This window comes from Lactuca saligna, chromosome 1 (genome assembly GCF_052625555.1).
Source record: "Lactuca saligna cultivar CGN05327 chromosome 1, ASM5262555v1, whole genome shotgun sequence".
Classification (NCBI taxonomy): domain Eukaryota; kingdom Viridiplantae; phylum Streptophyta; class Magnoliopsida; order Asterales; family Asteraceae; genus Lactuca; species Lactuca saligna.
In genome coordinates this window covers 188470954-188543042 of record NC_136417.1, presented here as the reverse complement: position 1 = coordinate 188543042, position 72089 = coordinate 188470954, and the positions used below count along the sequence as shown (strand labels likewise).

Here is a 72089-nt window from a genome sequence, read left to right as displayed (position 1 = left end):
TTTCATGCAATATGAATCCATAAAGGCAGTATATCCAAGCTCCAGGGACTCAATCATGCCTAGATCTAGAGGCTAACAACTTATTACAACCCACAATGCACAAACAAGCTTGGGGAATGGCTCAAGAAGGACTTTCATGTAGCTAATAGAGACTACAAGCATGAAAACAGAGGGGAAAAGAGTTATACCTCAAGGAAAACGCTGAGATGACACAAAGATGCCTGGCCTCCTTCTCCTCTTCTTGATCTACTCTTTTTTCTCCTCAAAAATCTTCAAGAACACACCAAAACACTGCAATCTCACAAGGATTAGGGGTATAAACGATGTTGGGCACTCTGAGGGTGAAGGGGGCGAGCTTAGGGGCGGATAAGAGGGTTTAAATAGGGTGCAAACCCTTAAAATTTAGGGTTTCATCAGACAGCGGGGACTCGCCAACTCCAGAATATGGACTCGCCGAGTTGCCAACTTAAACTTGTTCCGGATCACATCTCTACTCGGCGATTCGGACCTACAACTCGCCGAGTCCAAGACTAAAAATTAAAAAAAAAGAAACACTAAGATGAATTTTTACGTACCAGGAACCAGGTGCTACAAATCTCCCCCACTTATTCTAGACTTCGTCCTCGAAGTCTGTCGCTCGATCCTGAAATAGCTCGGGGTAATGCTCCATCATTTCTTCCACCGGCTCCCAAGTCCACTCTGAACCCTTGCGGTGCTTCCATTGCACCTTCACTAATTCCACCCTCTTGTTCCGTAGATCCTTCGACTTCCGGTCGAGGATTGCGACTGGGCGCTCAATGTAATTCAGGCTGTCATCAAGCTGTATATCCTCTAACGGAACCACCGCTGAATCATCCACAAGGCACTTCCGCAGCTGGGAGACATGGAAGGTGTTGTGGATCTGACTGAGCTCGGGTGGCAGATCCAGCCTATATGCCACCTTTCCCACCCGGGCTACAACCCTGACCGGACCAATGAATCTCGGGCCCAACTTGCCCCGCTTCCTGAATCGAATGACGCCTTTCCAAGGCGACACCTTCAGGAGAACCATATCCCCGACCTGGAACTACAGGTCTGATCGACACTTGTTGGCGTAACTTTTCTGTTGACTCTGCACAGTCTGAAGCCTGCTTTGAACCTGCTGGATCCTCTCGGTCGTCTTGAGCACCAACTCAGTGCTCCCCATGACCCTCGGGCCAACTTCACCCCAACATATCGGGGTCCTACACCTCCGTCCGTACAACATCTCGAATTTGGAAACGGTCAATACTCGCGTGGTAGCTTTTTTTGTACGAGAACTCAACCAAGGGAAGATAGGTATCCCAGCTACCACCGAAGTCTAACACGCATGCCCGCAACATATCCTCCAAAGTCTGGATGGTCCGCTCACTCTGACCATCCGTCTGCGGGTGAAAGGCGGTGCTAAAATGCAGACGAGTGCCCAACTCGTCATGAAACCTCTTCCAAAATCTGGAAGTGAACCGCACATCTCGATCTGATATCACTGACACTGGCACCCCGTGCTGCGCCACTATCTCCCTGATATAGATATCGGCCAAATTTTTGGCCAAGATACTCTCCTGAATTAGAATAAAATGGGCGCTCTTGGTCAACCGATCCACGATGACCCAAATCGAATCTACTCCTCGCACCGTTCGTGGAAGCTTTGTGATAAAATCCGTCATAATATCCTCCCATTTCCACAATGGGATATCCAACGGCTGCATCTTGCCGTGCGGTCTCTGATGCTCGGCCTTGACCTTCCTGCAGGTCAAACACTGCTTGACGTACCACGCCACATCCCGCTTCATGCAGGGCCACCGATAGTCTAGGCGAAGATCCCGATACATCTTCGTCGCCCCTGGATGAATAGAGAATCGGGATTTGTGCACCTCCTCCATCAAGATCTGGCGCACGCCTCCGTAATACAGCACCCACGCCCTATGGTGTAGAGTTAATAACCCTCGACTATCATAATCGAAGGAGGTGACTTGACCCACTATACGCTCACTCTTCCGATGTTCCTCCTTCACAGCCTCCTGCTGAGCTTCCAGAATCTGTTCTAACAGGGGAGTCACTACAGTCATCCTCATGCAAATATCCCTGATCGGCGCCGCCTTGCGGCTAAGCGCATCGGCCACCACATTGGCCTTCCCCGGGTGATAAAGGATCTCGCAATCATAATCCTTCACCACGTCCAGCCACCGGCGCTGCCTCATGTTCAGATTCGGCTGATCCATGAGGTACCTCAAACTCTTGTGGTCCATGAAAATGGTACATCGAACCCCGTAGAGGTAATGCCGCCATATCTTGAGGGCAAAGCCCACCACCCCCAACTCTAAATCATGCGTCGGGTAGTTCGCCTCGTGAGGCTTCAGTTGCCTCGAGGCATAAGCAATGACATGACCCTTCTGCATCAATACCGCGCCTAAACCTGAGAGGGACGCATCACAATATACCACAAAATCCTCTACGCCCTCGGGCAGGGCTAAGATTGGCGCCTCGCACAATCTCTATCTCAGAATCTCGAACGCTGCCTGCTGCTCAGGCCCCCATCGAAAGACCACGGCCTTCCTAGTCAACCGTCTCAGGGGTACGTCTATCTTAGAGAAATCCTGAATGAATCTCCGATAGTATCATGCTAATCCTAGGAAACTCCGAATCTCGGATGGAGACTTCGGAACCTCCCATCTCATCACGACCTCCACCTTGGCCGGGTCTACTGAAATCCCGTTCTGGTTGACAAGGTGCCCAAGAAACTGCACCTCGTGCAACCAAAACTCACATTTGGAGAACTTGGCGTACAAGCTCTCCCTCCTTAAGGTTTCCAAAACCTCTCTCAGATGCTCCTCGTGCTCCTCCTGTGTCCTAGAATAAACCAAGATGTCATCAATGAAAACTATCACAGACCGATCCAGCATCGGTCTACACACGCGGTTCATGAGGTCCATGAACGCGGCAGGAGCATTGGTGAGCCTAAACGGCATCACTACGAACTCATAATGGCCATAACGCATCCGAAACACGGTCTTCTATATATCCTCCTCCCTAACCCTCATCTGATGATAGCCTGAATGCAAATCGATCTTGGAGAACTAAGATGCTCCCTGCAACTGATCAAAGAGGTCATCAATCCTCGGGAGTGGGTAACAGTTCTTCACCATCACCTTATTCAGCTCCCGGTAATCTATGCACATCCGATGCGACCCATCCTTCTTCTTCAAAAACAGGATCGGGGCTCCCCAGGGTGAACTGATCGGTCGAATAAATCCCTTGTCTAGCAGCTCCTGCAACTGCGTAGACAACTCCTGCATCTCAGGAGGAGCCAACCGATACGGTGCCTTGGCTATCGGAGCCGCACCAGGAACTAGGTCGATCCTGAACTCTACCTGACGCTCGAGAGGTATCCCAGGAAGCTCCTCCAGGAACACATCAGTGTAGTCTCACACCACTGGAACCTCGCTCACCGTCGCCTTATCCGTCTCCTGGGTATCCAAAACATACGCGACATATCTCGCGTAACCCAGCCGAAGGTAGCGCCTAGCTCTCACTGCTGAACATAATGTAGGTCCACGTTGCGGCCCCTCACCGTGGATCACCAACTCTCCCCCACTTGGGGTTTTGATCAGCACTAACTATTGTGCGCAATCTATCACCGCCCCATTAGGGCTTAACCAATCCATGCCTATAATCACCTTGTTCCCCCGCAAAGGGATAGGAACCGAATCCACCAAATAGCGCTCCTCAAATAACCTTAGGAAACAATCCCTGAATAATGTGGACGCTCGCACCGATCGATCATCGACAATCTCTACCTCTAAAGGGCAATCCAACATGCTCGAAGACTCAGTAAACCTCTTGCTAAGCGCAAGGGAAACAAATGAACGGTAGCACCCGAGTCAAACAACACCTGAATAGGAATACCGTTCACATGGAACGATCCTAAACCATATACATGGAGCACATATCAATATTATAACATCACAAAAAAATAAAGTAGAGGGAAAGAATCATAACATCTGGTGCGGCGCGTGCCTCCTCGGTAGTCAGCTGAAATGCCCGGCTCCTCACCACTGGAGCCTCTGCCTTGCCCTATCGGCCATCAGTGATCTGTAGGGTCGCTGGAGCCGGCGCCTTCACTAGAGCGGGTGCTGGAAACTGAGGGCAATTGGCCTTCTTGTGGACCCTCTGGTTATAGTGGAAACACAACAACTCAGACGTCTGTATCACAGGTGCAAGGGCGGTACAATCCCTACTGAAATGCCCCGACTTGCCGCACTTATAGCAGCCCGACGATCCCAGTCTACATGCCCCCTCATGAGGCATGTCGCATTTCCTACAGTGACTCGGTCCTGACTGGCCTTTCGGCCTACCATCTGATCCCTTGGGTTCTTCCCTGAAGCCCCTCCTGTATGTCCCTCCTCTGTCTTCCTCTTCCGGACGTGCTCCAGATCTATCTCTCTCTCCCTCGCCCTGGCAATCATAGAGTCCAAGGTAGGGCAAGCTGAAAAACTGACATGCTCTCGAATATCAGCTCGGAGTATGTCATGGTAGCGGGTCCTCCTCATGTCCTCATCACCCGCATACTGCGGCACTAATAATGCCCTCTCCCGGAACTTGGAGGTGATCTCCGCCACAGTCTCTGTCGTCTGCCTCATATCCAAGAACTCCCTAGGCAGCTGCTGAAGCTCAACAGCCGGCGCAAACTCTGTCCTGAACCTGGTCACAAAGTCCGACCAGGTCATAGCCTCGACAGCCGAGGCTCCCAACGAGTCACTCACGGACTCCCACCAACCCCTAGCTCGATCTCGTAAACACCCTGCCGCAAACCTCACCTTCGACCCCTCAGGGCAGAATCGTCTGTGCAGACTCAATGTCTACAATCCACCGCCTGGCATCTATGGGGTCCTTCGCCCCGTGAAAATCCGGCGCACCACTGCCCCTGAAGTCCTTGAAGGACAGTGTGTGGGATCCTGACAGGCTAGATGCCATGTCGCTCCTGAATTCCCTGAGGCGATCCTCCATCATCTCCAATATCCCTTCCTTGATCGACCCGAAGATAATGGGGGTCGACTCAAGGATGCCTCTGGTGATCTCTGATACGATGAACTCGCGTAGCCCCTCATTTACTGGCTCGGAACCTGATCCCGAACCCGATCCCTCTCCTGTACAACCAACTGCTGGCCTCGGGCGTAGTACCACCATTCTGAAATACAAAAGAAATAACAACTGTTAGCGATACTGATACCTCTGGAGGGATCACACCTACTACAAGTTCCCTGGTCTTATCTTGGCCTTCCTTGGTTCGGGTACGGATCCTCTGCTTTCAGTAGTACGGGCCCATACTACCTTCCACATCTATCCGTACCTTCTCCAAAGACTGCCTTGACTCTACCAGGTCCCTTCCACTACCGCTGATCACTGCTACTCTTATCCTAGGCTTTCCCTAGAAAACCTCTAGCCCCACCCAACCCAATCCTCAGTTTTTGAAGGTCTCTTTGTGATGCCAATTAGCTATTACCTGAATACAATCACATGCGACGAGACTCGGATAATCCTTCGAGTAAGGGACTCATCCCTACAACGGTTAGGACTCAAACAAGAGCTACGCAATAGGGTCAAATCCAACACTCTGAGATAATTCAACCCTCATCACATGTGACTTTAACGTATTCACCTAACAGCTAACTCCCATCACTCAAAGCCCACATAGCACAAAGCAAACAACATTTGGACAAAAGAAAACAATCTTAAGAAACTTTATCCTCGTAGAGAAAAACTGAACTAGCATACAATGATAAACTCGTACTATCAGGCATAACCTAAACAGGCTACCCTACTGCTGTCTACTCAATTCTAGCATGTAACTTTTTCATATACTGAAGCACATAAAGCATGCACATAAGGCATCACTCCCATATCCTTAGTCCTATTCTAGCATGTTGTTCTACAGTAACTGATAAACATATATAAACTTGTATGGGTACATTGGGGAATACTTACTTGAGCTCGGCCGGTCGCGCACATCACACACTTCGTTCCTTCTTAAAACTCTTTACTTGGCTTTTCAGAAAATATTTTCTTCTTTAAAATCTTTTAATCCCTTGATTTGAGTTCAAACAACCCCGAAGGCATGTCTGAATCCCTCAAACCAAGGCTCTGATACCAACTTGTAACATCCAAAAAATACGAGCCAAAATTTTCATTTTCGAAAAAATATACTTAGCAAAACATTAGTAGTAAAACATACACTAACCACTGTTGGATTAATGTCTAAGTCCATAACTATAATTGGTAAGACTTGACCCGACCCCGGCATGGTCCATTTGGGTTGCATGGCATCATGCACTTGGATAGACTATAATGAGAGAAATAAGACACTTATGGTTATTAATATATTATAAGTTCTAGTATATTAATAATAAGAATAATAAGATTATTTAATTAGTATTGATCAAGAATTAATCTAGGATTAATTAAGTGATCAAAAGAAGACTAATTAAATATATGGGTTGATTATGTAAATCATCCATACTTGTATAGTGGGCTAATGCTCCATGGATTATCTAGTTGGGCCAAAACCCATATGATGCTCCTTGGATGCTCCATGGTGTATTTGAACCCATGGATCCAAGGAAATGGAAAGTCATGACAATTAGGGTTTGCCCTAATTGTAACACTATATAAAGATCTTATTCTTGACAAAATCGGACACTAGATTATTCTAGAGAGGGCTAGCCAATTTTATGTAGTGTAGAATTCTCTCAAGTTATTCCAAGTGTATTTGGTGTTGTGTGAACCATTTGAGGTGTCACACTTGGGGCACTAGGCACTCAAGCTTCATGAAGACATTCTACATCAAAGAGGTATGTATTCTATCTTGTTATATTGATAGTTTTGTATGCTAGATTAGGATAATACCTTGGATATTCATATTTGCATGTATAATAGAGAAAACATAGATCCAAGGTATTTAGGGTTGCATGTACACTTAGGAGTGTTAGAATGCTCATAACCCAACAGTGGTATCAGAGCATAGGCTTGTTTTCTTGTTATACCTGCAATAGAAGCTGAAAAATCGAAATTGGTGCTGTCAGCCCAGCAGACTCGCCGAGTCCATGAAGGGACTCGACGAGTCCAAGGCAAAATGCATCCAACTCGTCGAGTTTTGTTCATGCACTCGACGAGTTGGACCCCAGACAGCATATCCTCGAGGTTTTTGGCTAGAAATGGACTAGGAACATTACCCTAAGTTGTTTTTGAACTTATAAACTTGTTTTTTAATGTGGTAATGTTCATGCTAATCCATTTTTCAAAGATAATTGTCAATAGATTCATGTTTTGTATTAGTTTAAAGGTTAGACTAATTACATGAAAAAGTTTGATTTGAATTATCTTGTTCTTATGAGTTTCTTAGATTAATAGAAAAGTTGAATGAAATAGTTGGTTTCAATCCATTTTAATCTAAGAGTTGAGTATAAAATGTGTTTGTGTAACTTATCCTCAAGTTACATGAAGAGTCACATTAAAGACTCATAAAACTCATAAAGTTGGCAAAGGTTACAAAAAATGAAGAGTCTAGTTCTAATTAATTGGAGTTATGACTCCATAATTTGTCCTCAAGTTATGGAGGACCAAGAGTCTCTTCATTAAATAAATATATAAAAAAAAATAATGTAACCTTAATTAATTTCATAAGTTATAAAACAAAGAAAAAGTTAATTCTTTATTAGTTTAAAGTCTTCCATAATTTGTCCTCAAGTTATGGAACTTGAAGAGTTTTTGGATTAAAACTACTTTAAACACATAAGTTATGGAATTAATTAGTTTTGAATAGTTTCAAAACTTGCCCTCAAGTTTTGGAATTTGTAAAGTTTTCTCTTATGAATACTTTAATTCCAAGTTAGCCCTTAGAATTTTAAAAGTTAAGATTCAACCCTTATACTTTATAATATTATAAGTTAATAATATATATATGTATAAGAGTAAAGTCGGTCTTACCGCTAGTACGCCTCATTCACGAAGCCGGTCTATAAGGTGGGTATAAGGTTGTTGCCTATAAAATGGCAACTTAATGGGTGTCCACTCTCACCCACCGCTTGCTTGACTGGTGGAGGGTCGTTAGCCGAACGGGTTTGACATGACTATAATTCTCCCTTCATTAAAAGTATTAATGATAAATACTAAGTAACTAAACTCTTAATAATTCCCAATCTTAGTTACTTAGGAAAATGTGAATAAGGTGCTAATCCATGAAATTACACTTTGCACTTTGTTTAAGTCGGTTAGTGGAGCGTGTGTGGTTAACCGGCACACTAACTCGTATTTAACAAGGTAGGCAAAGGGTAACTTAATGTTTATCATAGTATCGATGGAGCGTGTGTGGTTAACCGGCACATCGATTGAGGGGTAAACACTTAAGGGTACCAAGTAATTTGCATGGTTACTTCACACCTTGTTTTGTGATCCTCGGCATCCCAGTCACAAAACCTGAAGGGCACACTCGAGATTGAAACATGCCATTGAACAGTTCAATGAATCTCAAAAGATCTAGGAATTTCAAATCCAATTAAAACCTAATAATACATTTCGTTTATCTTGGTGGAAATTGGTGAATCATCATTCACCTACCTTCAAATTGTTTTATAGCTTGGATTACGGCATACCTCTTCTAAGTTATAAAATAGTCTGTTGGGTCCTAGCCTTAATATTTCATATTGGGTGTCATATTAAGGACTTTAAATCAACTATCTTGAATATCTCCCAAAACATGTCTGGTTTAGACATTTATGATCTTCCCAAATCTCTTGAAACAAGCTTTCCTAAATGAAGATGATGTCCCATGGATATCATACTTCTCTCTCCTCCTCCAATTATTCTCCCTAACCCACAAGTTCTTGAAAAATTTAAGGTCACTCGAACCCTATTGGCAAGACAAGGTCTAGGTGTGATCACATCTTGGAGATGTAGTCACATATTGACAAGCCGGGAGAGTTGGGTGTCAATGTCTTGAGAAAGTTGGTGGTTCAATCACTTTCTAAGTCACATAGTGAGTTCCTTTGGGACACCTATGAAATAGACTATGACAAGACCCTTAATGATCTTATCTATTGTTAAGATCAACTTCCTGAAACTTTATGGACATTGACAATGATGACACTGGAAATACAGAAAAAGCATTCTCTTCCCAATGGAAAGGGATCGGCCATAGTCAACTCGGTTGAACAAATGGTAAAGAGAAAAGCTAAGTCTGTGATAGTCCCGTGTACCATTATCAAAGGGTCCATATGTTTATATTGCCAAAGAAAGGGTCATTATTTGCGAAGCTGCCAAATTTACCTAAGGGTGTTAAAGTCAATAAGGTTGACTCTACTTCAGGTAAAGTCCACTACTCTAACTCTGTTAAGTTTCTATTCTGAGATTCTTGTTGCATGATGTGACTGGGTCACATGGTAATGTTTTAAGAATCAAAGAAAAGTAAAGGAACTTAAAGAAAGAATATGTTGAATCTGATCGCATAGATGGATTTCTATCGCGTAGTTTGAAAATCGGATTCTTGAGCTACTTCTTAGGAGTTATGAGATATTGCTAAGGAATAGATAACAACAAGTTTTTATATGGATTGTAAGGATAAGTTTTTCCGCATAGTTTTTAAAATAAAAGAAAATTTTGATTTTATTTATTTTAAAAATATCCTTACAATGGCATTTGAGGAAAAAATTGTTGCTTATATGATTCCATTAATAGCAAGAGTGGAAATATGAAATTGATTCCTTCATTTGTGGTAATGTCTAAATTTACCAAATAAGGAAAGATTCTCATCATCCAAAGTCTCAATTGGATCGGGACGTGGAATCATGCAAGTTGTATAGCATGATGAGTGAGAACTTTTCAAGTATTGGAAAAATTAAGACTAATTACTTATTCACATGGATGTGTGAGTCAAGTAATGGACTAAGGGATCGAGTACATAGTCATGTGCACTGATTAAGTCCACCACAATAGATATAAGGCTATTCGTCATATTTTACTAGAGTTCAGTCAATATGATTATACTTACAAGCTTAAGTGTAACTCCGAGACATTGGAAAAGGTTCCAATGCATAGCAGAGCGGATAAGAAGAATCAAATTAGGCAGAAGGATAAAAGTTTCTCAAATCTGAAAAGATGGGAGAGTACTTTAGTATCAGTTTTGTGATCATCTTAATGATTAAGAAACCATATCAAAATTAGTTCTCTAAGGAAGTCTTAGTGCATTCTTATGACTAAGAAGAAGGGATCTTGAATTGTTGAAATGGTTAAATCAAGAAGATGAGTCATACTTCGTTCCAATACAAGTCTTAGAGTCGTACTCCAAGATTGTAATTTGAGTGACATGTCTTAAAGAAGGTTTAAAACACTTATCAAATGTAAGAGTAAAAGTTTTCTACTCTTGTACATTTGAAATTGGTAAGTTGTGATGTTTTGGATAAAACAAAGACCAACTAAGGCCAATTGTGTGAAGTGTTTGTCTTGATTAGAATCCGCACTATCTCTTGGATGTTTGACAAGGGATTCTTATAGGTCAAGAGGACAGTGGGAGTCTTAAAGGTCTTGAAATTCTCAAGAACTAATCAAGAATGAAACCTGAAGTTCTTCACTAGCACACGACTTGAGGTTTATAACCTATCGTGTTGACATATTATGTTCCCATTCTAGTTAAAGTTGGCTTTGCATATGAGTTCTTAGAGTTCTCAATGTGTTGCACAACAACTTGGAAGCAATGGTAGGCCCTTGAGCTGCCAGGTGGCAAGAAATTAAGATTGAGTTCAATCCATATGGTTTTGGATTTGTCATTATCCTTGTCTTGTGATTATGGTTTTGACAAATTCATATGGGTAGGAACTCATACACCAATAAATCTAAGTGTCATAAGGTTTCTCTCTGATTCATGAAAATGATGGTGAGGAAACACTTCCACTAAGTAGATTTTAGCTAGATAGCAATTGGGATATTTGCATTCTCAAAGTCGTTAGTGGAGCGTGTGTGGTTTACCGGCACACTAACTTGGACTTGTGAGAAGTGGCAAAAAGGTCTAACCATTATGATTACGGCATCCCTCTTCATAATTGTTTAGACACACAAATGTGCTATCTAAGGGAAGGTGTATGTTTTTTGATAAAGTCTTATCAAAACAATCTAGTATCAGAAATCTGAACTTTGGTCAGAAAGTCAATAAAGTATTGATTTCTAGAAGTCGAGCTTTCTGAGTACATGTCAAAGCTAGTGGGAGCATAAGTGTTATGCTAATAATCATCATGTTAGTGGGAGCATGATAATTACGATAAGTATTGCAAGCTAGCAATGTTAATTATAGAAAACAAAAGGTTTCAATTGGGAAAAAGTGGTTTTGCTATAATTAAGGGAGAGGAAATTATACTTCATCTCAAATCTATAAGCTTAGATCGTGAGGTTTTAATCATTTAGTCAAGGATATATATGAATTTCATGTTGGAATGGCTCAACATAAGGAAATTCTGTATATGGGTCCATTATTTGCGTTCTTAAATTCGATTATGATTACGGCATCCCTTTTCATAATCTGAATTATGAGAACTTGGCAAATTGAAATGGAAATGTTATAGCAAAAGACTGGTTTAGCCTTTATGTGAGACATCATGAATCGTGTCCCATATGCTTCGGATATAGGATCGATTACATGTGCTATATTCATCCTTTCTAAAAATTTCCAAATGCCTGGGGCATTAAGAAGGGAAAAGGTTTAGAACTGGATATGACTAAAAGGATTAAACAATTGTCGAGGACAATCTAAGGTTTACCAAAGATTGGTTGCTCAAGGACAGTTAGAAGTATAGTGATAATTCTGGAAGGACCATATTGACATAATCTGTAAGGAGGAAACTCTTGTTCAGAATTGATAGTCGAAATGGAATCTGGAAATGTTTCAAAGTTAGAATTTTCAATCTGTGTAAGATTAAGGAAACTTAATGCAAGAAGGATGGTTCCAAGGACTTGATCTCCTTTGGAATACTCTGTAATGATTGTTGTTAAGTCTTTCTGACTTTGTGCATAATCATTACAAGAGGATCGATGCATATAAGTTTAGAATCTAACAGATTTCAGTAAATGACATGAATTTGGAATTCTTGCATTTGCAGTAAGGATTTGGGAGTGTGAAAAGAGAATCATTGAAGTTATGTTCATTTGATCTAGTTCACAAAATAAAGATCATAGACAAACATATTATGCATACTTGGTGTATGGCATGACTAGTGTTTAGAAAACATAGTGTGCATGCTTGGAGCATGGGACAACTATTGTTTTAAATTCAAGAATAATGTTGATAGCTGAAACAGTATACAATGAATAATGTGTAATCATATGGTGATAAATAAAAGGTGTTTTATTTATATTCATAAGTTCTGAGACCATATTGGATTCAATTATTATTGTGTTGCACTTTGCATGTTTTGACTTCCCGAATAAACTAGGTTATTCTTCCGGAATGACTACGTTATTCAAACCATCCACAGTCGGTCATATGTTGGAAGTAGATATGAATTAAGACTGTCATGGGTTGGCTTGTAGAGGTCTAAGTTGTTGGACAAAGGGCTACAACACTCATGAGTGCTCATAAGTTCTGAGTATTGGATTCAACCCGCGCTCATTGGAATCACTTCATGAATTTTATCACGAGTGATCATGAGACGATAATATCTTATATTCTTCAAACCTAGAGATATGAGTTGTTACTATGAGTTGGTTGTACATTGATTGCACGAAACGCATTGGTAACTCGATGTTATAAAACGTGTCTTTGTGTATGATTCAACAAGTAGTAGAACAAGCCATATGAGTCGAAGTTTATCCATTCCTTTTACCTTCGGGATAAAAGCGATATCTGTGGGCCCCTCGATGATTTGATGATGACAAATGGAAGTGCTCGGCCGGGCCAGGACTGATTTGATTTGTTCAATTAGTCAGTCGTCATAAATCGGAAATCGGGAAACAACAAATGGACAGAGAGAATGATTATAATCCATGTCTCAGTCCATATGATATCTAGAATGGAGGAATATATGATCCCTTATCTAATGGACAAGTCATTGACAAGATCAGAGTTCATCTACAAGGTCAGAGTTCGACAGAAGCTTTTGAGAGCTACGATTACCAGTTGGTTCCTGAAGTCATACGCAAAAATAGTTTTAGACTTATCCAAGTGGGAGACTGTTGGATTAATGTCTAAGTCCATAACTATAATTGGTAAGACTTGACCCGACCCGGCATGGTCCATTTGGGTTGCATGGCATCATGCACTTGGATAGACTATAATGAGATAAATAAGACACTTATGGTTATTAATATATTATAAGTTCTAGTATATTAATAATAAGAATAATAAGATTATTTAATTAGTATTGATCAAGAATTAATCTAGGATTAATTAAGTGATCAAAAGAAGACTAATTAAATATATGGGTTGATTGTGTAAATCATCCATACTTGTATAGTGGGCTAATGCTCCATGGATTATCTAGTTGGGCCAAAACCCATATGATGCTCCTTGGATGCTCCATGGTGTATTTGAACCCATGGATCCAAGGAAATGGAAAGTCATGACAATTAGGGTTTGCCCTAATTGTAACACTATATAAAGATCTTATTCTTGAAAAAATCGGACACTAGATTATTCTAGAGAGGGCTAGCCGATTTTATGTAGTGTAGAATTCTCTCAAGTTATTCCAAGTGTATTTGGTGTTGTGTGAACCATTTGAGGTGTCACACTTGGGGCACTAGGCACTCAAACTTCATGAAGACATTCTACATCAAAGAGGTATGTATTCTATCTTGTTATATTGATAGTTTTGTATGCTAGATTAGGATAATACCTTGGATATTCATATTTGCATGTATAATAGAGAAAACATAGATCCAAGGTATTTAGGGTTGCATGTACACTTAGGAGTGTTAGAATGCTCATAACCCAATAACCACATGATTTCGTAAAAGTGTGCGTGTCTGGAAAACAGTTTATAAAAACATAACAACGTCAGAGTACAATCCCCAGGAAGATCTCATGGTGCGGAATACAAGCGTGTGTGTGATGGGTCGCTACAGTGCCAGCTCTTTCCCCTTCGAAGAAGAGGTACCTGAAAACAAAACTGAAAACTGTAAGCACGAAGCTTAGTGAGTTCCCCCATCATACCGCATACCATACAATCGCATATCATACATATTGCCAGGCATTTATGGGGTGCCCGACCTACCCGGTACGGCCATTCTGGGGTGCCGGTCTACCCGTGTCAAGCCATTATGGGGTGCTGACTACCCATGTCAAGCCATTCTGGGGTGCTGACTACCCTTCGGTCCTGACGACCGAACCTCAGGAACTATTTTACCCCCTACTGCTACTGTCACATATATCATAACATAACATATTATCAGACATATCTGGGGTGCCTAAGCTACCCTTCGGTCCTAACAACCGAACTCGGGGACTGGTCCCCTCCTACTACCTCTATCCCATATAACATAACTAGCCAGCATGCAAACCTATCATCACATACTGTCAGACGTACCTGGGGTGTCTGACTACCCTTCGGTCCTAACAACCGAACTCTACTACTATCACACACAACATATCATGCTAGCATATAACATAACAGGTAGTAGAAAACCTAGATGATATCACAAAGACAATCATCTATCATACATCTCCTACTGGTGGGCCGACATTGTGGCCTTAGACCCACCGCTACTAGAAGGTAACTCACCTCGTAGTAGCTGCTGATCTGTGTGGGAATGGATTGTCTGCTGCTGCTGCTCTGGAACTCCTCCGGTTGCAATTCCCACCAAACACTTAGTCAAATACTTCTAACCGACCTCAGGGTAAACTGGCCTTAACCCTTAACCAAACCATGAGATAAAGTCAAAGTCATCTTCCAGTTGACCCAGCTCGCCGAGTTGGCCTGTCAACTCGCCGTGTCCCTATCCCTTTGTCTGACCACTATCCCGTCTCTACTCGTCGAGTTTGGCATTGACTTGATGAGTTTTCCTTCTAAGCTAAAGGCCAATATTCCTTCATCCTACTCGCCGAGTTGTATGAACAACTCGCCGAGTTCTTTTTCATCTGAAGAACACTCTATGCTGAGACTCGCCGAGCTGTATGATCAACTCGTCGAGTCTATTCGTGAGGCAAGAAGATTGCCCTAAACTCGTCAAGTCATGGCATTGACTCGCCGAGTTACTACACGAGTGAGTCTGGCTTCCAACCCACTGAGTCACACCCTATGACTCACTACTCCAACCCGTAAACACAAAAAGGGGGAAAACTGGGGGACTCGCGACTCGACTCGCCGAGTCGGCCACATGCAATTACTATACACTCGATTTATCTTGGATCCAGCTCATGCTATTCACAGATCTGGGTTTCTAGGGCATGAATTACACGTAAAGTTTCCAACTTTACGTGTAAATAATCACGATTGAAGGTTTTAGGGCTCAAAATGCACCAAAAGAGTAGATCTAGGGCTTTCATGCAATATGACTCCATAAAGGCAGTATATCCAAGCTCCAGGGACTCAATCATGCCTAGATCTAGAGGCTAACAACTTATTACAACCCACAATGCACAAACAAGCTTGGGGAATGGCTCAAGAAGGACTTTCATGTAGCTAATAGAGACTACAAGCATGAAAACAGAGAGGAAACGAGTTATACCTCAAGGAAAACGCTGAGATGACACAAAGATGCTTGGCCTCCTTCTCTTCTTCTTGATATACTCTTCTTTCTCCTCAAAAATCTTCAAGAACACACCAAAACACTTCAATCTCACAAGGAATAGGGGTATAAACGATGTTGGGAGCTCTAAGGGTGAAGGGGGCGAGCTTAGGGGCGGATAAGAGGGCTTAAATAGGGTGCAAACCCTTAAAATTTAGGGTTTCATCAGACAGCGGGGACTCGCCAACTCCAGAATATGGACTCGCCGAGTTGCCAACTTAAACTTGTTCCGGATCACGTCTCTACTCGGCGATTCGGACCTACAACTCGCCGAGTCCAAGGCTAAAAATTAAAAAAAAAAAAAAAAAAAAAAAAAAAAAAAAAAAAAAAAAAAAAAAAAAAACACTAAGATGAATTTTTACGTACCAGGAACCAGGTGCTACAATACTGACTAGCATATCTGGGTGCTGGCCTACCCCTTCGGTCCTGTCGACCGATAACCGGGGACTATTTCACCTCTACTACCACTATCACATAACATCATAACACACTATCACATAAACATATCAAGTAGTAGCAAACCTAGATGAATATCACAAAGACAACCATCTAACATACAACTCTTACTGGTGGGACGGCATTGTGGTTGTAGACCCACCACTACTGGAAGGTAACTCACCTCATACTGCTGAAGTCCCTTAGACACAACCCCACACTGCTGAAGTCCCGCAGACTCAACCCCAGCTGCTGGATGACAGATAACCAAATTGTCAACACCAAAATAACACCCAATTAATAATTGGGTCCCAACACATAACCATAAATACATACTTGGATAATTACTACATTACCCCAAGATTGGCTTTATTCAAGCCCAAGGCCCAAACCACATGCCCAAAGTCAACTAGGAATCAAAGCCCAACATATGGCCCAAATTTCCAAATTGGGCCGAAACCTTTACAAGGTCTTACCATAAGGCCCAACCATTTATTCCAGTCCAACCTTTGACAGTCTTATGGTCCAATATCATATAATCATTAAGGCCCAACTATGGCCTAATTTTCCAAATTGAGCCTAACTCCTCATATGGACCTTACCTCAAATCCCATTAATAATCCAATCATCAAGGCCTAATTAAAGGCCCAACAATAAACCCAAGTGAAATTAGGGTTTTCACATAAAATGACGATTAGGGTTAAGTGTTTCTCACTTAACCCCTTAAGGGCTTAATCCATTAAGAACTTAATCCATTAAGTCCATCATTCTTATAAATATGCCATATGGTGTGATTGGGCTTAATCACACAATTCCATTCCAATGGCCCAAAAGTGGGTCCCAATAAGTCCAAGCCCATAAATCCAATATTAGGGTTTTCTAAACCCTAATTAGGGTTTCTAATCCCTATCTTAGCCCAATAGGCCCAATAGCTAGGTCCTTAATCCCATTAGGGTTTCCTAAGGTCAATTAGGGTTCATTAGACCCATTAGACACATGTTTGGGCTTTAATGTCAATTAGGGCTTCATTAGGCCCAACAGGGGTTCACTAAGCCCATTAAGGCTTCTTTGGGCCCATTAGGGTTTTAGTCCCTTGTCCAAACAACCAAACCAAATCACAACATCAACGAGGCACACCGCCACCCGACACGGCGACCGGTGGCGGCAGCCACCACCCTAAGGTGGTGGTTTTCAATTTGTTTTTATTATTTTTCTTCCTGTTACATTTTACAATGCTAAAACCCCAAATAATCACACACACACTAATACAACACAAGTACACAACAACCTAATGGTGTTTGGCGGTGGCGAATGGCGGCATCCACCATGGCTGGCGGCCATGGTGGTTTCTTGACAACTCCGACCAACAGAAAATGACCATACACCCGATCACACTCTCATGGCGATGACAACAGTGGACTTGGGATGGCAGCCACAGTTAATCGACATGTGGACAATAGTAGCCACCATGGTCGGCTGCCATGGTGGTTCTTCACAACCCTACTCAACCGACAGTCCACACACACGAACACAACAACATTTTGAGATGGAAAATGGTGACCAGATCAAAAAAACGTGCCAAACGGCGGCGACAACGATGCTCACGGCGGTATTTTGTGATGGCTAGAGCATCGACTCGAGCCACGATGGCAACAACAACAGCGATGAAGCCACAGGTGGTGTTTAGTGACGGCAGCGCAGCCCAACGGGGATCGAATCGGAAGAAAGAGAGGGAGAGAGAGAGAGAGAGAGAGAGAGAGCAACATTCGGGAAATAGCAACAGCAGCCACGGTCTGGTCCTTCATGCTTGTTGTCGGAGTTACTCGATCAGTGGTTAGCAATATCGAAGGAGGAAGGAACGGCCGCTGGAGATGAGGGAGGTATAAGGTGGTAGAGGGTTGGCGGCTGTAATGGGTTTCTAGGGTTCCAGAAGAGGGGATGGGTTATACACCTGATCCTTTAACTAATTTTCCATAATGACACTATTAGCCCCTCCCCTTCTCTTTTATTTCCAATTAAGTCCATATTTTACCTTTCCCACCCTAACTTTGGAATTCCTTTCAAGTCAAGTCCATAACTTTTACCAGTGGCCCCTCTATAACGAATTCTTCTCAAAATAAGTCTAATAGTTACTCTTTAACCCCTGATTCCATAAATTCTTACAAAATAAATCTGAAACTTACAGTTTTAACCCCCAACTTCTAAAATTGTGACCATTAGCTCTTTGAAGCCATCCTTTGATATGTTATTATTTATTTTAAGCTACCATTCGTTCATTAACTTATTTATTTAACTTAATAAATAAACGAGTGTTACAGGGTTAAGTCCTTAATGGGTTAAGTGAGAAACACTTAACCCTAATTGTCATTTTATAAGAAGCCCTAATTTCACTTAGGTATATTATTGGGCCATAGTTTGGGCCTAGAGGGTTGTATGATATTGGGCCCTTAGAATGGGACATGTTGGATTGGACTGGACAATTGGGCCTTAAGGGAAGCCCATGTAGAGGTTTGGGCCCAATTTGGAAAATTGGGCCATATGTTGGGCTTTGATCCTTAGTTGACTTTGCGCCTGTGGATTGGACCTTGGACTTGGGTAAGCCGAGCTTGGGGTAATGCAGTAATTATCCAAAGTATGTAATTATAATTATGTAGTGGAACCTAATTGTTAATTAGGTGTTATTTTGATGTTGACAGATCGAGAATCTGTCATCTAGCAGTTAGGGTCGAGTCTACGGGACTTCAGCAGTGTGGGATTGAGTCTGTGGGACTTCAGTAGTGTGAGGTGAGTTTTCCTTCCAGTAGGAACGGGTCTACGGCCACAATGTCGGCCCGTTTAGTTAGCAGTAGTTCCGGACTACAGTCTGATGCAGTAGTTCAGTATGCTTGGTGTCTCTGTGATACATACATGGTATGAGTTATGTGTTCCGGACTATGGTCCGATGCAATATGCAGTATAAGTTTTAATATTATATGATATGATTATGTTATGTTGTTCAGTTAGTTCCAAACCTCGGTCCAATGCAGTAGTTAGAGTGCTTGATGTCTTTATGATTCAAGCATGTTTTGTGTTATGTGTTCCGGACTCTAGTCTGATGTAGTATGCAATGTATGTGTTCATGCTAGTTGATATGTTTATGCAATGTCCAGTCAATTTTCGGACTTCGGTCCGATGCAGGGGACAGGATCCCAGTCAGTTCCGGACTTCGTTCCGATGCAATTAGTTCTGGACTTCGGTCCGATGTAGGGGACGGGGTCCCAGTCAGTTCCATACTTCATTCCAATGCAGTTTCCGGACTTCGTTCTGATGCAGTGGGCAAGGCCTAATATGTGTTTATATGTTATTGTATGGTATATGGTAGTTTGGGGGAGCTCACTAAACTTCGTGCTTACAGTTTCAATTTTGGTTTCAGGTACTCAGTTTTCAAAAGAGGAGCTCGGGAAGATTGCAGTGCACGCACCATTTGTTCAGCCTGGGATGTTTAAACTCTGATATACTTGACAGTTGTTATAATATTTTGAGATACATCGCTTATGATTTTTATATGAGGTTTATTGAATATGGTTTTTATTATTAAATTAAATGAATTTTTCAGACTGTGTTTTTGGGACGTTGCACATACCTACATTTGGCGGAGTTTTCCTACAACAACAACACCATTCGAGTATTGGTATGCCTCCTTTTGAGTTGTTGTATGGGAGGAGGTGTAGGACCCCTATTTGTTGGGGTGAGGTGGGGCAGCGAGTGATGGGTAGCACTGAGATAGTGCTTAAGACGACTTAGCAAATACAACAGGTCATACAGAGGTTACTGATATCCCAAAGCCGCCAGAAGAGTTATGCGGATACACGGCGATCCGAGCTTGAGTTTTAGGTTACTTCGTACTCCTGAATGTATCTTCTTGGAAGGGAGTGATCTGATTCAGGAAAAGGGGCAAGCTGGGGGCCCAATACATTGGACCTTTCAGAGTGATTGCCAGGGTGGGCAAGGTAGCGTACCATTTAGAGCTACTCGAGGAGTTGGATCAGATTCATGATACCTTCCACGTATCCTAGTTGAGGAAGTGTATAGTCGATGAGACGACAGTATTTCCACTAAAGGATATTCACGTGGATGCTAGCCTGAACTACATTTAAAGGCCGATCGCAATCTTGGATCGAAAGCTCATTGTTCTGAGGAACAAAGAGGTGCCCCTGGTTCAGGTCCAGTGGCAACTTCGGAGAGGGTCCGAGCTAAACTGGGAGACGGAGGCGGAGATGCGGGAGTAACATCCAGAGTTGTTTGAGTAAGACTTCGAGGGTGAAGTCTGATCCTAGTGGGGGAGAACTGTAACATCCAGATTTCAGGTATGGTCATATGATTATTTATTTTAAGATATGAGGAGTGACTCGACGAGTTGATGCCCTAACTCGTCGAGTAGGATCACGAATTAGGACTCAGATTAATGAGTGGACTCAACAAGTCGGTGAATGAACTCGACGAGTCCGTGCTATTGGCAGAAACCCTAAATCCTTGGGCTTGTGCCCTATTTAACGGTCCTTAAGCCTTTTGTTGTGAATTTTCTAAGGAGAAGAAGTGATCCAGCTAGAAGGACCAACGGAGGTTGTTGTTCTGAGAATTTCAAGCAAGGATAGTTCACTTTGAGGTAGCAATTCGACCCTTTTCTTCCTTATTGTGTAGGCTTAGTGAATCAAGGGTTTCTTTACCCTTTCTTGAGTTGGAATAAGAAGCCTAAGAAGTCCCACTGTGAAATAGACCTTAGATCTGGACCTTGAGAGGTCCAGAGAGTCCCAATCATCCAACTTTATGCAGTCCCTTTGGGGTTTTGGATCTTGGTTGTCATATTATGGGCTAATTCATCAAATAGAGCCATATGAGTGTTGCATGAGCATAAATATTGGACCTTTACAAGAATTATGAGTGTTTACAGGTCAGATCTATAAATAGATCTGACCTCAGAAGCTCATTTGGGAGTTGCCATGGAGGAAACTCACTGAGTCTATGAGAGGACTCGACGAGTCGAGTCGGGTTGCCCCGCAATTCGAAATCAGTGGTAACTCATCGAGTGAAAGGCTAATTCAAACGAATAGAGTGAGGTTTTAGAAGGATTCAAAAGATGCGCATGAACTCGCCGAGTCCCACGAGTACACTCGGCGAGTCTGGTCAAAGCTGGACCGTTGACTGAGTTGACTTTCTTTGACTTTTAGGGTTTGGTTAACAATTGGGCTTTTGGGTCTTGGAAGGGTAAAATGGTCTTTCACCCTTCTGAGGAATTATAAGGGGGATTAATCTAGCCTTTGAGAGCCATTGTTAATTAGATGAAAATTTGTAGATGATTAGGCGGAGGCTAGATCAGTATTCAAGATTCGAGATTATCCAAGTTACTCGAGGTAAGTCTTCTCACTATACAGTACCTAGAGTGGTATCTATGTTCAGGCCGGAGGGTCTTATGTGTATGTGTATGTTTGAGATTTATGTGAATTGTGTTATATGTATGCTATGTGTTATATAGACCGGACCGATGGGTCCAACGATTTAAACCGGACTGGGAGTCCAACGTTTTAGACCGGACCGGAGGGTCCAACGTGCTAGACTGGACCGGAGGGTCCAACGAGCTACGGGACTGGAGGGTCCCGCTGAGACACATCGACTGGAGGGTCATCCGAGTTATAGCATCGAGTGGCTTATGTGCTTTATGTGGTATTTTGGGGAACTCACTAAGCATTTATGCTTACCGTGTTATGTGATATGTGTTTCAGGTACAAGCGAGGATCGAGGGAAGGCGTCGGCATGATCTGTACACACTGATAGAGTATTATGTATTGCGTATTTGAGATTTTGGGATATGTTTTACTGAGATAACATTTGATACATTTGAGTTATGAGATTACTTTATGAGATATGTTATGTTTTAAAAATGAAAAATTGTTTTGAAAATTAATGTTGTTACATCACTAAGTCTTCGAGCTTACATTTATCGATTTTTGTTTCAGGTACTTCTGATGATCGCGGGAAAGAGAAGGCAGGATCGTACAACTCCTCATATTTCATGATTTTATGATTTGATTTTGGGAATACTCTGATGCTTAAACTATTTTGAAAACAATTTGTAATGACTTAATGGTTTTAAATGTTTTTAAAAAGTTTAAATTGGCTTGAATTTTTATGGATGCTACATCGACCCTTCAAATAGTTGGGTGCAAAGATCAGGGAACAACATGGGTTTACTTTTCAATAACTTTTTACAATTTTTATAAATATTAGTATTTTTTATAAAATATTACCTTCCCCTCTTCCTTCCATTGTTTATCGTTCAGATTAAATTTATTTTTTATAGGATCGTATATATTTTCGGTTTTGTTTTTTAGTTTCACCCAAGCAACATACTTTGATTTGTAGTAGTGAAAGTGGTTTCTCATTTTCTTCTGGTCAACCTCTTTATCGTGTTCGTTTATCAATTTTTCGTGTATTGTCTTCCATGAACTTGCCTTAAGCCCAGAACCCTCACGACCATTGGTGGTTAGTTCATGGATACATGCATCAAGAAACGTTTTGTCCTCACTCTCGTTCCAAACCAACATCCTAAAACATTAATATTTAAAGTAATTTATCATAACTTTTATCTAGACCAAGAATAATTTTAAACATAAAACAATTTTCTGCCAATGAAATCAACATCATCCTAAAGAATAATAGCACAATTAAGGTCAAAATTTTTTTTGATTTGATAGCTTATACACAAACAAGATTTCTGATTTCATAGCTTATAAACAAAAAAAAATTTGATGTCTGATTTCATAGCTTATACACAAACAAGATTTCTAATTTCATAGCATTGAAACAAATAATTTCAAATTTCATGAAACATCAATATTCAACCAATTTAAATCATGAAAAAGGTATAAACCAACATCCTAAAACATGAATATTAAACTAATTTAGCATAACTTTTATCAAGATAAAGATAAGCACCGAAATTGCTCTCATTTCACTAAAATAACAAGCTAAAATAAATATGTAATCATAAAACAATTTATACCAATGAAATCAACATCATCCTAAATAATAAGCACAATTAAGGTCAACAATATCAACATATACCCAAACAATTTGATAACATTTGGATTTTGATTTCATAACATTAAAGCAAACAAAATTTATGATTTCATAGCTTATAAATAAAAAAAAGAATTCTGATTCCATAACTTATACACAAAGGAATTCAAATTTGATAACATAAAATCAGAAACAGATTCTGATTTGATGGCGAGATGGCGGCGACCGGTGACCTGATGACTAGATAATGGCGAGATGGCGGCAACCGGCGACCACTGTTTGGCCTCGATGGGGAGTTGTCGATGGAGACAACGTTTTTTGGGTCTGCGGCTGTGTTTTTAGGTCACTACGGAAGAAAGGGTAACGAGGGAAGAAATAATATAGAGGGGTATGAGCGTCCTTATTTCCAGTTAGCATGGTTATCAATCTGACCGGGTAAGAAAATTGGGCCAGACAATCAGACCGAGAAAGCACATATCAAATAATTGTTGTCTAACTGAGTCATCCCAAATCGTTGACTCAGACCCAGTCATGGGTATCAAACACAACATTATTGAGAAAGACACCAGACAGATAAGTCGAAAGTCTACATTTCAATCATGTATAATTATGCTCCCTTGCTTTCAATTTTTTGATGAAGAGAACATCCTACATGACTTGCCATATCAACAAAAGTCACACTCAACGTCTACATGACGATCGGTTTTATACATAAAATGTCACAAATGAAGAAAGTCTAATAATTTCAAGCTTTAATGAACCAAAAAACTCGTTTTAAAGTTAAACTTGTTATGAAATATTAGTTTGTGAATGACCATTGGATTCTCCATTTCTCCCATAACTCTCCATCATTATTTAGCATTAGTAACAACCATTTCAATGTGTTTTATGAATGTAATAATACACCATCATAATGTGCATTCATATTATAGCTCATCTTTATTATTATTTGGATAGTATAAATAGTGAGCCATATGTATTAGAAACTTGATGATTTCATCACAAGTATTGGAATAAAAGTTCTCTCTACTCTTATTTATTTCTTTACTTTATAATTTATATTGCTATTTGATCATATTTTATAACACGTTATCAGCACGACTCTACCATAGAGCTCTAAATCCTTATTGTTCTTGTATTTTTCAGGTATGTATTTTTTATAATTTTACATGTACAATGCTTACAACTTATTTTATGGAATTTCTTAACTAATAATTCCTTAACATACAAGTCTTTATTTTGATTTCTATTTTCATTATGGAAAACCATGTTGGAGAAAACTTTCTCTAGTTTTCATAGTACTAACATGCTCCTGCAATAGCAATATCATGAGAAAGGTTTAAAATAAATATGAATTAATCTCATGTCTTCTTGTGGCTAAACAAAACAATGAGTTATTGATGAAAAATCACCAATTAATCCTGATCGGTTTTAGTGCATTCCCTGAAGTGAATGCAACATCATATAATCATAATAGTCATGGGTCTAACCGAGATCGTGGAGATTATCATAATTATTATAAAAATAACAATATTACAAGTAACCACCAGAAGTTGGAAAATAGCAAAAATCCACATCTTAATGATAAAGTGGTCAAGGCAAAAAAAAAAAAAAAAAAGGTTGAAAATGTTTGTCATTAATGTTGAATGACCGATCATTTGTCTTGTACATGTCGCTTGCCAAAGCATTTTGTTGATCTTTATCAAACTTATCTAAAATCTAAAGAAAAATAAAATATTAAAAAAAATTTTATTCAAAGTGATAATCATGAAGATCAACCAGAAATGACACATTTGGATATTGCCGATTTTCTTGTCTACCCAGAAGGGACAAGTGGTGATATGGATGGTGATTGGAGAATAATGTGTAGTTTTGTTTCATGACATTTATTATGTTTTTATGTCATATTCGTTTCATGAGAAATGATGTCGTCACAATCTTCCCAAATTAATAAAATATGACTTTATTCCTCTAAGTCGAATGTTTCTTGTGTTTTATTTATTTATTGAAGAGAAATATGGATATTCACAAAAGAAATGAGGAAGATATATGTCTTGCAAACAGTGCAACAACACATAGCATTTTTAATAATGAAAAATATTTTGCTTACTTATCAATTGGAGAAGCAAATGTTAATACAATAACGGGTAGTGCAAAAATGATTGAAGGCTCCGGAAGAGCGAATATCATATTACCACAAGGGACAATAATTACAATTGGAGATGCATTATTTTCATCAAAATCACCAAGAAATTTATTAAGTTTTAAGGATATTCGGTCCAACGGATATCATGTTGAAACAACCAATGATGGTGATAAAGAGTATCTCAATATTACAAAAATGATATCGGGTAAGAAAAGTCTTTTGGAAAAATTACCCATATTGTCCTCCGGATTGTATTATACAAATATTAGAATGATTGAATCTCATGCTATTGAAAATAAAAGGTATGATAAAATCTACAAAGTTTGGCATGACCGGTTGGGCCATCCCGGATCAGTTATGATGCGCAAAATAATTGAAACTTCAAGTGGTCATTCCTTGAAAAAGCAGAAGATTTTTCAAGCTAATGAATTGTCTTGTGTTGCATGTTCTCAAGGAAAATTAATTTCCTATCCATCATTGAATAAAGTTGGGTATGAAAGTCCTAGTTTTTTTAGAAAGAATTCAAGGGGATATATGTGGACCAATTTATCCACCATGTGGACCATTTAGATATTTTATGGTCTTAATTGACGCGTCAACTAGATGGTCACATGTGTGCTTGTTATCTAGCTGTAATCTCGCTTTCACAAGATTACTAGCACAAATAATCTGCCTAAGGGCACATTTTCCCGATTACCCGATTAAAAAAATTTGACTTGACAATGCTGGAGAATTTACATCACAAGCTTTTAATGACTATTGCATGTTGATTGGGATAACTATTGAATATCCTGTTGCATATGTTCATACAAAAAATGGCTTAGCTAGGTCGTTAATCAAACGCCTTCAATTAATTGCAAGACCATTACTAATGCATTATAAACTTCCTAATCAACATAAGGGCATGAAATTTTACATGCAACATCACTTATATGCATAATGCCAACTAGTTATCATGAGTTCTCCCTTGTTCAACTGGTTTGCGATTAGGAACCAAATATTTACCATCCAAGGATGTTTGGATGTACAATTTATGTATGCATTTCTCCACCTCACTTCACAAAAATGAGTCCTCAAGAAGAGTGAGAATTTATGTTAGATATGAATCTTCATCTATAGTAAAATATTTAAAATCATCAATCGGAGATTTATTTATAGCTATACTTGATGATTATTATTTTGATGAATCATATTTTCCAACATTTAGGGGAGAAATAAAGAAGCTGGAAAATAAAATCTCTTGAAAGGAATTGTCACTTTCAATTTTAGATCCTCATTCAAGTCAATGTGAACTTGAAATAAAAAATATAATTCCTTTACGAAATGTAGCAAATCAATTGCCAAAAGCATTTACTGACCCTAAGTGGGTAACAAAGTCTCATGTATCAGCTATACTTACTCAAGTTAGAATTGATATCCCAGAAGGAAGAAAAAAAACTGCAAATGAATCTTAGGCACGCCTGAAGCGTGGAAGATCAGCCGGTTCCAAAGATAAAAATCCTCGAAAATGAAATGAAGCAAACACAATTGATGGTCCAAAAGAGAAAACAAAATCTCTTGAAAAGATTAATGAAGCTCTAGAAGAGCCTAATGACATAACAAAAGAAAATAAGGTACCTGAAAAAAAATGAAAATGATGAGATCTCAATAAATTATGTCATGAAAAGAATAAGATGGAACCGAAATAAGATAGATGTCGATGATAATTTTTCATATCATGTTCCGCGCGCGATTATAAAGAAAATGAGGATCTTGAACCTAAATCTATTGAGTAATGTATGAATAGAAAATATTGGCCAAAATGGAAAGATGCAATCAACAAAGAGCTTAATTCTCTTACTCAACGAAAAGTTTTCGGACCTGTAGTCTGTACACCAAACGGAGTAAGATTAGTGGGACACAAATGGGTATTTGTGCGCAAAAGAAACGAGAAGAATGAAGTTGTGAGATATAAAGCAAGACTTGTGGCACAAGGTTTTACCCAAATGCCCGGAATTGATTATGAAGAAACATACTCTCATGTGATTGATGGAATTACATTCCATTATCTAATAAGTCTGGCAACACATGAAAAATTGGAGATGCGTATGATGGATGTAGTTACCGCCTATTTATATGGTTCACTTGAGAATGATATTTATATGAAAATCCCAGAAGGGTTTAAGGTGCCAGAAGCACAAACTCCTAATTCACGTGAAGTATATTTGGTAAAATTAAATAAATCTTTGTATGGATTGAAACAATATGCCCGTATGTGGTTCAATTGTTTAAGTACATTTCTTTTAAAAGAGGACTATAAAAATGATCCATTAAGCCCATGTGTATCTATAAAAAGATCCGGATCAGAATTTGTGATAATTGTTGTTTACGTAGATGATTTGAACATAATTAGAACTCCTGGAGAATTGGAAAATGCCACTTCTTGTTTGAAAGAAAATTTTGAAATGAAAGATCTTGGTAAAATGAAATTTTGTTTGTGTCTTCAAATTGAGCACACCAAAAATGAAGTTTTTGTACATCAATCTAGTTATCTAGAAAAAGTGCTTAAAAGATTTTATTTTATATGGATAACTCACATCCATTGAGTACCCCGATGGTAGTAAGGCATTTAGATGCCAAAAAGGACCAGTTTCGGCCTTGTGAAAAACATTAAAAACTTCTTGGTCCCGAAGTACCATATCTTAGTGCTATTGGTGCACTAATGTATCTTGCTAATAATACGAGACCTAATATATCTTTTGTTGTAAACTTATTAGCAAGATATAGTTCTTGCCCAATAAGAAGACATTGGAATGGAGTTAAACACATTCTTCGATATCTTCGAGGTACAATGGATATGGGCTTATATTATTCAAATTCATCAAATGCGGAGTTAATTAGTTATGCAGATGCTTGATATTTTTATGATCCACACAAAGCTCAATCCCAAACAGGTTATTTATTCACTTGTGGAGGTACCGTAATTTCTTGGCGTTCTATTAAACAAAATTTAGTTGCTTCTTCTTCTAACCATGCAGAGATTATAGCAATTCACGAGGCAAGTCGTGAATGTATTTGGTTAAGAAATTTAACTCATCACATTCGTGAGAGTTGTGGTCTAACTTCTAACAGGGACATTCCAACCATACTATATGAAGATAATGCGGCTTGTATAGCCCAATTCAAGGAAGGGTTTATCAAAGGAGACAGAACCAAACATATATCACCAAAGTTTTTTTTTACTCATGATCTTCAAAAAGAGTGTGGCATCAACATCTAGAAAATTCAATCAAGTAACAACTTGGCAGATTTGTTCACTAAAGTGCTCCCTACATCCAAATTTGAAAACATGGTACAAAATATTGGAATGCGACGCTTTAAGGAAATCAAGTGATGTGATGATCAGGGGGAGTTGGAAACACATTGTACTCTTTTCCTTAGCTATGTTTTTCCCACTGGGTTTTCTTAGCAAGCTTTTTAACGAGGTAATTGTTCCAAATATCTATTATTAATCATGTACTCTTTTTCCTTAACAAATGGTTTTCCCATGAGGTTTTACCTATTAAGGTTTTAACGAGGCATGATACAATCGTCATTCAAGGGGGAGTGTTATGAAATATTAGTTTGTGAATGACCATTGGATTCTCCATTTCTCCCATAACTCTCCATCATTATTTAGCATTAGTAACAACCATTTCAATGTGTTTTATGAATGTAATAATACACCATCATTATGTGCATTCATATTATAGCTCATCTTTATTCTTATTTTGATAGTATAAATAGTGAGCCATATGTATTAGAAACTTGATGATTTCATCACAAGTATTGGAATAAAAGTTCTCTCTACTCTTATTTATTTCTTTACTTTATAATTTATATTGCTATTTGATCATATTTTATAACAAAACTGAAATTTCTTGCCAAATTTAAAGAATTTTATGATATTATCTTTTATTTTTAAAAATCAAACGTCGAAAAGAAATATGATTTGGTGGGTAAATGTGTTAATGATTTATTAAAAGAAAACTAGTAAATTACACGAATGGTCCATACGATTTGGGATAATTTGCATGTTTGGTCTCTAATTTATTTTATTTTTTTAACTCAAAAGATTCATACTGTTTGTTTTTGTTGCGCGCTTGGTCCCTGTCCAATCTAAAAAAAAAATATTTTGCCTTTGATTTTTTAATTTACTTAAATAAGATGGGGTACGTAAGGTAATGTAATGTAAGGTGGATGTGGGGTTGGGGTGTGTTTATTTAAATAAATTAAAAAATGAATGGCCAAATAGTCTTTTTAGGTAAGACAGGGCCCAAGCACGCAACAAAACAAATAGAGACTTTTCGAGTTAAAAAAATAAGTTATGGACCAAACATACAAATTACCCCAAACCATAGGGACCAGTGTAATTTACACAAAAGAAAAAACAAGTAAATTACACAAATCGTCCATCTTGAAGGTGCCAAGAGGAACGTTTAGTCCCTATTTTCAAAAATTAACTTGGACCATCTGTCATTAGTTTAAAAGTTACACGTTTCATCCCTCCGGACATAAAAAGATCATTTTACTCTTATTTATTTATTTTTTGATTTATTTTCTATTTATTTTTTTATTTATTAATTTGTTTATTATCTAAAAATATTGTAATTGCCTTTTAAAAAAAGAAAGAGTAAATTAGTTCTTCACTACATCTCTTATCCACCATCACCACCCACACCAGCCGACACCAACTCCGGCGACATCTCCGGCCATTGCATCCTTAACATTCTTTCCCTCTCCCATGTAGAAGAGCAGCACCTCAGATTTAGGGTTTCCTATAGAGGAGATTGACCCTAGGCAGCACACAACCCACCAGATCTGTCAAAGTATAAAGAAACCAAACACCTACACACATAGATCTGGAACCCTCTTTCAGATTTAAATGACTACTGGTGATGGCGGTGCTTGTTTTCCCCATCATATCAAATCCAATGAATGGAAGTAATAGATACTGAAACCCTAGGCAGCGGCAGCGATGAGATTTGAGACGATGAAGGTTGTAACACCCTAAACCTGGTATGTCTTAAAACCCTCAAGAATCTAAGTTTTTGCATAATTGGTCCCTTGAGTATGCTCGGAATACCTGTGAGTAGGCTTAGCGTCCTCTGCATGAATGATCGCGGAGGAGCCTCATGTATGTTGGGCGTACATGAGGGTATGTCGGACGTACACATCAGAGGGTCGAAACCCTAAATCCCGAACTTGTCACCTATTTAAACGCCTCTTAGCCTCTTGGACCAAACCCTATCAGTCTCTTTAGCCCCCATTTCGTCTTCCTACAATTGAGTTAGTGTGTGGGTGAGAGTTGGAGCCTAAGAAGAAGGTTTTGGTGGCCATTTTGGAGTTCTTTCAAGAAGGAGAGTTGTTAAGCAAGCTTGGATCAGTTTGGTGCCTCAAGAATCTGCATTGGGTCATCTTGCAAGGCTTCTTGAGGTAAAAAGATTGCACCTTTCCATTTTAATCTTTAGATCTAGCTAGGGTTTTCTAGCTTTGTCTGTTTTGAAGGATTTTGGACCTCTTTTGGCGAGTTAAGCAACTTCCTGGGAGGAGAATGGTAGATCTAAGGTCCCTTGGTCGTTTTGAAGCATAAAAATGGAGTCTTGGTGGAAGTATTGGTCTTATGCATGGGTTAAAGACCTTGGAAAGGTCTTAATGAATGTTTTAGGTGTATATGAAGCATGCAAAGGCATAAAGTTGGCAACTTTATGCCTTTAGAAATATTAAACAACTAAGATCTGGCTTTTGGATGTAAAGGAATCGGGTATCAAGCATTTAATGGAGAAAGTGCTTGATATGGAAGAACACTGGGCGTACTCAATGTACGCTGCACGTAGTCCTTAAGACCCCAGTACGTTGCGCGTATGAGAATGGTTTGTTAAGCGTACGCGCTACAAATTGGGTCGGATCTGTTCTAGGCCTTTGAGCTTTTGGGCTTCATTTTGGTTATTGGACTGGTTACATTCTATGAATTATGGGCCATTTCATCTGTTATGGGACATGGATACTTTGGTTGGGCCTTATTGGGCCAAGAGGCCCATTAATAATTTTAGACTTGGATTTTGGGCACATTATTAAGGGAAGGATAATTGGGCCTCATGGATGGGTTTGGAGTTTTGGGTTTTTCCTTTGATTAATCTAAGGTCCTAACGCTGATTAATATTATTATTCAGGTTGGGCGGTTTCGGACGGTTAGGAGAGCAACTTTTGTATCTAGCAGACTGAGGTGAGTCTTCTCACAATACCCGTGCGTCTAAGGCACCAAGGCTGGCCCATTATGTGATTACGTGATTATGATATATGTGTTAGTCATTATGCAATTTGATATGATATGTGTTTGTGTGTTTGCATGGAAGACCCCGAGGGGAAGCCCGTTGCATTGGATGTAAGACCATGTGGGGTAGCCCATGACATTCCCAGGTAAAGACCATGTGGGGTAGCCCATGGCATTGGATGTAAGACCATGTGGGGTAGCCCGTGGCAGCCCTAGGTAAAGACCATGTGGGGTAGCCCATGGCACTATTAGTTTTATGTATGCATGGCTTATGTGATATGTGTGTAGCTTTAATTAGCTAAGAGGTTATGTGTATGTGTAGTGTGTTGTATGCTCTGGGGAACTCACTAAGCATTTCTCTTATATGTTGTTGATTTGTTTCAGGTACATCTGAGCCCAAGGGCAATGGCAAGGCGTGATGGCACGGCATGCACTCTATATCTCTCTCTTTCACTGTTAGGGTTTGAGAACACTCTGAGGATTTGATTAAGTTGTAATGAATCGTTGATTTAAAAACAATTACGTTGGGATTTCATGGTTTATGAAATTATGTTTTATTAATTAAAAGTGAAAATTTTTCATTAAAAATTTAGGTTGTTAAAAAGGTGAAGGTTTGAAACCAAATAATACGATGGTGATTTTCTGAGCTGGCGACAACATTAATGAGAGTTGGGTCGATACCAGATCTTGTAGATACCAAATAGTTACGTGGATTGATACAATCTTGAGAATTGACCAGTGAAATATAAAGATACCGAATCTTGATCAGCAACGACCATAACCTACCGAAAACCATCTTCCGACAATGGGTTTGTCATCGGTGGTAGAGGGTGGATCAAGAATGAAGGAGGTGGAAGAGATGTCATTTGATGGGATTATTGTTATGGTACTCTTGCAGCTACTAGTTCTGGGTAGAAGAAGACGACTTGATTCATCATCGGAGTTGAATTTAAAGGAGGAAGAGTAAGTCATGCATGAGTGCTTAGTCTATTTATGATTTCCATTTGTGTGTTTTGTGCTACATTTATGGACTGTAATCAAGAGGGTTTCTGGTGGTATTCCATTTTACGATGGTGGTGCAAATTTCTGGTTGTGGTGTTTAAGTGTTCTTAAGCTATATATATATATATATATATATATATATATATATATATATATATATATATATAGGGCTTAGGGAATATGTGGCTATTATGTACCTAATATTAGGTATAGATCCATTAAAAACTACATAGTTTTAACAAAATACAATGAAATCTATCTACCATCTGTAACACTCAGATTTTTCAAAACAATTTTTCATTTTAAAAAAACGTAATTTCATTCATGACAAAACCATAAAATTCAATGTATCAATATCGTCACAACAAATATATCAACTCCCAATATCAAAACATATCAAATCCCTCGGTGTGTGTGAACGAGTCAAGGCGGCACCTTCCCACGATCATCACTGGTACCTAAAACACAAACATAACAACTGTAAGCATAAATGCTTAGTGAGTTCCCTAATATACCACTTACACACATACACCCTTCCAAGCCACGACCTTCCGTTCCATGTGTCTCACGGGACTTCCGTCCCAACCCAGTAAACCTTCCGGTCCTACCCGTGTCGACCTTCTGGTCCATAACTCCTTGACCTTACGGTCTACATCATAATGCCTTCCGACCCATATCAAGCATAGCATACATAACGCATACAAAACAGGCAACTAATCACATGCAATGCATATATCTTATAGCACACCAGACCTTTCGATTACACATAGGTACCCTTCCAGGTACAGTATAATGAGAAGACTCACCTTGCATGAAGAATCAACCTCTAGTCACGCTGCTGCTAAACACTAATCTCTAACTCTATGTCAAATCCCACAATTAACCCAATTAGGAACTAAGTCCAACCTCTCGCTTACTAGGTCTAAAGATAGACCATCTACCAGCCCATTCTTGCCATAAATCCATTGGGCCCACCAAGGCCCAACAATAAATGGGCTTCCCCAAGGCCCAAACTTACCCTACAAGATAACCCCAACATGAGGCCCAAGACATCAATTAATTCTCTGCTCATATGCTCAACTACACAGGCCCAAGGATTCAAGCCCAATACTTAAAGCCCAAATATCAAGTCTAGTCTAAAAGCCCACAGAGGGGTTACGCGGGGCGTACCTCCTTGGTACGCTCAGCGTATACACAAATGCCCAAGGACTGATCGGGGACTTCAACCCAGTACGCGGGGCGTACTGGAATTACGCGGCGCGTAACCTCGGTTTTGCTAAATCCACTTTATGGGTCTTAACCCGTTAAGACCTTAGCTCTTCACTTGGATCTAGGCTTCCTAATAGTCCTTATTCCATAAAGTCATAAACTTTTAGCCTTTGCATGGCTGAAGTGATCGCAACACACACAATACTCCTTCTCTTTACTCATTAAGCTCTCCATTCATGCATGACTTGATCTTAACCTTCAAGATCTCCTTTTTTATGAAACTACTCCATAAAAAACACTCAAAAGGACGACTAAAGGGCTCTGGAGTTTAACAACTCACAAAGCTTCAAACTTTGGGACCAAAAAACCTAAAATGGACCCTAATATGCATAAAAAAAATAAAGGGAAAGCTTGGAACTTTATACCTTCAAATGGTGCTCTAGCCCCAGGAAAGCTCAGATCCAAAGCCTAGACTTCAAGGCCATAACAAGCTCAAGAACGGGTATATAAGGGTTTGAGAGGGTTTTTGACTGAAGAATGCGACTGGAAATGAGACCCTCTCATTATATATATAAGGCACCTCTCTTAATTAGGGTTTTTGAGTCTGGGATCACTACGCCCAGCGTAGTTTAAGGTACGCTCATCGTACCGTGTGGCTACCGTATCCAACTTAATCGTATGAGTACGCGCAATGTACTCCTTTGTACGCCCAGTGTACTCATCTGTGACAATTCTCATTTATGGGTCAAACTTGACAATTTAGCAGAAGAAGAAGGGCTAAAAAATATACTCCAAATTCCTGGGTGTTACAATTCTCCCCCACTTGAATTAGATTTCGCCCTCGAAATCACTCCTTAACCACATATATTACAATCTCTGGAAGGCACCTACCTAATAAATCTCATACCACACCGAAAACTTCTTCCATGGACAACTAAACCCACACAAAACTCCCAAAATCAAAACTAATCCAACCACTCTAACGCTGATATGCTCAATCCCAATATCTGGAAACTCTAGTGGCTTGGCCCGCCGCCGGACCGCCTACTCCAATGATCACCATGATACTCGATCCTCGAATGTCAAACCCTGATAACTCACTGATCCTCTGACTCTGACGAGACTGAAACCCAAAATCGGCTACCACTCCCTCATACCAACCCTACTAAATGATCTAACTCTCGACCCAAGCACAGAAAGGTCCACACCTGACTAGGGATCATACACCCACTAACTGCTATCTGCACCCATCCGAAAGGAACCCCTAACACTTTGCCCTCAGAACAAAATAATAACCATGCTCGATCAGAAGTTTCCTTAGACATCACTCTTATAAGCCTCAGCTTTAGTCCCCATATCCCTTTTGACACCACACGAGGTCTGACCTCAACCCACACATTGAACCTTCATGGTTACCCATCCCATGATCCGACGTCTCACGGAATTCCCTCTCATATCATCTCTCTTTGCCCAGTGACGCACAAGTCACAAAGTTCTCTTTACTCCAAACGGATACTATACTCCCAAATAGAATTGTCTCATGTACCCCATGGTATATCTCGTACCAACGAATGGACCCTGCTCAGGTCTAAGATATCGGGTGACAGCAATAACCCCCCTCTTAACACAAAATTCACCTCTACATCCAAAACTCACATCGTGTACCTGACGCATCACCACATCCCAACTCATATTGGGAGTTTGGGGCTGCCCTAAATTTGGAATTACTCATTCCAACAAAACACCCATCACATAACTCATAACTCGCATCCTGCGCACAAACCACCTCCCTAAATCCCTTTGGTTGCGACAACCACAACTTAATTTGAAATATCGCGATTTCTGACAAGTACGGAGACCCCAGTCTCGCCCCTGGTTCGACCGCCAGGCTCCTAAAACTCAACCATTAGGGCTACCCAAGCCTAAAATTCTCATGTGTCGTGCTATGATCAAAGAGTATTCCCTCATAACCACCTCTTGCTGACTAGAGAATACTACAACTCCCTGTAGTATTACAACAACCTCCCTCTGATTAGCGATTACTACGACTCCCCGCAGCATCACCACACTGCATCCATTACTCATGCTTTGCGATCTAACATAAATAGATTCCCACACTCATCCAAATCATGCATCAATATTTCTGGCAACAACCTCCAGAACCAAAACACTTTTCCCTATTGCAATCCTCATTTCTAAATAATCTCATTTGATGCCATTGGCCGAAGGGCTCTCACTAGATCCATAGATGCTAGACACATCACTTGCCGTCTCCACTCAAGACTCAAAATTATCCAAAACCCAAGGCAGTAAACTCGGATACCTCGATGCACCACATCTCATCCACGTATCACCCAAAGATACCGTCCCTCCAATTCAGGGATACACTATCGCAACCTGCGAATCGCTAGATACCACACTCACCCACTGAGCTCTGCTAAGACACTAATCCATCTCCTTTCGCCCCAAAATTGGTGATAACTCTGATATCTTGCAACCTGGAACTAATCCTGTTCCCCCCTCTGAATCAATCCTTTGCACAGGGGCAGAATACCGCATCCTTCAACTCACGCAAGCATCACTCACACCTCCCTATCATGGTTTCTAGGTCTTTGACCTCCGACCGTAATATCCTCCTACGATCCTCAGCACCGGTCCAGACTACCCCCGATTCTGTTAACCCGCTGTTTCACCTTCCTCTGTTCCGGTCTCCACTATGGAACCACTATCCTCCTCCTCTTTCGAGGGAACTGAAAACATGTCTGTGCATCACTCAACATTGCCACTACCTCCACGAGCGGCCAACTCGTAGGTGCTTCCATACATCTGGTACAAGCTCTGTACTTACTACCAATAACCGAAGCATGTCGGTCATCCATTTACTCCACTTCCTCCCCTTACGGAGGACCCTCGCTCCTTCCGAAGCTACATACCTTTCCTTTCCAGGAAATCCACTCAACAACTCTTACCGCACCTGCATGTGCCATTGAGCTAAACCTCACTCTACACTATCCATATAGAGCAACTGCTGTCCTCGAACTTCCATATACTCTGAATCTGCTCGCAAGGACTCTCGGGTCCATGCACTACCTTCCATAAACATGATCAATACTTGGGGCCAGATCATATCGGTTACCATTTCCTGGCGACATATTCCTTCATTCTCTTCATACCGATCCACTAACACATACAGAGTCTTCAGCATGACTGGACCGCCTTACCAGGCCTTCAACCTATCTGGACCACTCTCAGAACCTTCAGCATGTCTGGACCGCCCTCCTGGGCCTTCAGCCTGTCCGAACCGTTCCCCGAGCCTTCGGTCTGACTGGTATGCCTTTCGATCTTCAGTCTGTCCGGACCGCTCAAAACTCTCTTACGTCATCCTGAACCATCCTTCCCGGGAATCTCTCTCGTATATACTATTCTAGCCCTCTTGGGGTGTAACGTCCCAAAAATCACGACTAAAATTTTCTTTTAAAACATTACTAAAACCATATTCATAAAAAAACCGTATCATAAATCATAACATAATTTCGTAGCATTAATTCGAAATACAAACTTATTATCAGAGTAAAACATCCCAGGCTAGCTGACTATGGTGTGTGCACTACAATCTTCCCGAGCTCCTCCTTTGAAAACTGAGTACCTGAAACCAAAAACTGAAACTGTAATCACGAAGCTTAGTGAGCTCCCCCAAACTACCCCATACCATACAATAACATATAAAGCACATACTGGGCCTTGCCCACTGCATCGGACTGAGGTTCGGACTAACTGGGGCCTTGCCCCTTGCATTGGACCGAAGTCCGGAGACTGACTGGGATCTTGTCCCCTGCATCGGACCGAAGTCCGGACTAACTGGGGCCTTGCCCCCTGCATCGGACCGAAGTCCGGACTAACTGGGGCCTTGCCCCTGCATCGGACCGAAGTCCGGAGACTGACTGGGACCTTGTCCCCTGCATCGGACCGAATTCCGGACTAACTGGGGCCTTGCCCCCTACATCGGACCGAAGTCTGGAAACTGACTGAGCATAACATATCAACTAGCATAAACATATATACTGCATACTACATCGGGCCGTAGCCCGGAACACATAACACATAACACATAGCACATAAATCCTGTCTGAGCCACGAAGGCATCAAACATACTAACTACTACATCGGATCGAAGTCCGGAAACTACTGCTAACTGAACGGGGCGACATTGTGGCCTTAGACCCGTTCCTACTGGAAGGAAAACTCACCTGAACTGCTGAATTCTGTTGGTAACCCTCAGACTGCTAACCAACCACCTTCTGAAACGCTGCTCCTCTAACTCTCCGAGCTACCAATAACAAAGCGATACTTATCTTGACAGACCTCTAAAAGTCAACTAACTCAACTCTGATCAAAGTCAAAGTCCTGGCCCAAGTCAACCTTCCATGTTGACCCTACTCGCCGAGTCAGCGTACTGACTCGCCGAGTTCACTGATTTCCGAGTTTTGTCCTGTCCAACTCACTGAGTCCCCACTCAACTCACTAAACTGAGCCTTGACTCGAAGGGTTTGGGGTTTCGCGACTTGACTCGCCGAGTCCAAGAATAGACTCGCCGAGTCCAAGGCAATCTTCAACAGACTCGCCGAGTTGTTCATCCAACTCGTCGAGTTCATCTTCGTCTTCATACTACTCGCCGAGTCCACTCAAAGGACTCGCCGAGTCTATTCAATCCTTAATCCATGCAGTGGCTTTTTGAGCCAAACAGGGCTTCCAACTCATAGATTCATACTTCTAAGGCCTATCCCTCACGTAAAGTGGCAAACTTTACGTGTAGATCAAGAGATCTAAGCTTAAAACAATCCAAACTAGGGTTTAAGACAAAGAGACTTCACTATCCACCCAAAAACAGATGCTTTATGACTTTCCAGGCCAAGATACACTCAGATCTGAAGTAGCAACTTCAGATCTAGGCTTCTAACTCAAAATAGTTCTTAAGCATGGCATAAAAGCTCCAAATCTCATAGCCAAGGTTGATCTATTAAACCAAAAGAGGGAAGGTAACGATTTATTACCGTAAATGCTTAGAAATGCTCCATCAACTCTGGATCCAAGGCCCCTTTCTTGCTCCACAATGACTATCCTCTCTCTCAAGCTCCAAAAAGCTTCACCAAGGGTTAGATCTTGCTCCAAAACGATTATAGCGGCTAGGGTTTATTATTCTGAGTGAAAGAGGCACTAAAGGAGCCTTAGGGAAGAGAATGAGGCGTTTAAATAAGCTCCAAGTCCCGGATTTAGGGTTTTCCTTGCCCAGACCAGACTCGCCGAGTCTCCTTGGCCGACTCGCCGAGTCGGTCGCTTACTCCTCGACCGGGACCCCGCTCGGACTCACCGAGTCCCTCCTTGGACTCGCCGAGTCTCTCCTTAAGATTGGGGTTTTCTTTCTTTTCTTGGCTTTCCAACTTTGGGTGTTACATACATATGATTGGTGTCAATGAAAGTTATGAAGCCTACTAGAGGTTTAATATAAAAACAAATTTGAAATACATAGATGTTGAGGATAAATTATGAAAACACAAATAATACGAGCTTAAAAGCAATAGGAAGAAGCTAAAATTGAAAAAAATGTGCTTATTTAATCAAAATGAAGTTAGTTTTGATGGTTCTATACCTAATATTACATACATGACAACCACATATTCACTTTTCTCATATATATATATATATATATATATATATATATATATATATATATATATATATATATATATAGGATGATATCAAATCCGATTTTTTTTACGTCAAATTCACAATGTGAATTTTTGAAATTTCACAACGTAAATCCGAATTCACACGGTGAATCTGAAAAATAATTTTCACATTCACAATGTGAATATATGAATTTAAATATTTTTGGATTTTTTTTTCGATAAAGAATAAGCTCTAGAAATTAAAAAAAAAAAATTGGTTTTTTGAAGAACCAATAATTATGGTTATCTATTGAACTTTTATATATATATATATATATATATATATATATATATATATATATATATATATATTAGGTTTTATGTTTTAAATGGGTAGGTGGACCTACAAATTTAATTAAATGATTTTTTATTAATTAAAAGTAATCAGAAATATAGAAAATAAATCAAAAATAAATTGAAAAGAACATTATAGTCATTTCATGTTTCGCAAGGGATGAAACATGGAATACTAAACTAACGAGGAATGAAACGTGTAACTTTTAACTAAACAAAAGATAGTCCGGATTAATTTTTAAAATTAGGAACTAAACGTATCTTTTACGCTACACGAGGTACTATTGGTGTAATTTACTAAAAAAAAACATGGTGCAGGCCAGTGGGAAGGAGAAAAAATGCTAGTGATATGGGTTGGAAAGGACGGACTCTACCATCGTCAATATGGACTTCCCCTCTCTGTATATATATCTCTATCAATAAATACAAAGATTACGACGAGAGAACTGGTTCTCTCTCTCTCTCTCTCTCTCTCCATGTGAGTTTCGTTTTTCATTTTTGACCTAACGCCTACCCCTTTTCCCAACAATCCTCTCTTCCAGACATCCGATCGAACTATTGTTTCTTCTATTGATGATTTTCCTTTTTTCGTGATTTCGATCGCTCAATTCTACTGGATTTTACGAATTCGGTGAGTGAATTTCATGGTTATTGTTTTAAGATTCGTCTAGCTAGAATTTGGTTCTCCTTTTTGGTATGTTTTCCAGATTATACTTAAATAAATGCGAGAAATTTTGTTCACACATTCGTTAGACAACACGTATAGGTGAAGAATCTGGAATTAATTGGATGGAGAAGGTGAGTGCAGGCTGAATTAGTATTGAAATTCTAGTGATTGAACGTATAAGTTGGGAGATCGTGTGTGAATTTATGTACATTGGAGCTAATGGATTTGTTGACTCGAGAAGTTGACTCGGGTCAACCATCATATTTTTAGGTTTAAAGCTCCTTCTCTGCGATTGCGTTTTCTATCATTCTTTGGAATGTGCTCTTTTTGTTCTTCCTTAGTTTGTAGTTGACCATTTTTTCTTGACGCATTTCTTTCTGAAAGAATCGAGAAACCACACCTAGAGTGATAATTTTGCTGGGCTTTCTCTAGAGAAGTTCATGATCCAGCTGACATGGATCAGAAACTAACTCGAAGACAATATTACCTGAAGCTTACACAAATTCATTATTGTTCATTCATAAAAACACACACACATTGACTTTTGTATGCATGTCAAATGAGATCACGAATCATGGCTAAAGTATTATACATCACATTGTTAATGAAGTTTTCTATAAAATATCAAGTCATGGCTCTAACAGAGCTCAAAACCACAAGGTGTCTGTCCCTGTTCAGATTTAGCATGAAGGGTCAATATATTATATCTCTAGGCCCAAGATATATTTTCTTGTTTTCTTATTCCCATGGGGTCTCTTTGTCTGATGATGCATGCATACAAAATTGATAGGGTTTTTCATTCATATGTTGGGTTAACCAGTGCTAAAGGTCATGTTTTTTCTAAATAGATCTCTATTATTTATGTGTTTGCAGTGAAGATGGAGACACTGATTCAAAAGGAAAATCAAGCAAGTAGATTTTCTGGTAAAGAAATGAATACAGGACAAAAAGCCTCAACCAGTGTTCTTAGGCGTGGAACAAAGAGAAAGGATCCACAGTTTGCGAGTTATAAGAGAAGGGGTGATCGGAAATTATTTTTAAAGAAAATGGCAGAAAATCCTAACCAGAAAGAAATGTTCACTACAGAAACTAACTACTCTAGTTATGAGATGATCAGGGCAAAGCACAACAGCTGTGGCAACATACATTTTTCTACTGATCCTGAAGAGAAAGACCCAAATTTGCAAACCAAGAAGGTCTTAACACCAAAAAGGAATAATCCAGTCAAGACAATGGAAATTCCTGGAGTTGAAGGCTTGTATGAGATACCAAAACGCTCAATAAGCAAGAAAATGGAGGTGGATGTTGAAAATGATGTCAGTGACTCTGATGAGGATTATAATGAGGAAGAAGATGATGATGATGATGATGACTCCACTCTGATTTCATCACTAAGGAGATCAAACCCTTCAAAATGTAAAAGAAATTGCAGAGCTTCAAATGAGAAACAAACCTCCAAGAAAGTTAAAGATGATTCAAACAGTCTGATTTCATCACTAAGGAGATCAAACCCTTCAAAATGTAAAAGAAATCAGGCTAAAGATTGCAGAGCTTCAACTGAAAAACCAACCTCCAAGAAAGTCAAAGATGATTCAAACAAGAAAGAAAAGTCCAACGAAAAGCAGGAGGAAAAGGAAGAGGAAATCATGGACACCAAACAAAATGATGTTAACAACACCCCACATCATGAACGAGTAATGAGAAATCGTCGTGCTGCTTCTTCTAGAAACAAAATTTTTGAAAATGGTTTTTTCTTTGGGGTGTGGGAAGATGAAGAAGATGATATAGTAGTAAAAGAAGAAGAAGATGATGATGATTTTGGTGATGATGATGATGATGATTATGTTGTTGATGATGAGGGTAATGAAGATGAAAATGTAATGTTGACACCAACACATCATCATGAATTGAAAGATGTCAAGACAAAAGAAACTTTGAAAAAAGTGAAATTAGAAAACGATATTGATTTCATTGAAGACAAAAAACAGATGTCTTTTGTGAAATCTACTTCTAGTAAAAGCAGTAGTTCTAGTGATACAATAACAAAAAGAAGAATGAGGGACACTGGAGATTGTAGCTCTGCTTCATCAGATCGCATTACAACTACTGCTGACAACATCAAGGTATAAACTATAAATACTCTCTTTGATTCTTGCTATACAAACATTTGGTATGTTTTTTTTTTCCTTATATTCATCTATAATGTACCAAACAGGAGCAGAAAAAAGGAAAGGAACAGTTGAAGTGTCATCAATGCAAGAGAAACGATAGAAAGTATGTTGTTCCATGCACCAAATGTTGTGAAACATTATACTGTATTCAGTGCATCAAACAATGGTAACTCCCCTTTTTTAAGTGTTAATCATTATTTTTCTATGTTGAATAGAGTTTTTCAATGGGTTTGTTTTTCTTGACAGGTATCCTGATTTGTCAGAAGAAGAGGTTGCAGAATTATGCCCTTTTTGTCGTGGAAACTGCAACTGCAACTTGTGCTTACACTCAAATATTAAGGTTTGATCTGTCTTCTGCAAATGGAAAAATGTCATTAAAAGATCATCTGTTCTAACAATCTTTTTCATTACACTTCCCAAAAAAACAACAGATGCCAAACATGAATCTCACAGATGATGAGAAGATTGAGCATCTTCACTATCTAATCAACTCACTCCTCCCGTTTCTGAAACAAATTCGTGAAGAGCAAATGGAGGAGATAACCATGGAAGCTTTTGTTCAAGGTTTTTATTTGAAAGGAAACCAGGATAACCTATTCTTTTCCATTTCACTGAAAGCTTTTATATAATTAACTGAAGATGATTCTTTCAATTTGCAGGGGTATCAGAGTCTTCAATTTCAGTAGACCAGACAAGCTGTTTAAATGAAGAACGTGTCTATTGGTAATCATCTATTAAATATAATATATATACTTTATGCATTGTGTAATCATATAACTAAATAAACATTTATTTCACTGAAACAGCAACCACTGTTCAACATCAATCACTGATTTTCATCGAAGCTGTCCAAAATGCTTATACGAGCTATGTCTTAACTGCTGTCACGAGATACGAAACAACAATCTTGTTGGTCAAAGAAAAGTTGACTTTGGGTACACTGATAAGGGTTTTGATTACATTCACGGGGGTGAACCTCTACAGGTTTCTTTCCATGAAAATCTACCAACTACCGAATCTAATTCCATGATCAAATGGGTAGCAGAAAATAATGGGAATATAATTTGTCCTCCAAAAGAAATGGGTGGATGCAATGAGAGTATGTTACAGCTCAAACGGATCTTACCAAAGGACTGGATTTCAAATTTAGAAGCAAAAGCAAAGCTTATATTGAACAAATTCAGACACAACCAACAAAATATCGTATCAAATACAAATTCTCTTATATTTCGTGCTGATTTATACATGAAAGCAGCCAACAGAAAAGAATCAGAATCAGATGATAACTACTTATATTGTCCTGCTTTTCAACAAGGCCTTAAGGGTGAAGAGCTGATTCGATTTCGTTACCATTGGAGTAAAGGTGAACCGATAATTGTGAAGAAGGTTTTAGAACAGACACCTGGTTTAAGCTGGGAGCCATTGGTGATGTGGCGTGCATTATGTGAACATGTGGATCCAAATGTCAGTTCCAAGATGTCACAAGTGAAGGCTATAGATTGCTTAGCTGGTTGTGAGGTAATTATCAAGAGTTAATGTCCAATAATATAATATAATGTTTGAAGAAAATTGCAGAGGATGAGAGTGTCCTAAGCTGTTGTAATTTAAATTAACATAACAGGTTGAAATCAGTACTAGGAGATTTTTCAAGGGTTATACAGAAGGAAGGCAATATGTGAATTCATGGCCAGAGATGCTAAAGCTGAAGGATTGGCCCCCATCTGATAAGTTTGAAGACCTTTTGCCACGTCATTGTGATGAATTCATAAGCATGTTGCCTTTCCAACTATATACTGATCCAAGAGCAGGTTTTCTGAATCTTGCTGTGAAATTACCACCAGGGGTATTAAAACCTGATTTGGGTCCAAAGACATATATTGCGTATGGAATGCTTCAAGAACTTGGAAGAGGGGATTCTGTTACTAAGCTTCATTGTGACATGTCAGATGCTGTATGTCTTACTTTCTTTTTCATTTTTACATATAATATAAAAAACAGCATATGAAGATTTATTCTATTCCTAGATTGCATGGCAAGCAAAGTGTAATAAATGATTCCATTCTTACATTGTAGGTGAATATTTTAACACACACAGCTGAAGTATCAATAAGTGATGCTCAAAAGCTTGCAATTAAAGAGTTAAAGAAAAGACACTGGTACCAGAATATAAGAGAGAACACCATGACAGTTTCTGAACATTCTGCAAATGAGGAAGAAAACTCTAATGAAATTCTCATAAGCACAAACAGAATGATTCAACCTAGTGGAGTTCCACTGGATAAAACCTCTCCAAAAGAAGAAGAAGAAGAAGAAGAAACAGGTAGTGCTCTCTGGGACATCTTTCGAAGACAAGACGTCCCAAAGTTACATGAATATTTATTGAAGTACTCAAAAGAATTTCGACATACATATTGTTGTCCTGTTGACCAGGTAAATCTACTTTCAAATTTCTATTTGTTATTATTATTATTTTTTCTATAATTCTTCAATTGTTTGACAAAAAACATTTGTAGGTTTATCACCCGATTCATGATCAAACATTTTACTTGACAATGGAGCATAAAAAGAGGCTAAAGCAGGAATATGGTTGGTATTTTCCTATTTTGCTTCTCATATATATATATATATATACACACACACACACACATGCCCATAAACTGCAACTCATGAATGAAATGATTGTCAATCTTTTTAGGTATAGAACCATGGACCTTTGAACAAAAGTTGGGAGAGGCAGTTTTTATTCCTGCTGGGTGTCCACACCAAGTGCGAAATCTCAAGGTAAATCCACTCCCTTCCTCTCTCTCTCTCTCTCTCTCACACACACACACACACACATACATTAGAATCTTTTGTCATTGTTTGTGCCGAAAGTGAATGCTTTTTAGCATAAGGAATGTAGTGCCACTATGAAAGTATGTGTAAAACCTTAAGCCCATTAGTTATAGGCTAGCCCAATAACCTTTTGATCAACCTAAAACCACGGTGAAAGGTGTTTCTAGCCCACAACATAGGGCCTATTAAGGAGTTCATGATTCTTAAGGTTGGATGGATTGTTACAAACTTGAAACTAATGTGAAAGTTATTAGGAGCCCACGACTTGTTAAGGCTTATAAGGGCTTACAAGTCTTACGTATGGCTCATGTGATACCATTTTCTAATACGAGACCATTTTGTAAGGCTTTGCGCTTTGATACCATCTTCTAACACACACAACATGTAAAGTAGTAGATGGCCCAATAGCCTTTGGATCAACTTTAAACCATGGTGAAAGTTATAGATAGCGCACAACTTAAAGCTTATAAGAGACTTGTAGTTCTTACTTTCTACCCATGGGGGACAAGTTATTACAATTAATACATCATGATCCACAAAAACTATAGACATGTCAAAACAACAAATTCAATGCCAAAGAGTATATAGCTAAGTAGATGTAACGCTATTAAGTCCTTAGAATACAACATACAATTAGGCTTTTAGTTGGTTGTTTTTGCAAGTATCCAAAGACCTCCTTAGTGTACATTTAGTGTACAAGTTCATAAAAAACAAATTTCTACCCTCTTACAAAGTACTTGATTTTTCTCTTGCAAGTTTGAATCGATGGTAGAACAATTGCCATTAATGATAAAGTTTAGGTTTGACAATTGCCATTAATGATAAGGTTTAGGTTTGACATATATCTTGGATATGAAATTACAATGGGTGGAGCATCCACATGAAAGTATTATTTGGTTAATGGGAGGAACCATCTTTTCATGACTTTCTCTATTGAGTTATTCTTTCTATATTAAGATCGTTTTTGGCGCGAATAAGCTAACTTGTTTATTGAGCTTAATGCAATGAAATGTTTAATGAAACAACTAAAATAGCTTATAAGCTAGTTTTAGAAAAATAATATTTGAGATAGTTTATTGATAAACTTATGGGTGTTTCTCATAACTTTTCTACCCTTAATTAAATAAATCTAACATTTGTAACCTTGTGCTAGTTTTTAATATAAAAAAAAATCATAAACGAATTTGAACAATATTGTCGACTATTCAAATTCAATACCATTAAAAAACTGCAGAGATAAAAGACAAATTTGTCATTTTTATCATTTACTAAAAGCGTATATCGAACACAATATCGATATAAACTATGCTTAATGGCGTTTATTTTTTATTTATTTATTTATTTTTTACTTTTTACGACTATCTTTTTCAAAAAGTTAATTAAAAGCGCCAAACTTTATCATATTTTATGCACTTCAAGTTTTTTTTGAAAAACATTATGTGTTTGTGCAATATGCATTCATGTATGATGTTGATTTTTTTCCGGGCTTTATTTAAAAAAAAACAAAAAATGTCAAAGTGTATCATTATTTTATGCTCTAAAGTGTGGTATACATATTGATATATAAAAAAAAAGTAAACTTTTTCTTTGAAAATATTGTCTTTTTAGCTTTGTTTACTAATGAAATAGTGCTTTATTTTTTTCAACATTTCTCTCTCTCTCTCTCTCTCTCTATATATATATATATATATATATATATATATATATATATATATATATATATATATATATATATATATAAAATTTATTGTGTGCTAGAATGCAGGAATTTAGTAATTATTTAATTAAATAAAGATAGATATTAATTTTTTTTAAACGACAAATCTAACTTACTCTTAAACTAATCCTTAAATCCATCTATGTCCACAACGAGACTTGAACCCTCAACCTCAAGGAGGGAGATCAACACCGGATACCGCTGGGCTACAAGCCCTCTGGTAGATAGATATTAGATAATTTTTATAATTGTATATATATTAAATGACATCCATAATTATAATTCTTTTTTTATAGAAACTAATTAAATTCGTTATTAATATCAGTAATAATATGCTTTAAGAAAGCATTCACATTTAGGTTTTTCATGTATGGGTTCATATTTTGTTTATGGAATCACTTGCTTAAAATACAACAAGGTTGCATGAAATATAAAGAATATTCTACTAGAATACATTCTCATTCTATTAGAATATATTCTCATTCTAAAATAATATCTTATTTTACTAGAATAAACTCTCGTTTTCCATGTTCTAAGCAACTTTGTTGCATTTTAAGTAAGTGGGTCATGAAAGAAAATACAAACCTATAAATGAAAAACTAGATGTGAATTTATTCTGAAAGAATATTATTATTGACAAACATAAAAACCATTGTTTAAGCAACTTAAATCTACACATCAAAGTGATGTAGTTTTGCTTAATTTTTTTGCCCTCTTCTTGATATTGTTTCATAGAGTATAACATTAGTTTTTAATTGTATATTTAAATGTCTTTTTGTTGTTTTATATTTGCGATATATATCCATTAGTGTTTATCAAATATGTCTTGTAAAAATTAGTTTTTCAGCTAGTCTATCAACCATAACCAAAGTTAAAGAAAACATCTATATAACTTGTTTGATTAAGTCTTGTTCTCAATAAAAAAGAAACATTGCCTTGGACATCATGGATGTCATTCAGAGGAACAAAGGTGATAAAGAAAGCAAGAGTTTGAATGTTAAGACATCCATATAGACTATTTTATGGAATCTTTTGAAACTCCTCACTAGTTAATTTCTTGCTCCCACAAATCAAATGAAAATGTATGGAGATTAACGTATAAAATGGAAACATATGGAGAAGAATATACAAAGAAAAAGCCATGTTTGTTTATGATATTGATAACACATCCAAGTGTATCATGGTGACATAAAAGAAGCTCATGAGCTATCATGAGTCATGAGTTATCCAAGATAAGGTTCGACATAAGCTCATGAAGAGCGAGTGTATGATGAAAATGCCATTAATGGTGAACAAGATGGTGTACCGAATGAAGAGTGGTTATTATAATAAAGGATGAGGATGAGGACATCGATGGGTTGACAATATGTTGTGGTTATAACATTTAACATCGAAGAAGAAGCAATATGATGTAGAACAAGTTAACAAGTTCATGGACCATGCACACTTTAAATGAGCCTAACTATCAACCCATTAGTTATAGATCCCCCGAATTTTTCATGGAAACGTGTTGATAGGATGAACATCATGTCATCATCATAGGCAACTATTTGCCTACATTTAGGGCTTCGTAGTTTAGCATTTTTGGTTTTTGTTGAGGTTTATGATTTTTATTTGTTTTTTTTACAGAACACATAATTTCTTCGATTATTGTCGATCACATGGTATTTTAAATAATAATTGTTTATGAATTTTCAAAATTTGCTTATTATCATGTAATAATGTGCGCACACAAAGTGTGCTTTGACTTCTATGTCATGTTCAAAATGATTACCTTGAGACATCATATTTAGATCGCCAAATAACAAGATTGTGGATGCGGTGGAGGAAGTTTGATGAATCTCTAACAACATTACCTCAATCCAATCCATGAAATGGGCTAATGGGAGGCAACGAAGCCCTTATCCCCTATCCGAGGGTATTACTTTTGTAAATGACCTCTGACATAAAAAACTAAAATAAATAAGCAAATGAAAAATAGTATTGTGAGCACCGAATGATCTCCGACAAATGAAATGTCAAATTGTGAAAGCAGATACTAGAAGTCAAATGGGAAGCAAAATCTAAAGGCATGTTGATTGTAAGAAGAGGTCGAGTAAAATTATAAAACTAAGCAATACACCCAACATAAGAAAGCTAATCCATAAACTTCCACCTTGATAAATTCCACTCATAAGGATCTTGTGATAGCAAGAATAGAAACAAGGAGTATGTATATCAGTGTATAGAGGTGCACAATAAGGAGATGGAAAAGAGACTTGTGTATAAGAAGTGAATATGGGACCGTACACCTTAATACACACCGACATTCATATGTTAACCACTCCATATTATTATGAGAGATGTAAATTGAAGAACATCAATGTTAAATGGATGTATGCTCGGAGGGGGATATGTGCTTACGAAGCCGATCCACTGTTTTTTTTTTTTCAATTGAGATGTTGAATTGGGCGGTTGACGAGCAAACAAAGCAAAAGAAGAAAGGGTTGTGGCAAACTAAGAATCAGAAGTCTTTTTTTAGAATTGTAAAATCTATTTATCACAATTAGACCCGGCACTTGATACACAATATGAACACGACACGTGTTTTTTGTGTATGACTTTTAGAAATTCCTGTTATTTGGTGATCTAAATATGAAAAATTGTTTTTTTTTTTCAAAAGAAAATTTATTTTTTCCACAATAAAAAGTTTCATAGACTTTTAATGTTTTTAGAAATTGTTCTCTTTCTTGATTTTGGTGTCGTGTAACATCATGTGAGTTGACTATAGCCTATATCGATTTTAGTAAAATTTATTTTTTCTATGTCGAATTAATAAAAATATAGTAAATTGCAAAATTAGTCCTTGTGGTTTACCAAAAAGTACAGTTTAAGATTATTTTTATACGCATAGTTAGTCAAAAATTGAAAATATCATGTAGTCTCTGAAATTTGAATGCCTTGAAATGACTATTTTGTCCTGATTTTCTTTTATTTATTTAAATATTTTTATAATTAAAAACTAAAAATAAAACTCTTAATAACCTACTCCACCCATCTATTTATCTTTTAAGATACTCTCTCTCTCTCTCTCTCTGAACCGCTGTTGGTCACCTGCTGATCACTGTCAACCATCGCTTGATCCACCTCTGTCTATATCTATTTTTGTCCACCTCCATTCACCTCCCTCAAGTTTCATCACAACCTACCTCTATATAGATCCATCAAAACCCATCGTTGTCTACCACCTACTTAAAACAAATCCACAAAATCGGTGAAAAAACTCTATTTAGTAAATGACGATGATAGGTTAGCCCTTCGAACTAAGATCTCGAATAGAGGTGGAGAGAGGTTCACATCATAATGTGTTTCTTCTCCGGTAAAGTCGTTGCCAAATAATGCTAGGGTTCCGACATTCGTCAAGTTATAGTGCCACTATCTACCTCGTGTTACAACGTCGGATTTCCATATCCATATCTGGCGACGAATCGGAGTTCTAGATCCGACAAAGAATCGCCAACGTTCTAGCAGTGGCGGTATTTGTAGATCTGCCGACATCCATCCTTGATGGTGCTGGTGAAGGTGGTTGGAGTAGGTGACGTCTTCGATAGTTTCCGTCGTTGAGAGTGGTTCCCGACGAGTATGGAGGTGGTTTCCGGCAAGACAGTGTTTGAACGATAACTAATGACGGTGATGCTCAAACATGTGAGAAAAGATAGAGAGAAAAGGAGTTGGTATCTTAAAGAGAATGGGTTGGTGGGGTTATCAAGAGATTTATTTTTATTTTTTTTAATTATAAAAATATTTAGAGTAAATAAAAGAAAATGAAAAAGGAAACTAGAAGGGCAAAATAATATTTTCAAGTAGTGCTGCAAAATTCGACCCAACCCAATAACTCAACCCAAAATTAACGGGTTTAGTTGAGATTTAAAACCTATTTAAGTTAAATGGGTCAACCCATTTAACTCATTTAATTAAATAGGATGAGATGTGTAAAAATTATCAACCTGTTTTCAATCCGCTAACCCATTTAGTTTTGATATATATTTAATTTAACAATTATTTGAATATTATTATGAATTATTAATTTATAAATTATAATATTATACTGTCATTTATCTTTAAAAAAATTCAATCATAATTATCATTCTTTTTCTTAGCACTGATAATATTAGTCACTCTTCAAAATCATTTCAAAATTAAATATTTTTAATGTTATTTGGCCAATTTATATTTATTTTTGAATTAGCATTGTGTTTTTGTTATACTTTGAAACCTTATTTACGTTTGGAACTAATTTAAATGATATAATTTTTAGCTATTTTTTTTATTTTAAATGCGTTAATCCAAGTTTAACCAATTTATGTAATAGGTTGGGTTGGGAACTACATAAACATGTCAATCCGGAATTTAATTTCAAATTTTTTTATTTCAAATTTTTTATCTAAATTTTTTTAATTTCAAATTTTTTTAATTTAAAATTTTTTTTATTTATGATTAACATGACAAAAATATTCGGAATTTAATTTCAAATTTTTTATCTAAATTTGTTGTGTATGACATAAAATAAAAATCCTTTATCATATAATTGAAATCCTGAGTTCAATTGTCGATCTACATCTACATCTACATCTAGTAGTTGTGTACACTTGCGGGTTGTGTACATTCTTGATTGACTTATTGATTTTTTTTTTTCGTAAATTGACTGTTTTTTTAATGGACTAATTGAAATCCAACCATCAAAGTTCAATAAATTGGTTTAAACCGTCTGGTTCGATTCGAATCAGTTTTTAACCGCTATCGTCCCCACTGGTTCAATCGGATGGTTCAAATCAATTTTTAAAACACCACTTCCATCATCGTCTCTCTATCTCTGGTTCAAATCAGTTTTTAAAACACTACTTCCATCCTCGTCTCTCTATCTCACTATCTCACGCCACCTGCTTTGCAAAATAATCAACCAACTTTGATTTGTTATAAATCATCCAAACAAACAAATATTTAAAAAAAAATAATAATAAAGATATCCAACGCAAAAATAGTGAGGTAGGTAAGGTAAGGTGAAAAGATAAAAACAAACAGTATGAACCTTTCGAGTTAAAAAATATCCAAACAAGTACTTGTGTTATATATTCAGTTGGGGATGTGTTTAAAAAATTATTTAAATAAATTAAAAAATAAAGGGAAAAAAATATTTTTTAGATAGGGTAAATTACACCAATCGTCCCTTGTGTATATGCCGAAAAACACGTTCAGTCCCTATTTTCAAAAATTAACTCGGACCGTTCCTCGTTTGGCTTAAACTTGCACGGTTAATCCCTTGTTAGTTTAAATTTGCACGATTCATCCTTTGCCTCACATAAAATGACTATATTGCCCTTGTTTTTATTTTGTATTAATAAGAGAAACAAAAAATAAACTTTAATCGTATATTTTTACATATATTAATAATTTCTAAACATTTACCTATCACCCCCACCCTATTTACCAAGAAATACCCAAACTTTCCGATCCCACTGTTCCCCATCCCTCGCCTCCCTTTGAAACTAAAATCCGGCCACCGGAGATACAACGACCACCGGAAACCCGCTTGATCGCCGCTATGGACTACCACCTCATTTTCCTTCCTATGTTCATGTCGGAAATAACATCACCACCGACGATTATTGATTTAACACATCCACCATCGACCTTCTTCCTCCTCCTTCTCATGATTTTTCCAATACCAAAATCTCCACCACATTCCGCCCAATCTTCTCCGGATACTTAGATTTATGCTCTTTCGTATACCCAATTCCACTGCTAGAAATCACCACTTTCTCCACCATCTTCTCCTCCATCTCCGCCATCCAGTACACCACAAACCTCTGTAACTAATTATATACACCAAAATTCCATTAACCCTTAATTTCTTCATTCTATTACACACAAACAAACACACACTTCACGTGAAACACCTCTGTAAGCTCTGTCCTTATCAAGTATGATTTGGTGAAAAACACCAGATCTGGTATAGTGAAATCGTGTGTCAATAGAGATACGTGCAATATGAATTACCACTTGAGTTACCTTCGTAGCCATGGATGAGAATGAGGTTTAGTTTGTTCCAGTGGTGGCGGGTTTCCGCTCATATGTGGTTGCCCTCTCCCTTTTCTTCTTCTCCGATAAGCTTCTTTTGTCCCCATTTTAGATCATCTTGCCTTTCTTCTCCGACGATATGGGTCCCAAATCGAAACAAAATATCAGTATATAAGTCGTTCCTCTCTAACCCCCGTGACCTAAACGGGTAAAACCTAGTAGAAAGTTGCAGATTAACCCTCGCATCTTCATCGTTTCTGGTTTCAAGTTGTAGATTTGTTAAGTTGCAGGACTTCTGGTTTCAAACAATTGATTTTTTTTTTTTTCTGGTTTCTTCTTCAAGTGATGACGATCGGTGTTGGTGGTGATGATAGACGGTGGAGATGAGATGGAATGAAGAAGAATATAGGGGAAGAGATGGGTTATGAAGGTGTTTAGGTTTAGGGTCTATTTTTTTTTTTTTAAAAGGCAATAAATAATTATTTTTATAATAAATAAATAATAAATAACAAATAAATAGAAAATAAATCAAAAAAATAAATAAATAAGGGTAAAATGGTTTTTTTATATGCGGATGGACTAACCGTGCAAGAAAAAACACACTCAGGGATGGTCCGAGTTAATTTTTAAAAATAGGGATTGAACGTGTTTTTTGGCATATGCACGAGGGACGATTGGAGTAATTTACCCTTTTAGATAAGACTGGATAAAAACAAAAAGTAGAAACCTTTCGAATTAAAAAAATAAGTTAGGAATCAAATATACAAATTATCCTAAATCATAGGGACCATTCGTGTAATTTACTTCGGATTTCAAATTTCAATTTAAATCATCTAAAGGATAACGTATAGAATCCCCAAAAATCCGTTAGGATTGACACCTACAATTACTGTACTAGTAGCTTCACACAAACGACAGGTTGTAAAGGCCAGGCACACAAAACTAGACACCAATTTAGTTTTTTTTTTTTTTTTTTTTTTTTTTTTTTTAATTTTTATAATCCTTCAATTATTGAATTGGACGTACGTACATATATCGTTTTTAAAATCATAATATAACATTTTTTGTTACAGTCATGTACGAAAGTCGCCGTGGATTTCGTTTCTCCGGAGAATATACAAGAGTGCATCCGACTAACACAGGAGTTCCGTAAGCTGCCCATTAATCACAAAGCTAGAGAAGACAAACTAGAGGTATACATTATTATTATTATTATTATTATTATTTATTTATTTATGTTATATAAAAAAATTTAATTCTTTTTTATGTGACATGAAATGAAGTCGTGAAACTTTGACAGCTTTCTTTTTAGTTTATAGCATTTTAAAGCATATATGTTTGTGTTGAAGGTAAAGAAAATGATCCTGCACGCTATGCGTCAAGCCATTGCTGATTTTGAGGAATTAACGACTAGCCAGAAGTCAGAAGTCTTAGGAGAATAATAAGTATTTTTAGTAGTAGAACAAATACAGCAAATGTTCTAACAACATACATACTTGGCTTCCTAGACTTTATGCTTCTGTTTGTGGTGGTGTTATCTCGAAATGACTAGATTTCGAGGTTAGGAATAGAAACTATAGTTAATAGTAATACAAGTAACAATAAAGGGTCGCTTTTGATATATTCAAAATTGCTTTCGTGTTTGTCATCAGACCAAAGAAAATGAAAACAACTCTCCAAACTCAAACCGAATCAAGTATAGAAAACACTCACATAACTACAATTTAATTATTTTCAAGTCCTAACTGTTAATAAACTCGACTTTCGCTTCTAGCAAATCAACTTTCACTTTGCGTTGGACCATTCAATACTTTAAGATCTTCCTTTGCTACTTTTTAATTTTATAATATAAATATAAATAAACATATAGTATTTATTATTTAAACGGGTTGGCTATGATATAAATAATAACTAATATATTTAATTACACGAATTGAAAATCTCAACGTAATCCCTACCCTATTGTACACTTGGCAAAACATGATATGACACGATATTAGCAGGTTAGGATCAGAAACTTCGACACGTTTATGTAAACGGGTTGACACGACACGACACGGTAATTAAACGGGAAGGATTAAGGTCTAGACTTTCGACTCGAATATGACCCGTTTAATTATATATTATTTATTATAATTTTCATATTTTCATAAATATATTATATGTTATAAACTTATAGTGAGCCAAACTCAAGAATTACAAGTAATACTCAAATTTTTAAAATTACTTAATTTTAATCATCTTCACCACCTATCTCTTTGCTTCCTAACTTTAACTCTTTTCATTTTTCTTTCTTAACTTACTATAAAATTTTTCACTCCATCTCACAACTCCAGTGTTTCAATTTTTCATTTTTACCTCCACAACTCTACTTTCCAATCTTTAAAATATTTCAACCCAACATGACACAACATATTTACAAGGTTTAAACCTTAACTCGAAACCAACATGAAACCGACACAAAAATAAACGGGTTGACATGACACGATAATTAAACGGATCGGGTTAAGATCAAGCCCTTTCAACCCGTTTAATGTCTTGACACAACATGAATCCGACACGACACGACACGTTTACCAGGTCTACTCTATTGCTTCCAAATAACAACAATTTATTTGATAATCTTGTCAAAAATTCTAAATACGTGCAAATACCAACTCTGGCGTATGGCTACAACTTTTTGTTATGATATTCATAATTTGTTTGAACCCGTTTGTATTAAGCATTGATCATAATTTTAGTTAATTAAATGATAAAGTGCATCAAATAAATGGTCCACACAAAATCAGGTCCACAGCCCATTACGTGGAAGCTTAAATAAAAAAGTACTATCAATATTTTTTACTACCTCGAAGAGAAAATACAAAAATGGTCCATGTGGTACAGAGAAAATACAAAAATGATCCATCTTAAATGATATCTTTGTCTACTACGAAACTTAAACCTTAATCACTCAAAAGAAATGACACCTTTGTAAACACTTGATATCTCTTAGGATCAAGTCATTTAGTTATATCTTCAAATAAATTAAATGTAGTTTAAGATTTAATATTATTTTTAACTATTGTTATATCTTCAAAATGTTAATAAACTTTAAAAGTTTACTAAACTTTTAAAGTTTATTAACATTTTGATTTGTATTTTAAATTTAGTATCATATTTAAATTACAAATTACGTATTGTATTAATAGTTAGTTTCAAATGAATATGACCGAAGTATATTGATGTCTATTATAGAAGACATAAATATTTAATTGATGTTCGAAGTTCACGATCTTTTATTTTTGTTGAAAAAATTAACAAAACAAATAAGTTTACAACTATTAAACATAAACGATAATCGCTTACTCATTGGAACCTAAAACCCAAAATAAAACCATAAAGAAAATCAAACATGTAAAACAACAAAAAAGCTTGGAACAAACGTTTTTAGTTTGTTTTTTGTTTAGTTTGATTTTTGTTTTAAACAAAAAACAAACCGATCAAACCTCATTCAAGCCATATCACCTAGGTGGTGTAGAATGAGTTGTGTGATTTAAATCAAGTAAATAAGGGTTTGCAAAATGGCCTAGTATCCTCATAGATTAATGGCCTAAGAGGTTAAATCATACCAGTAAAAACATGTGTTATGTGAGAATTTAGGATGCCAATCGATGGAGCGAACGACAAGACCACGAAATGAAATTGAGAAGAAACTGAATTTTGAATTCATGTTCATGTTTTTGTCTAGTGAAAAAAAAACAATGCGATGTCGTGTTTAAAATTCATCACGAAATTGACACAATATAGCATGTTTTTGTCGTATTTTTGGTATTATGTATCATTAAATATTAATAATATAAAATAATGGTTATTTTGTTGCGTTTTTCATGTTTAAATTGATGTTACTGAAAAAAATTGTCGTGTTCGTGATACATAAAACTTTGTCATGTGGTACCATATCAGACAAAAACAAGTCACGATTACCTGATTCGAGAGACCACACGTTGATGTAAATCAAGATATAATCCATCTTGAGAGAATGCTCAAAAAGCTTAACAAGCTAAAAAGATAAATCATACCTATTATGACAACTTACATCACACCGAGACCAAAGATTGTTCAAATATAGTTAATTCCGAAACACTAACAATTTAGTGATTATGCCAAAGTCACCTCCCCTTAAGTATTCTAGTTTCTACCCGACATATGATCTTAGACTTGTTAATAATAATAATAAATTATGCAACAACATGTGTTAAAACTATATAAAGTATATCTTTTTACACCATTTCTAACATGTAACATCATTTTTTCACAACGATGGAGCACTACTTTTTGCAAACTTAAATTATCTCAGGCCTATTATATCAAAATAATATTTCAAATATATATATATATATATATATATATATATATATATATATATAAACTTTAACAAAACTTGTGATATATCTTTTTATTACTATAATTCATAAATCATATCATAAGTTTGAAATATGTAAACACTATATCAAAATAAAAATAATAGAAATTAAAACATTAAATATATAAATGAATTATACTATAAATTTGTATCATTTGAATAGATAAATAAGGGTTCATTTTGAGTAATTAAGATGTAAAATTTTATAATGAATTCAATAATATTAGGGTTAGTTTTAAGTGGTTGAGATGTGAAATATCATAATGATTTAACTTGATTTTTTAGAGTTATTTATAATTCTATAATGAATTCAATAATGTTAAGTTAAAGGGTTGAAATATAAAATTTCATTGCTCCTTAACTTGATATTTTTAGATTATTTATAATTTTATAATGAATTCAATAATGTTAGGGTTAGTTTTTAAGTGGTTGATATTAGGAATTTCATAATCATTTAACTTGATTTTCTTAGGGTTATTTATTATGATATAATAAATAACCCAAAATAAGATAGAATGAATATTATTCATGATCTAACTTATTTAAGAATTACAAAGTTAAAGATCCAACTATTTCATAGATCTAGTTTTCAAAAGCAATAATACTAATCCAATAACTTTTAATATTAATCTTATAAATCAAAAATAACTTTTAATATTAATCTTATAAATCAATATTATCAAAAAGATAATAACTAAACCTCAATAGAAATCAAATTGATCATCAAAAATATAATAACTAACCTTTTTACAAACCCCAAAATAAGAATATTTGGTACTAATTCTTCCTCCTTTGTTTCAAACGTCAATCCTTAAAAATTCTTGATGACAAACTTCTAGATCTCACGCAGCTCTTCTTTTTCTTCGTTTCCTCTCTCATCTTTTTGGCTATTTTCAAACGTCGATGGTGGTGGGATTGGGATTATTTATAAAGGGAATAGGGGATGAATTTAGGGCTTCCATGACGGATGTTAAGTTTACGGAAATACCCTTTGTTGATTGTAGGCCACGTATCAATGTAGTTCCAGGAAAAGGTGATTCGGTGAAATCCTTTGATTTCGGATGGGATAAGACAAGATATTATATAAATTACTATAGTTACGTATTTTTTATTTTTAAAAGAATTTTCATCTTTTAATATATATATATATATATATATATATATATATATATATATATATATATATATATATATATATATATATATATTAGCCGTTACTCACGACAAACGATAAGTGCGATTTTTTTTCGTCAAAAATCAATTTCTTGAATCAATTATTTATTTTATGCAAATAATTTATTACATCTAAATAGTTATCACTAAAAGTCATGTTAGCAGAAACGAAATCAATTAAAAGTAAAAATTAAAAGTTTGGATTATTTACAAATATACATGAAAACATGTTTAATTGTATATTATTAATCGTGTAATACTTTTTTATATATCACATTTGATGTATAGACTTCAATGTCGTTATTAATCATGCAAAGCAGCGGGTGCCGAATACCTTGTTTTGTCAATTAGTTTTTTTTTCGGCAAAGTTTATTTAAAATCTGAATTTTGATGATCGAAATGTATATTTTATTTTTTAGAAAATATATTTTAATGTGAGATGGAGTTGGACGGCGAATACAGTGGCGATGATACTACACTTTCGAAAAATTGTTTCTTATTTTTTCGAGATTCTTAAAATTGTGAACCTGATTGTAGGATCCTATGATCTCACGTAAATTGATCCCGACTTACTTGGGTCGTTTTTCGTTTTAGTGATTAAATGATGTATTAAAAATGTATTTCTTATATTTTACAATATTTATTGTTCACTTGATGGATGAATACGTATTTTTTATGTTTTAAATTGCTTTTGGTAGAGTTCTACGATTCGATTCGATTTTACGATCACGATCTTGCAAAACGAAAAACGATTCCATATAAGATCCCTGTCTTAACAACCTTGATTTGTTGTTTTGGGTGAAAAATAAATTCATTACGCTTTAGGTTAAAAATAAAGTATGTTGTTATTTTTAGTTAAAAATAAAAATACATTATCATTTTGGATAAAAAAATAACATTACATTGCCAATATATGTTGAAAAATAGAAAGTACATATATATTTATGTAAAAAAGAAATCAAATACATATGAACATCACTATTATTAAGGCTTTTTTTGTCAAACTATAATTCTTAAAAAAATAGTTTTTAAAAGAGAGCCTTTTAGGTTTTTAATATCTCTTGCTCATAAAATTATTATTACTTTTATAATTTTTTGATTCCTCGTTTTATTTTATTATATAGATTATAATTTTGATTAAAAATTAACAAAAAAACATATATTTAGTTATTAAATGGATATCATAACATTATGATATTTTTTATAACATAAAATCTTAACATTTTCATATATTGACTTAATTGAAATTGCATGAAAACTACATATGCATTAACTAAAAAAAATGAAAAGTAAAGTTGTCATATGTTAGATAACTCTACTAAATGATGCACATCTATGATTAGTGGAGCCGTACGTAGTACTACTTGACAAACATTGAAATCTATGTCTTTTAGGTGATTTGGAAGTTGTATTTTAAGTTTGAAAGTCTTCTTAGGAGGGCAACATCACATGCATATTTCTATGCTTTCATAGGGTTAATGTCTTAATGATCGTCTTTTTTGTTTTTTGTTTATTCTGGCTGCATTTGTAGCCTAGTCCATAACCTAGAATTCATATTTGGAAAACAAATGAGTTGTTTACCTAATCATACTCAAATGAATATGAATTACAAAATCAATAGAGATTCAAATCGAACCATAAAAAAAATCAATTAATCAAATTTTGATGAAACCCAATTAGATTCAACCTCAAAACATTAAAAATTTACAGAATTTAAACATAACACCTTTAAAAGTTATAGAATTTAAACATAATATCATGGAGATATTAAACAACTCATACAATCAAAGCCAAACATACTTGTAGTTGGACTTGGACTCTTTGTATCCATATCCTCTAAAATTAAACAACTCATACAATCAAAACCAAGCACATAAAACTTGTGATATATGGATAGATGATATATTCGTTGAGCTAATAGTAAGTTGACATATTTATGATCACAGATTTAAGCAAGAAAAACCATAAAGATCTGAAATGTAAAACATTCCTACATCAATCAATTAAATGCTTCCCTGAAAGGCATTCATGACCCATGTACCTTGCTTTGCATCCTGCCAACAACAACCAGTATACACTTAAATACACAACCAGTATACACACAAATACACATATTTACATAAAAATACACACAAATAAACAAATTCAAAACCTAAACTTGCCACCTCTATTTTTTAGACCACTATAGGATGATTTCTCTATACCGTTGCTAAAAAAACACTCTGCAAAAAAGAAAAATAAAATAAAAAGGAATCATAAAAAGCATATAATATGTATGAAATTCAAACCCTCAAGCTCAATGTACAACAACAACAAATCATTTTATTGGAGCCAAAAAGTCCAAGGAAGAAAGTATAAAATATTATATGCCCGCTCATGAAAATCATAGAGCATAAAAATGAAAAGTACATGGAACTATACAGTTACTCCATTTGATCCTCCATAATCAACTGTCACATGAGGTATAACTCCAACAAATTTTTATCTACTTGGACTTTATTTGAATCCTCTACGAATCAAAGCAAGGACAAAAAGATAAAAACGATGACAAATATAATTTCAATTAATCATTAACCATTCATACCCTCAATGAATGAAATATATTATACTCATTACCTTCATTCCTTCAACTTCCTTAAATCAGCTATGTGTATATTCACTACATTATACCAAAACAAAATATTAATATTATTTCCTTTATTCAATAAAACATGTAATTATTTAAATAAACATGTATATATAAACCATAGTAGAAAAGGAAAGAATAGGGGCAAACAGCAAACCTACACAAGTTGAAACTCTATTTCAAGCCAGATGGAAATGTATCCTAGATTTTCGAAAAAAATATCAAAGAGAACATGACAATCATGTAAAAAATAATAGAAAATCCCATTTAAGTCAAGTGCTATATGTTTTCCATTTCTTATGTAGTTAATAGCAGCAAATCGAAAGTTTGTGTGGAATGGGAGAATGTGAGGGACGGAGAGATATAGAAGCAAATAACGTAACCTACTTAGGAGAACCTCTTTGTCGATCTCACCCCTGCTTTCTTTTTTTTCCAACAGAAAATCTTCAATACCCAAACATCTTCAAAACCCTACAACAATTTCACCAAAAAATATTATTATTTACTAATTACGAAGGAAAATCAAACTAAATACGAAGAACACAAACCTAGAGGTTTGGAGGTTTGTATTGGTGGAAACGATGTGTGACAATCCTATATTTTCCAAAAGCATTGTAACGCTCAAAAGTCAAATACAACTAAATTAACCTTGAAAATAAAGTATTCAAATATCTAAGTTGGGATGTATCAAATATTAGATAACGTGTCAAGGTTTCCGAAAACATAAAGAACGCTCAAAACCGGGTTATATTGAAGAAATTACAACCACTCGTATATTTACGACACGCCGTTAAAACATTATTTGACGTAAAAAGGAAAAATCTCAATAATATGCATTCTAGCCTTAAGTATCTAAACAAAAATCGTAGATCTCGTCGAAAGGTGAGCTTGCATAAAAAGATCGCCCAAATTGGACCTCGTATGAAGAAGTTACGAATTTTCAAAGTTTCGTAACAGTAGTAGAGGGCTAAAAACTCGAATTGAAGATCGAATGTAAATTAGCTAACGTGATCTAAATGAGAGTTGAAGATCTCCGCAATAGGAGCAAATTGATAAAAAGACAAACGGAAACCGACGCCGAATAAAGAACCTATAAATCTTTAACGAACTTTAGGAGGCCCGGCCTATTTAAACTTATGTCATTAAAAATAAATTCAAAACTAGCCGACGGAATCTAAAGGAAAGTTGTAGAGCATAATCTCACCTACGCGTGGATATAAAGAACACGAAAAACGGAGCTTGTACACGAAAGTTACGAAATTTAGAAGAGGACAGGCCAGATTACGCCCCGCGTACTCTGGGAGTACGCCCCGCGTACTAGACCCAGAGTCGAGTCCCATCGGCCCGCCCACTCTACGCTTAGCTAGCCAGGATTCGTAAGCCATGACGCATTGTTATGCCCCGCGTAACCGAGGTACGCCCCGCGTACTTCGGAGGTACGCGCCGCGTACGAGGGTTTCCAACCCTATAAATAGAAGGCATAAGCTCGAGTTTTTGCACACAAATCACAAGCCCTCAGTCATTCTCTCATACTTCTAAGCTCCAGAGACCCTCCCCTCACCTCGGTTTCCGCACTCGAGCCCCCGACGAAAGATTTATGCTGCAGAGATCCCCGAAGAGCCCGACGACGCAACTATCTGCGATCGAAGTTCTACTTAACTCTAGCCTCTCTCTTCAAACTTAACGAGTAAGTTCATACCCCTACTTTTCAATTCTTTTTCATGTTTTAGGGGGGGAATACAAGTACATTACACGTTAAAGTATCGTTTTATAAACATAAATGAAATTTCTATCTTCAAATATCGATACAAACATCTTATGTATGCAAGAGCTATTATGTCACTAAGTTATTCCTACTAAATGGAACATACTATCTGAAAAACTATAATGGGTATAGTTAACAAGTCAGTCCTACATTTTACATATACACCTTGAAAAACGAAACACTTTCAAAAGAAGTAAGGTCATTTCATTGTAAATCTACTTATACTAGGCATTGTGAGATATTCAAACTTCAACGTACATTTTTGTATGCATTTCAAATCCTGTATTATATACCATAATCTCTTGGAGGGAGAGCGTGATACTTGTGTATAGATCTATACGGGATTGACAATCCCGCACCTAAACTACTAGCTATAGTTAGACCGGCAGGTCTGGGGTGACAAATGTCATAACACTGCAACACCTGAAGAATGTTGTTACAGACCGTCAGTGTCAATAGTATGGTTATAAAACTCACATAAAAAGTATAAAACAAGATTGATTTACGAGATTCATATGTGCATTGCAGTTTTCTACATTATTTTTCATACAAAGTTGTTTTTATCATTCAAGTATAAAAGATACTAACACAATCCAACTTTGGAAACTTTTGAATCATCTTACAAGAAAATATTGGATTTTCTGAAAACCTCGTTTACCAATTTACCACAAAAAAGGATATACTTTTCAACTCGAAACACTCATGAACTCACCAACTTAATTGTTGACACTTTTCAAAACCACTTGTATTTCTCAGGGAATCAGTGATACATGTAACTACCAGCTTCTGGGAGAAGGAACACTAAGGATGTTTTTATTATTAAAACATTTAACATCATATTGTAATATTCTTTTGATAGCATGTATAATGTAACAATATACGTTTTCATTTTATATATATATGATGGTTGTGTTACTTTCTTTACAATATTCAATTGTTGTGATACTACGTGAAGTCATCCACCCCCGAATGTTTCCGCCATTCTGGTTTGGGAGTGTGACAGATTGGTATCAGAGCTTTGTTTATAGTGAACTAAGTATATCAAACCACATAAGATATACAAACTATAAATACAACGGGAACCAAAAACCCTCTGACAAAACATTTTCATAGAAATATATTTTCTTTAAATATATACGTTTTTACCTGCATGCATCAGTCTCGTATCATGACAAGTTTTTCTAAAAAAAGTAGTAAGGCAAGTTGCGATACCACGATTGGGCCTTGGGGTACGTAATCAAATCGAGAATAAATATAGTCTGATCAACTATATTTATCCTGAATTTGACCAATGTACGTCGAGGAACGGTCGTAGTAGACAACAAGCCAAAAACTTATAAAATCTAGATTCGCTAAATTGAAATACTATAAGTCTATTGTTAAAAAAAAAAATTGAACGATAAAATATTGCGCTCCGTAAAGATATAGATAGGCTTAGGAAGTCGTTAAATAAAAATTTCTCTTCTTATAAAAATCTCATACCTCTATCCCAGTACAGACAAATGGCCGGATTTCCTTTACCAGGAGACCCCTACTATCTAAACCAAGGTAACGGCGGCTAGATAGAAGAAGACCCGGAGGAAGACCCAGAGGAAATCGAAGAAGAGGTCGAAGAAGAATTCGAGGAGGGAGTCGAAGAAGAATTCGAAATCGAAGTCGGAGAAGAATACGAAGTCGACGAGGAGATCGTGGAAATTTCTAGCGAACATACTCCGAACCGGAAGTAATCGACCCTCCCATCCCCCATCCTCCCGTAATCAGACCATATCAACCGGGACCCATCCCCATCTGGGGAAGCCACCTCTACTACTGGAGCCGTCAGCAAGGTGTACGCCCTCCATTCAGCATGTGTCAGGATTTTTACAACGTTAGTGGGGGAGGCTCAGCTGATCGAGCACTTCCTGTTTTCGTGAACACTATAGCTAACCAGAACTACCAGGCAGACCAACAAGCAGCCAGAGTTCGCGAGATCAATGCCGCTACCCAAGGTAACGCCGCTGACATCCGCCGTTTGGAAGGACTACATGAGAATACCCAAATCTACACGGGGACACTTCAGAACCAAATGATAACAACTCTAGATGAAATAAGAGAGATGAAAGAACAACAAGCAGATTTCGAGAGGCGACTGATGGGAGTCAAACGGTCAGATGCCGAATCCAGCTCCAAACGCCACAAGTAGAGCTTGTTCAAGCTCCAACAATTTTGATATAGACTAGGACCTCGGATAAAGTTTTTTTTTCTCTTATTTTCTTTGGTATCTGTAAACGGAGACCTCTAGATAGGTCAAATTTTCCTAAAACTAGAAGCATAATGTAACACACCTTAGGTGTGACATATATATAAATATGAAGTACTTCTTTATATACCTCTCGAAACCTATGAAATTAACTAAATTGTTGTATCTAATTTGAAACCAAAAACTGAAGTCAAAACAAATTACAAGATACGACTAACCCTCAACTACACGATTGTCAAAACATTAGAAACTTATAGTATTCGTTCTTATTTTCTCTACCAGAACATGCCTCCTCGTAGATCAACACGCAAAAACTCAACTCCAGCACCACCTCCACCACCCCCTCCAACTATGGATGCAGCTATGTTCCAAACTGCTGTAACAGCCGCTGTAACCGCGGCGATGGCTCAAATGAGCAACAATGGGTCAGGAGGAGGAATAAACAGCTTTACAAATGGCCCAAGCCAAGGCCGTTCCGGAGTCTGCACTTACAAAGACTTCACCAATGGAAAACCTATTCCCTTTTATGGAACTGGGGGAGTATTGGCTCTGTCCCAATGGATAGAGAAAACGGAAGCCGTATTTGAAATTTGCGCATGCCCTGAAGAAAGCAAAGTAAAATTTGCTGCCTGTACATTCTCTGAACGCGCCTTGACATGGTGGAACGGCTACGTCAAGACACTAACCCTAGTGGTGGCGAACTCCATGGGTTGGGAAAACTTGAAGCGAATGCTCCTTCGGGAATACTGCCCAAGAGGCGAGATTTAGAAGCTTGAACAAGAATTGTGGAACCTTTCGATGGTAGGCTCGGACATCGCAGGCTACACCAACAGGTTCAGTGATTTGATAACACTTTGTCCAGGAATGTTGATTCTAGAAAGCCAAAAAGTGGAGAGGTACATCTGGGGATTATCACCCCAACTGCGAGGAAGTGTGTTAGCTTCCAAGCCCATGACCTTCGACAGCGCCAAGGAACTGGCGCAATCTCTCGTTGATCATGGCGTCTGCCAAGGAGTCACGACTATCGTAGCTGAACCAACCAAAGGGAACAACGACAACAATAACAATGCCAACAACAACAACAAGAAGAAATTCTGGAACAAGAGAAAGGGGCAAACCTCGCAAGAACCTTCAAAGAAACAAATGGTGGCGGTTCATGCTGCTACTGCTCCCGCCACAACTCCTACAACCCCGGCGCCAACAAAACAATATGCAGGGAACTTGCCCAAGTGCAGCAAATGCAACTATCATCACCACGGTAATTGCCGCGAGATGTACTGTAAGAACTGCGATAGGAAAGGGCACACTGCCAGTTTCTGTAAAGCGCCAGCGTGGCCAGTCACTCAAGTTCCTGGTACTGGGGTAAGCCAAGCATGTTATGGATGTGGAGAAACTGGGCATTTCAAGAGGGACTGCCCCAAGACAAGGAATGTTGGTGGTATTGGGAGAGTGCTGGCGATAGGTCAAAATGAAGCAATAACTGATCCAACAGTAGTTATGGGTACGTTTCTCCTCGACAACATTTATGCATGCATACTCTTTGACTGCGGTGCGGAGAGAAGTTTTGTGAGTCATAAATTCAAACACCTACTTAACCAAAGACCCCAACCACTTAATAAAATATTCACTGTAGAAATGGCTAATGGAAAAACAGAAAGCACAAGTGATATGTACGTAGGGTGCACATTAAATTTAAAAGAACACTTATTTCAAATCGACCTTATGCCCATTTCGATAAGAAGTTTTGATGTAATCATCGGTATGGACTGGTTGAGTCTTCACCATGCCGACATTCTTTGCCATGAAAAGGCCGTTCGTCTCAATCTGCCCAACGGTGAAAATCTTATCATATATGGAGACAAACCTAGTTCAAATTTGCAAATCATCTCCTGTATTAAAGCACAAAAATATCTTCGCAAGGAATACCATGCCTTTCTAGCCCACGTAGTAGACCAGAAGCAAGAACCAAAGAACATTAAAGACATTCCGGAAGTCTGCAACTTCCCAGACATTTTCCCAGAAGATCTCCCAGGAATCCCACCGGAACGTCAAGTCGAATTCAGAATCGACTTAATCCCCGAAGCTACCCCAGTAGCAAAGTCACCTTACCGTTTAGCTCCAACTGAGATGTAGGAACTGTCCAACCAATTGAACGAGCTGTTGAGCAAGGGATTCATCAGACCAAGCTTCTCACCATGGGGAGCACCAGTCCTATTCGTGAAAAAGAAGGACGGATCTTTTCGCATGTGCATCGATTATCGAGAGCTGAACAAACTAACAATCAAGAACCGATATCCCTTACCACGCATAGACGATCTGTTTGACCAACTACAGGGAGCAAGCTACTTCTCAAAGATCGACCTAAGATCTAGTTATCACCAACTGCGAGTACTGGAAGGAGACATCCCCAAAACGGCTTTCCGAACACGATATGGTCACTACGAGTTTGTAGTAATGCCCTTCGGATTGAAAAACGCTCCAGCGGTGTTCATGGATTTGATGAACCGAGTATGTCATCCCTTCCTGGATAAATTCGTGATCGTGTTCATAGATGATATACTCATCTATTCTAGAAGCCAGGAAGAACACAACCAACATCTCCGCCAGGTTCTGGAAACATTAAGGGCAGAGAAACTTTACGCAAAATTTTCCAAGTGCGAATTTTGGATTCGGAGGTGGATTTCCTAGGACACGTTGTAAGCAAGGAAGGAATACACGTGGATCCCTCGAAGATCAAGGCAATAGAAAGTTGGACGATTCCAAGAACCCCTACAGAGATCCGGCAATTTTTGGGACTCGCCGGGTATTACCGAAGGTTCATACAAAATTTCTACAAGATTGCCAAGCCACTCACCACACTAACTCAGAAGAATGTGACCTTCGACTGGGGAGAAAAACAAGACGCCGCGTTTCAAACGCTAAAACGAGCATTATGTAGTGCGCCCATCCTAACCCTGCCAGAAGGGACGGAGGACTTCGTGGTCAATTGTGATGCACCAAACCAAGGACTCGGGTGTGTCTTGATGCAACGAGGGATGGTCATCGCCTATGCCTCAAGACAACTAAAGATGCATGAAGTGAGCTACACAACACACGATCTTGAGCTAGGAGCAGTCGTCTTCGCTCTAAAGATATGGAGACACTACCTCTACGGCACGAAATGTACGATCTTCACTGACCATAAAAGCCTTCAACATATCCTCAACCAGAAAGAACTCAACATGAGACAAAGACGGTGGGTAGAACTACTAAGTGATTACGAATGCGAGATTCGATATCACCCCGGAAAGGCTAATTTAGTGGCTGATGCACTCAGTCGGAAGGAGTACTCAGGTCGCCGAGTGAAGTCCCTAACTATGACGATCCATTCACACCTGTCCACACAAATCAAGGAAGCCCAAATAGAAGCCTTGAAACCAGAAAATGTGGCAGGAGAAGCCCTAATAGGAATGGATAAGAACCTTGAAACCAAGAACGATGGAGTTCGTTATTTCATGGATCGAATATGGACACCGAAGTTTGGTGAATTCAGAGAAATCGTCATGGACAAAGCCCATAAAACACGATACTCCATACATCCCGGCTCCGACAAGATGTATCTCGACCTCAAGAAGTTGTACTGGTGGCCGAACATAAAAGCTGAAATTGCTACCTACGTGAGTAAATGTCTGACGTGCGCTAAGGTCAAAATAGAATACCAAAAGCCTTCGGGTTTATTACAACAACCAGAAATACCCGAATGGAAGTGGGAGCGGATAACCATGGATTTCATAACCATGTTACCCAAAACGACAAGCGGACTCGACACCATTTGGGTAATTTTTGACAGGTTAACTAAATCGGCACATTTCCTACCGATCAAAGAGACGGATAAATTGGAGAAGTTAACAAGGACATACCTCAGAGAAATTGTACGAATGCATGGTGTGCCCGTATCCAGTATCTCGGATCGAGATAGTAGATTCACCTCAAGGTTCTAGCAGTCGCTACAAAAAGCTTTAGGGACAAGACTAGACATGAGTACCGCTTATCACCCACAAACCGACGGCCAGAGCGAGAGAACCATACAAACCCTAGAAGAAATGTTGAGAGCTTGCGTAATCGATTTTGGCAAAGCATGGGACACACATCTACCCTTGGTCGAGTTCTCGTACAAAAATAGCTACCACACCAGTATCAAAGCTGCCCCGTTCGAAGCCCTCTATGGCTGCAAGTGTAGGTCACCTTTATGCTGGGCCGAAGTGGGGGACACACAACTAGCAAAAGGACAAGAAACTGACAACACACTCACTAGACCAGAAATCATAAGGGAAACTACGGAGAAGATTGTTCAAATTCAAGAACGTCTAAAGGCATCAAGGGATAGACAAAAGAGTTATACAGATAAGAGACGAAAACCCTTGGAATTCCAAGTTGGAGACCGTGTCCTACTAAAAGTCTCACCTTGGAAAGGATTCATATGCTTCGGAAAACGTGGGAAACTGAACCCCAGATACCTCGGACCATTCGAGATCCTTGCCAGGATCGGTCCAGTGGCGTACAAACTTAGACTACCTCAAGAACTCCACAACGTGCACCCTACCTTTCACGTATCAAACCTAAAGAAGTGCTTATCCGATGAGACCATTGTCGTACCTCTAGACGAAAATGCAATAAATGAAAACCTCCAATTTGTAGAGGAACCAGTAGAGATCATGGATCGGGAAGTCAAAAGGACTAAACAAAGCCGCATACCTATCGTAAAGGTCCGCTGGAACACCAAGCGAGGACCTGAATACACATGGGAACGAGAGGATCAAATGAAACAAAAGTACCCGCATCTTTTTCCTAATCTGTAACTCTATCTTAGATTAAATTTCGGGACGAAATTCCCTTAACAGGGGGATGATGTGACAACCCTATATTTTCCAAAAGCATTGTAACGCTCAAAAGTCAAATACAACTAAATTAACCTTGAAAATAAAGTATTCAAATATCTAAGTTGGGATGTATCAAATATTAGATAACGTGTCAAGGTTTCCAAAAACATAAAGAACGCTCAAAACCGGGTTATATTGAAGAAATTACAACCACTCGTATATTTACGACACGCCATTAAAACATTATTTGACGTAAAAAGAAAAATCTCAATAATATGCATTCTAGCCTTAAGTATCTAAACAAAAATCGTAGATCTCGTCGAAAGGTGAGCGTGCATAAAAAGATCGCCCAAATTGGACCTCGTATGAAGAAGTTACGAATTTTCAAAGTTTCGTAACAGTAGTAGAGGGCTAAAAACTCGAATTGAAGATCGAGTGTAAATTAGCTAACGCAATCTAAATGAGAGTTGAAGATCTCCGCAATAGGAGCAAATTGATAAAAAAGACAAACGGAAACCGACGCCGAATAAAGAACCTATAAATCTTTAACGAACTTTAGGAGGCCCGACCTATTTAAACTTATGTCATTAAAAATAAAGTCAAAACTAGCCGACGTAATCTAAAGGAAAGTTGTAGAGCATAATCTCACCTACGCGTGGATATAAAGAAAACGAAAAACGGAGCTCGTACGCGAAAGTTACGGAATTTAGAAGGGGACAGGCCAGATTACGCCCTGCGTACTAGACCCAGAGTCGTGTCCCATCGGCCCGCCCACCCTACGCTTAGCTAGCCAAAAGTCGTAAGCCATGACGCATTGTTACGCCCCGCGTACTGTCTACGCTCAGCGTACTTCGGAGGTACGCGCCGCGTACGAGGGTTTCCAACCCTATAAATAGAAGGCATAAGCTCGAGTTTTTGCACACAAATCACAAGCCCTCATTCATTCTCTCATACTTCTAAGCTCCAGAGACCCTCCCCTCACCTCGGTTTCCGTACTCGAGCACCCGACGAAAGATTTACGCTGCAGAGATCCCCGAAGAGCCCGACGACGCAACTATCCGCGATCGAAGTTCTACTTAACTCTAGCCTCTCTCTTCAAACTTAACGAGTGAGTTCATACCCCTACTTTTCAATTCTTTTTCATGTTTTAGGGGGGGAATACAAGTACATTACACGTTAAAGTATCGTTTTATAAACATAAATGAAATTTCTATCTTTGAATATCGATACAAACATCTTATGTATACAAGAGCTATTATGTCACTAAGTTATTCCTACTAAATGGAACATACTATCTGAAAAACTATAATGGGTATAGTTAACAAGTCAGTCCTACATTTTACATATACACCTTGAAAAACGAAACACTTTCAAAAGAAGTAAGGTCATTTCATTGTAAATCTACTTATACTAGGCAATGTGAGATATTCAAACTTCAACGTACATTTTTGTATGCATTTCAAGTCCTGTATTATATACCATAATCTCTTGGAGGGAGAGCGTGATACTTGTGTATAGATCTATATGGGATTGACAATCCCGCACCTAAACTACTAGCTATAGTTAGACCGGCAGGTCTGGGGTGACAAATGTCATAACACTGCAACACCTGAAGAATGTTGTTACAGACCGTCA

The 72089-nt window shown here is 37.6% G+C and overlaps 1 protein-coding gene and 2 long non-coding RNA genes across 3 annotated transcripts; 1 reads left to right on the top strand and 2 right to left on the bottom strand.

Moving 5' to 3' along the window:
- The first annotated feature begins 40316 nt into the window (after nt 1–40316).
- LOC145046840 (lysine-specific demethylase JMJ29-like) lies at nt 40317–55030 on the top strand. The gene is made up of 13 exons (XM_078995103.1): nt 40317–40571; nt 41481–42730; nt 42823–42944; nt 43025–43118; nt 43210–43342; nt 43438–43501; nt 43585–44296; nt 44400–44729; nt 44852–45208; nt 45292–45364; nt 45474–45559; nt 54461–54580; nt 54737–55030. The coding sequence occupies exons 2-13, from the start codon at nt 41486–41488 to the stop codon at nt 54827–54829; spliced, it is 3429 nt and encodes a 1142-aa protein (XP_078851229.1). The 5' UTR covers nt 40317–40571; nt 41481–41485; the 3' UTR covers nt 54830–55030.
- On the bottom strand, nt 51872–58828 carry LOC145046845 (uncharacterized). Its single transcript, XR_013682077.1, has 2 exons — nt 58536–58828; nt 51872–52249 (listed from the first exon to the last, which is right to left on the bottom strand). It is a non-coding gene; the product is annotated as an uncharacterized LOC145046845 (long non-coding RNA).
- On the bottom strand, nt 52659–54465 carry LOC145046849 (uncharacterized). Its single transcript, XR_013682078.1, has 2 exons — nt 53379–54465; nt 52659–53316 (listed from the first exon to the last, which is right to left on the bottom strand). It is a non-coding gene; the product is annotated as an uncharacterized LOC145046849 (long non-coding RNA).
- Nucleotides 58829–72089: the final 13261 nt, after the last annotated feature.

Excerpts from the sequence above, each read along its gene's own strand:
- LOC145046840 (XM_078995103.1), top strand. The coding sequence starts at position 41,486 with ATGGAGACACTGATTCAAAAGGAAAATCAAGCAAGTAGATTTTCTGGT. Across the intron at positions 44,297-44,399 it reads ATTGCTTAGCTGGTTGTGAG|GTTGAAATCAGTACTAGGAG; the intron begins GTAATTATCAAG and ends TTAACATAACAG. Across the intron at positions 44,730-44,851 it reads ATTGTGACATGTCAGATGCT|GTGAATATTTTAACACACAC; the intron begins GTATGTCTTACT and ends CTTACATTGTAG.